At 45.5% G+C, this 70615-nt stretch overlaps 4 protein-coding genes across 9 annotated transcripts in view; 1 reads left to right on the forward strand and 3 right to left on the reverse strand.

Moving 5' to 3' along the window:
* Dhx33 (DEAH-box helicase 33) overlaps nucleotides 1-1196 on the reverse strand; it is a 16649-nt gene extending 15453 nt beyond the window's left edge. The window contains exon 1 of the mRNA XM_048365059.1: nucleotides 833-1196. Coding sequence (XP_048221016.1) covers nucleotides 833-1061 — 229 coding nt within the window. The 5' untranslated portion in view covers nucleotides 1062-1196. The remainder of the gene's footprint in view (nucleotides 1-832) is intronic.
* A 5006-nt stretch (nucleotides 1197-6202) lies between these two features.
* Derl2 (derlin 2) lies at nucleotides 6203-20887 on the reverse strand. 5 transcript variants are annotated; one of them, XM_048365063.1, is made up of 8 exons: nucleotides 20461-20735; nucleotides 19161-19226; nucleotides 16721-16794; nucleotides 16103-16196; nucleotides 14690-14885; nucleotides 14280-14370; nucleotides 13977-14023; nucleotides 6203-6708 (listed from the first exon to the last, which is right to left on the reverse strand). In XM_048365063.1, exons 1-7 carry the CDS (start codon nucleotides 20551-20553, stop codon nucleotides 13981-13983), a joined length of 657 nt encoding a protein of 218 aa, XP_048221020.1. In that variant the 5' UTR covers nucleotides 20554-20735; the 3' UTR covers nucleotides 6203-6708; nucleotides 13977-13980. The 5 variants fall into 5 exon arrangements, with proteins under 5 accessions (XP_048221020.1, XP_048221021.1, XP_048221019.1 ...); XM_048365064.1 differs by lacking the exons at nucleotides 13977-14023; nucleotides 20461-20735 and adding an exon at nucleotides 20782-20887; XM_048365062.1 differs by lacking the exon at nucleotides 13977-14023 and having other exon boundaries at nucleotides 19161-19223; nucleotides 20461-20732.
* Nucleotides 20888-20995: 108 nt separating this feature from the next.
* Nucleotides 20996-28951, forward strand: Mis12 (MIS12 kinetochore complex component). Of its 2 annotated transcripts, none has more exons than XM_048365066.1 (2): nucleotides 20996-21052; nucleotides 27899-28951. In XM_048365066.1, exon 2 carries the CDS (start codon nucleotides 27930-27932, stop codon nucleotides 28548-28550), a length of 621 nt encoding a protein of 206 aa, XP_048221023.1. In that variant the 5' UTR covers nucleotides 20996-21052; nucleotides 27899-27929; the 3' UTR covers nucleotides 28551-28951. The 2 variants fall into 2 exon arrangements, with proteins under 2 accessions (XP_048221023.1, XP_048221024.1); XM_048365067.1 differs by lacking the exon at nucleotides 20996-21052 and adding an exon at nucleotides 21440-21451.
* A 4499-nt stretch (nucleotides 28952-33450) lies between these two features.
* On the reverse strand, nucleotides 33451-33864 carry LOC125365170. Its single transcript, XM_048365068.1, has one exon. It carries the CDS (start codon nucleotides 33815-33817, stop codon nucleotides 33455-33457), a length of 363 nt encoding a protein of 120 aa, XP_048221025.1. The 5' UTR covers nucleotides 33818-33864; the 3' UTR covers nucleotides 33451-33454.
* Between the last annotated feature and the right edge of the window lie 36751 nt (nucleotides 33865-70615).

Here is a 70615-nt window from a genome sequence, read left to right on the forward strand (position 1 = left end):
TCTCAAATCCAACCTCTCCCTTCAGCCCCTACAAACATTTCTTCAACCTCAACACTCTTGCCTCCTTTTTCCAAGCCACAATCTCTGAGGCATCCAGTTCTTTAGCCCATGTTGCTAAGTACCTGTTTCTCCATGCATCCTGATCTGTACTCAACCTCCCCTTCACCTAGAAACACCAGCAAGTTCTTCCCAGCTCTGTCCTTTTTCTCAAAACAGAAGGTTGCTCTCACCAGAGGATATTCTCACATTTCCTTGTTACTCCACAGTTCAATTTCACATCAACTCTTACCCCACACTACAACTACTGAAATAGTTCTCAGTGGGAGACATACAATCAATGAGCGATTTGGGCAGGGCTGGGGGAGATGGACCTGGGCACTTCTGTCTTGCAAGTGTACTCCTCAGCCTGGAGCTCCTTTTACTTGGACCTTGGAGACCAAAGCTCCTGGAAATTAGTCTCTACCCTACAACCCTGCCTAGCTCTTTTCAAGCACCAGAAACTACTACTTGCCGTTCCACTGGATGGTTTCTAAGGTCCAGTGTGCAGGCAGGCACTGCGCCCTCGTAGAATGCCTTCTCTTCGGGACCTCCTCCTACAGACAGTGTCGGATCCTCTCGTCTAAGCTCCCAACGGCCTGAGTGCACCTCTCTAACCCTTCCACAGACAGTCTTTGCCCACCCACGTCAGTCAATCCCACTGGGCTGGATGGCTCAGTCCGACCGTCTCCGAGGTCCTTTCCCCAGAAATAGGAATGACAAGCATCTAAGATTAAAGCCTCTTCGCAAAGCCAGGAATGGAGAGCTAAGAAGGGCGGCCGGCGTGGCCACGTACCGATGAGAACGGCGCTGTCCAGGTTTCGCAGCTGGGCCAAGAGCTGCCCCCGCGCCTGGAAGATGGGCAGGTTCCGGCGTTGCAGCTCGAGGGCCTCGCGGTACGGGCTCGCCGAGGGCCTCCGGCCTCCGCCGCCGCCCGCCGTCAGCAGCATCGTCACTAGCCTTCCGGGAGGCCCGGAACCCGGTCGGAATCTCTTGGCGGGTGGGAAGCCCGCCTCCTCCGGCATGTCGGGAGGACGCCGCGGCGGAGGCGCGAGTCGGCGGCACCGGTTCCCCTCCGCCGCTGACAGTCAGCGTCCCGCCCTCTTCGCGCCACGTGCTTGCGTCTCCCGGCGACCACCGATGACCTCACGACCGCCCCTCGCCTTCAGGAAAGGACTACAATTCCCAGCATGCATCGGGGACTTGGTAAGCCTTTTCACTTCCCGGGGAGGGGAAAGCAGGGTCTCAGGTCCTATCGCAAAAAAGCCGGAGCAACAGCAGAGAAAGATAGGGTCTATGGTTCCATGGGGCCTTGGTCTTCTCTCCTTGGCTATTTTGTTCTAAAATTCTTTCCTATTAAAAAAAAAGTGCACCTCCCAACTCCGTCTGCAATAATCGTGACTCCTCAAGGACAGCACTCAGGAACATATTTTCATTAGTCTTCTAAACAACACACTGGGGTATATATTAGCGATATAATTCCGTTTACAAGTGAAAAAAAAGGAAGCTAATATCAAAGTCATTCAGATGCTGCAATATTGTGTGTGTGTGTGTGTGTGTGTGTGTGTGTGTGTGTGTGTGTGTGTGTGTGTCTGCCTGCCGGTCCTGGGGCTTGAACTCAGGCTCTGGACGCTCTTCCTGGGTTTCTTTTTGCTCAAGGCTACCACTGTACTACTTGAGTCACAGCACCATTTAAAGCTTTTCCTGATTAGTTTATTAGAGATAAGTCTCACGAACTTTCTATCCAGGCTAGCTTCGAACCGTGATCCTCAGATCTCAGCCTCCTGAGTAGCTAGGATTACAAGGTGTCTAGGATTACAAGTGCCTGGCAACAACGTTAATTTTGAAAAGGACTTGCCTTATAGAAGAGGAAAAGTGATTCTGGTTCTATGAGAATCCTGCATTTTACTCACAAAACAACAAGCATTCGGAACTAAAATTGTTTTAACCCTTACTTTCAGCCATTCCTACCAGACGATCAAATTCTTGTTTTGTTTTTTGCCAGTCCTGGGGCTTGAACTCAGGGCCTGAGCACTGTCCCTGGCTTCTTTCTGCTCAAGGCTAGCACTCTACCACTTGAGCCACAGCGCCACTTCCAGCTTTTTCTATATATGTAGTGTTGAGGAATCAAACCCAGGGCTTCATGTATACAAGGTGAGCACTTTACTACTAGGCCTTATTCCCAGCCCACAGACTACCAAATTCTTTACAAATCCATTAAACACTTCAGCCAATGAAGTTTTAGAACTCCAGCAGAGAAAATAAGACATTAAAATTACTCCTTCCCCCCCAAATTAAAAATATTTCATTTGCCAATTCACCCCCAAATGGCAAGCAACTGTTGGCTCCGCATAATAGAAATGCAAGCTCAGAGAATAAACTATAAACAGAAACTAATGTGAAGGACATTTTCTGAAGTCCATTTCCAAGATACTCTGCATGGGAACCTGTTAAAAATCCTTCCTACTCAGGAAGCTGAGATGAGGATCAAGGTTCTAGAAGCCTGCCTGTGAAGACAAATCTTAAAAGACTCTTTTTTTCCCCCAATTAACAAGCAAAAAGCCCAAGGTGGAGACTCAATAGTAGAGCACCAGAAGTGAGTGAAAAAGCAGTGGCACAAGGCCCAACATTCAAGCCCCAACACAGGGATGAAAAAAGTCAAAGTAAAAGCTAATCTAATATAGAAGTATTTCCTAACATATTGTCTAAAGTAATTTAATGTAGCTGTATGTTCCAAATGATTACAAGAATCCAGGTAAGTAATATAAATGGGTCAAGGCATCTCTCTAGATAGGACACATACCCACCTTCTAGAGGTAATTGCTAGTCACTGACAGGTGTTGGCTGTCATGGAGGCCATTTTTCTTCCAATTTCTTCAAGGAAAGCAAAACATAGTTTTGTGGTGTTAATTTTAAGTACTAGATTTTTTTTAAATGGTGTAGGCAAAGCAGTCCATCTATAAATAACTCTCCATCCCATCTGGCCTAGTGACTTAGCTAATCTGCAACCTCAAAAAGCTAAGAGGGCCAGAGCTGGAAAAAAAATGCATCAAATGATATTTTGTCCACACTCCCATTAGTAGTCTGAAATCTGTCCCTCCAAATCTCCTGTGGCTCAGTGGCTTTCATATAGAGATGTTGACATACTTAAAAGAATATCCCAGCTCTTCCTCCAGAAGATGATGTCAATACATTTCATTCTGTCTCAGACGGTCTGTGGACCTATCTGGTCTGACCATGACCTGGTGGTCAGTTTGGCTTGGCTGACCACAAAACCATTGCCCTTGATCATGGCCAGGTGCAACTCTGGCTTCCAGAGACAATTGTGAACCTCAGCAACTAGACATCAAGTTTGCATGCATGCATATTGATCCCTTTATAATTAAAAATACCAGATAATAGTTTTCTGATCAATAAACAAAGTATTTATTCAGCACCCATGTGCCAAGCACTGTGCTAGGCACTGTGGTGGATACAAAAATTAAGACATGGTCCCTGCCCTTAAGGAGCTTACATTCTTATGAGGGAGACAAAACTAATATACATGTAGCAGCTAGAACAGTACAAGACAATATATAATTTAGTATAAGAAGATGTGATACAAATTTGAAGTTTCATAAGGATTGAAAAAAAGACAATAGGCCTTAGAATCAAGTTTTCTTGTGATGTCAGGAACTGATCAGGCCTTGAAACTTAAATTGAGATCCCTGATAGAAGTAAGGTTCAGAGGAAGACAATGGGGATGCATTTGGTTTAGGGGATTACTAAGAAGTGTGGATTTCTAAGGAGTGACATGACCATACAAGGTTCATTAGCTTTAATGCCAACTCATAAATTATGTAAGTAGCTTAAGGGCATTCTGAAGAGTAATGAAAATAATGACAGGCTCTTGGCTAACACAGATGAAACTCAAAACCACATGAAACACTGGCAGGAGGCACTGCATTCTAGGAAGCCTGTTATACCACATAGTGATAATTGCATTATTCCTTAATTTCTATAGCACCCTAGAGATAGAGCAAGAGCTTCCAAGATCCAGGACATGATGTTTTGTCTCAAGTGACTACAGTTTGAAAGATATTAACACAAAGAAGAGTGACAAAGAAAGAACAAGAGAGAAAAGTAGAAATCCATAGTGAAAAAAAAAACACACCAAAAAAGTATATAAAATGTATCTCCTAGGGAGATGCAGTTTGCATGTCCATTTACTTTTAAATGAACATATATACTGTATTTTTGTAACCAAAAATCTATACATAAGGTGTGCTTTTAAGTATTACTGGTAGAAAGCCAGGAATCTCTCATTAAATGTAAGCTTAATTAGCCACAAAAGTTCTATATATCAAATCTTTTCTGCTGACTTACATTATGAAAAAGAAGTGCGTTCTGGGAGAATCATGATCAAGAGGTAAGTTGTAAAAGAAGTAGGATTTTCCTCAGGTCCAGATAAGCACTGGGACCTGTAAAGCAACACAGGACAATGTGGTTGTGGACAGGCCCAACTGGTAAGAGGTAAGTGATGGCCCCCACCACTGACTAGGACACAGTGTAGTAGCATGGCCTGGCATCGTCCACTAGTAACTTCTATCCTAGAAAATCAGAGAAACCTATAGCTGATAGCTGGGGGGGTGTGGGTGTGGGTGTGGGTGTTTGTTTTTGCAAAGGGCCATTGGATATTTATAACATCATTCATGGGCCATACAAAATTATCAGTACAGGCAGATGGGTGAGGACAGCTGAAGAGAAGCATTAAGAGGCATGTCTGACCCATCAAGTACTGAATGATTGATTTCTCCAGCCTTTGACTGAATAGTCTAGCCTGTGGACTAGTTCTTACCCACCCCCTACCCTTGCTAGGCTGTACATTCAGAATGTGTTTCTTCTTTTGCCCAATGTTTAATATTTATAGCTATTTCCTACTTAAATGAACAGTCAGTGAATAAAATTTTACCACAAAAATTCCCATTAAATGGTTAACCTAAAATTAACTTGGGAGAACAAATGAAGCTAGAAAAACTCATTTTCAGCTCAAAAGCAAACAATTTGAAAAAATTCCTAGAAGTCACTGATAATTTTCTTAAAAACAAACACATCAGAATTAAGAATCCCTTAAGGATTATACAATCTAAGGTTGGCATTTAAACTTTAGAATGATTTTTCTTAACTGCTTAGGAAAAAGAAGCAGTTTCATGACCCAAGTTTCATAAAATTGCAACAATCATCATATTCAAATACTTACATGTAAAATATGTCTACTATATTCCATTACTTATGCATATTCCATTTAGAAAGAGAAAATACTTTTCACTTCAAAAACAATTTGAAAATTCCCACCTAAAGATGTGTATTATAGCTAATCTAAGACTTTGTCAATCTTCGAGGAAAACCCCTCTGGAAAGCTGAATAAGGACAACCCAGTTTTAGAAAGTCTGTTTATGAAAACAATCCTAGGTCATTTCTTTCCTGGGGTGCTTCTTCCTTATATAAAAACCTTTCAGGTTCTGACTAAGCAGTTGATTGCAAAACTACTGAGACCCAGAGAAGACTATTTAGATGAGTATTTATTGAGCCATAGGAATTTAGTGCCTACTTCTGTGAACACTAATTTCTATTGGATTTGGAAGAGCAAGGACTTGGCCCAGAAAATGTTCAGCATTTCATGCAGCAAATGACAAAGGTTAACTAGCCAAAGCCCCAGAAGGAAATCATGCCTGCTACTGGTTTACCTTCCTGCAGTTTTCTGGAAATGCTGCTATTAACAGTCTTTCAGTGGATATTCTTAATGGAGAAATGCAGGCAAATGTGTGGCAAAAGGCCACATCTGCTTTTTTGCATATATTTGAATTTCTGCTGCTAGAAGAACTATTCTTCCTTCTCTTATTTACCTTATGGTCTGACAACCAAAGTTTTGCAATTCCCACACAGAGAACAAGCTACCTGAATGACAAAAATCCAATCTTCTTCCTATTGAAGCTGGCACTATGAACTAGTAAGATGATCACAGCCACAATATAACAGCCACGAATTCCCAATCTTAAAGCAAAATCCAGCTGAAGAGTGTGAAGATACAGGAAGAATAGGCATGTAAACTGCTCTGGGCTCAGATCTCCGTAGAAGAGCTAGAATACATGATCATAATTTAAAAGATCACACACGAAAGCTTTAATACAGTGAGAGAGAGATGGAATTAGTTTTATTTTATCCTCTCCGAAACTTCCATTTACACCATGGCCTCATCTGTCAAAGAAGAGGAAGAAAAAGCCCTGCCTTACGCCATCAAATTCAAGTACTCATGTACTTGTTAGAGACAGCAGGCAATCTGTTTCTCCAGTTTTTTTGGCTCCAAGAGATTACACTTTCAGTACCAGTATAGTAAGGAACCACTGGTAAACTGCTGGAAATGTCTTCTGGAATAGTCAGTGTACCATTTCATAAAGTGCTTCTGGAGTTAAAATCTGTTGAGCTGACAAAAGTGTCCACACTTTTGCAACAATGGATAAAATAATCCCAATGAGTATTTTACTGAGTCCTTCTCAGCTGGGTCTCATTAATGGCACGTGGCTGCTTTAACCTCCAAGGCGCTGGCCCTCACCCCAGGCGAAGCCTCCTGGCCTATCTTCAGGTAGTGGATTGTAATTTGGATCATCATCTGGAGTATCAAAAATAGTCCTCCTAAAAGACAGGGCACAGATATCATTCAGTCAGTTTGCTTAGGTCTGAAAGTACTACAAGTCCACTTTATTCCCACAGGGTTTCCACTAATTGACAAAGCATTATGTCTGCCTGCCAATTAAAGTTATCATATGTTAAAAGTACCCACGAGATTATTATTTTTTTTTTTTTTGCCAGTCCTGGGCCTTGGACTCAGGGCCTGAGCACCGTCCCTGGCTTCTTCCCGCTCAAGGCTAGCACTCTGCCACTTGAGCCACAGCGCCGCTTCTGGCCGTTTTCTGTATATGTGGTGCTGGGGAATCAAACCTAGGGCCTCGTGTATCCGAGGCAGGCACTCTTGCCACTAGGCCATATCCCCAGCCCCGCGAGATTATTTAAGTTACTTTATCTCCTCAATAAATTTTCTCCACAAAAGCAATACACGGGCTAGACATGTGGCTGACATCTGTAATCCTAGGTACTCAGGAGCCTGAGATTTGAGGATTGTGGTTCAAAGTCAAATTGGGCAGGAAAGACTCTTTATCTCCTATTAACCATCAAATGCAGAAATGAAGCTGTAGAGTGGTGGTAGAGTCCTAGCTTTGAGCGAAAAAAGCTCAGGGACAGTGTCTAGTGCCTAAATTCAAGCCCAAGAACTGGTTCTACACCCCCCACTCCACCCCCACCCCCCAAAAAAGCAATACATGACTGGGATGAGTGGGTGCTGGTTGCTCATGTCTATAATCCTCGCTACTCAGGAGGCTCAGATCTGAGGATCTTGGTCTCAGGGCCAGATCCAGTAGGAAAGTCCTTGAAACTCCATCTCTAATTAGCCAACAAAATGTTGGCCTACAAGCATGGTTCAAGTGGCAGAGGGAGAGAGCATGAGCAAGAGAGCAAGGTCATAAGTTCAAGTCCCAGTAACAGCAGAGACACACGCAATTCATGTTAATTGTAGAGAATGGAAATACTGAAGAAAATATTCTAAATCCTTAGGTACTTATTGTAAATGGTTTATTTTTCAATAATAAGTAACTATAATAAGGTCCAAATGTCAGGTTAAATTCCTTTTGGTTTTTTAACATTTTTCATGATGTCTCCTTTTAAGGAAAATTATCACCCAATTGTTCATCACATACACACACACACACACACACACACACAGACATGTAAAATGGAAATTACTCTTAAAAAGGGAATGTGGCTTAGAGGTAGAGTGCTTGCCTCGCATGCTTGAAGCCCTGGGTTCGATTCCTCAGCACCACATAAAGAGAAAAAGCTGAAGTGGTGCTATGGCTCAAGTGGTAGAGTGCTAACCTTGAGCAAAAAGAAGCCAGGGATAGTGCTCAGGCCCTGAGGTCAAGCCCCAGGACTGGGAAAGAAGGAAAGAAAGAAAGAGAGGGAAAGAGAGAAAGAACGAAAGGAAGAAAGAAAGAAAGAAAGAAAGAAAGGAAGGAAGGAAGGAAGGAAGGAAGAAAGGAAGGAAGGAAGGAAGGAAGGACTGGCTGGGGGCACAGCATAGTGTTAGAACCTGTGCTTAGCCATGTAAAGACCTTGTTTCATTTCCTGGTGTGTGCAAACACATATGAATACACACACACACACACACACACACACACACAGAGGATATTCCAGCACATTGCTATTACATGCACAAACCTTGAGAACATTACACTATATGAAACAAGCCAGTCAAAATTGACTCTCCTGCTGGGTACTGGTAGTTTACACCTGTGATCCTACCTACTCTGGAGGCTGAGATCTGAGGAAGGAAGTTCAAAGCAAGCCCAGGAAGGAAAATCCATGTGCAAAACCAAACTAAACCCCAAACCAACACCTCAGGCACAGTCCCAGGACTGGCTAAACAAACAAGCAAATGAGTTCTCCTTATGTGAGTACTAGAGTACTCAAATTCATAGGGTCAGAAATAGAATGGAGGATGCTGGGACAGGAGAATAGGAAGGTTTTAGTGGGCACAGAGTTTAGGTTTGCAAGATAAAGAGAGTTCTATGGGGGGTAGCAATGGTAACACAATAAGATGAGTGCACTTAATACCAGAGCTGTACATTTAAAAAGGGCTGCCTAGTGCCAGTGGCTCATGTCTATAATACTAACTACTCTGGAAACCTTAAGATTATGGTTAGAACTAGCCCAGGGAGGAGAATACAAGACACTCTTATCTCCAATTAACCAGCAAAAACAAGAAGCAGGACTGTGGCTTGAACGATATAGCACTAGCCTTGAGTAAAAAAGTACAGGGACAATATTCACATTCTGAATTCAAGTTCCAGGACTGGCAGATAAAAGGGGTAGGGGGCAAAGAAGGGAAACTGTTAGATATTATAATTAAAGATTTTAAAAAGTATCAGAGGGGGCTGGGAATATGGTCTAGTGGTAAAGTGCTTGCCTTGTCTACATGAAGCCCTGGGTTCGATTCTTCAGCACCACATATACAGAAAAGGCCAGAAGTAGCGCTGTGGCTCAAGTTGGCAGAGTGCTAGCCTTGAGCAGAAGGCAGGGACAGTGCTCAGGCCCTGAGTTCAAGCCCCGGGACTGGCCAAAAAAAAAAAAAATCAGAGATGTTAAAAAAACAACAACAACAACTACTGCAGAGCATAGGAAGAGATAGTAAATATCCAAAAGACTTTTAAAATGTGATTATATATAGAGAGATATAGATATAGATTCAAAGTTGCAGTAAAAAACGAACCATTAAAACAGCTCATACATCTAACTGTATTTGCCTATAGCTGAGATGATTAGAAATGTAACAATAAAGCCAAGCAAAAGCCAAGAAGAAATAGCAAAAGGCTATATAGGTAATTTGAAAGGAAAATCTAAATAGTTAATGAATGTGAAAATGCTCTTTCCACAGTAATAACAGTCACTGCAAAGCTTCTTTGCTCCTATCTACCTTCTCTATTTTCTCCCTACTTTACTCTGATTTGCTAAAGAAATCCTTGCTAAACTTAAAAAAAATAATAATACAAAAAACCCAAACAAACCTGACATCACCTTCTACCTCACTAGGTAGAACAGAACAATGAAGTCCATGAGGGGAGAGGAGCCACAGCGATCCCAGAGCAGAATGGAGCGGGGAGAAGTGGGCTAATATAAGGAGTCAAAAGCTCAAATGCATGATACACACATATAGATGGACATTAGGCAGACAAGGGAGGGAAGGCCATCACCTTAAGAATGCATATTAACTTGGGGACTCTACAGACCAGTAAGAAGAAAGACAAACTACTGGAGGTAGATGAAACGATGAGAGTCTGGTTATAAAAGGGGGTAAACAAGCAAGATTATAAGAATCAGGATAGGGATGGTCTATACATACAACAGAATACTACCCAGTAATAAAAAGGAACAAGTAACTGATATGCCTACCAACACTGATCAATTTAAAAAACATGTTGAGTGAAAGATGACCCACAAAAAAGCAAAATGTGTTCTACGAGATTCCACTCACAAAGATGCAGAATATGCAAAATTAATCAAAGCTAGCCTGGGCAGAAAAGTCCTAGACCCTATCTCCAATTAACCAACAAAATAGTAAATCTGAAGGTCTGGCTGGAGCAGCAGAACATCAGCTGTGAGCAACAAAACTGAACAAGAGCTCCCCCTGAGTTCAAGTGGTCTAATTCAACTGGTATATAAAACAAAACAAAGCTGGAAATTGATGCCTCACACCTGCAGCCCTAGGTACTCAGGAGGCTGAGATCTAAGGATCGCAGTTTGAAACCATAGGACAGTTCAAGAGACTGTTATGTCCAATAAACTACTAAGAATAGCAGAAAGTGCTAATAGTGTTAGCTTTGAAGCAGCTCAGAGACCCGACCATCACAAAAGACAAAAACAAAAAATAAACTAATCTATGGAGGAATAAAGACAAAATAATGATTATTTCTTAAACACAGTGGCAAAGAATGCCAGGAGGGACATTAGGGAAGCTTTTGGTTGATGGTAACCTTCATTTTGATAGTTTAGTTTAAACTATGCATTAATGCACTTAGAATTTATGTATTTTATAGATAAATATTGAGCTATTGCTAATGATAAACTTGCCAAAGTATTCAGGAAAGCTAGATACAGGAAGAGACATACAATAAGCAAGAACCATAAAATATTAATTGTAGAACCTAAGTAGTAGGGAATTCATGTGCACTGCACAACTTTTTCTTTATTTTTATTACTCTGCTCTTTTTATTTACTTTATGTGGAAAATTCCACAATAAAATATTGGAGAAAAACACAGAATAAAAACGGCAATGAATTGTGTTGGGTTTTACAAGAACTGGTAATATATGTTTAAATATATAGATTCAAGCTGACCTAAAATCCTAGCTACGCAGACTGAGATTTGAGGATCGCAGTTAGCTACCAGCCCAGGTAGGAAAATCCACGAGACTCTCAACTCCAACTAAACATGTCACAGAACCAGAATACAAAAACAAACAAACAAAAAAACCCAACTCGGTGTGAGTATATATCCCATTACTCTGTTCACTAAGAAGATATAGGAACAACACTCCAACAGCAATTTCTCTACTAAAACAGAACTAAAGCTCCTTAAAGAAACTTGCTGACTCTAGGACTATGTCAAATAGAACCTGGGATATCTCATTGGATTGGAAAGTTATAAACTGCTTAAAAAATTATAATAGGGAGACTTAAAAGCCAAATCTAGGACAATAAAACCATCAAAATACATGAAAATTAGGGATTATAATCTATGAATAAAACATGAAACCATGAATTCATACAGGTATGGAGAAATGAACTGAAATGTGATGAGAATATATACTCTGAAAGTACCTTCCCACAAAATATTTCACTACAAATAAGAATTTCAAGTGAAAAAGCCTAGCAGACACCTAAATCAAGCAACCAAAGTGATTAGCCACCAATATGAAAAACATGAAAAGGCTTCGGTGAGAAGAATAATTGATTCAGAGAATTATTTCCCTGATATTCCTACTTCTAAAGACATGAGGGAACATTAGATAAGCCCAAACAGAGAGACATTTGCAAAATGAGTCTATAATCCTAAAAAGTCCATGTCATGAAAGCCAGGGAGAGGAGGAGCTCTTCTAAGGAAGAAGACTAAAGAGACATGAAAACCAAAGACAACACCTGAGTCTGAACTGGATTCTTTGCAATTTATAGCAAAATGATATATTTTTATTACATAAAGTTCTTTAAAATACTGTTAAGACAATGACTCAAACTGGAAGTGGGCTTGAGGGTTAGTGATTGCCTGATTTTGTCTGTGTGAAAGAATATCCCTGTTCATAAAAAATATGTGTTCATGCGTGCGCGCACACACACACACGCACAGACACAGATACACACACACACATACACATTAATGCTGGCACTCTACTGTTTACTTTCATATGGCTACTGTATTTTTTTTTCCAGTCCTGGGCCTTGAACTCAGGACCTGAGTATTGTCTCTGCACTCTTTTTGCTCAGGCTAGTGCTCTACCACTTTGAACCACAACACCGATTCTGGTTTTCTGGTGGCTAATTGGAGTTAAGAGTCTCATGGGGACTTTTCTGCCCAGGCTGAACCTTGATCCTCAGATCTCAGCCTCCTGAGTAGCTAGGATTATGAGTGAGCTACCAGCACCAGGCTACTTCTAGGAATTTATCCTTTAAAAACCATAATAGAGGACTGGGAATGTTGCTTAGTGGTAGAGTGCTCGCCTAGCATGCATGACCTCAGCACAACCTCAGCATGACCTCGATTCCACAGCACCACATATATAGAAAAAGCCGGAAGTGGCACTGTGGCTCAAGTGGTAGAATGCTAGCCTTGAGCAAAAAGAAGCCAGGGACAGTACTCAAGCTGAGTCCAAGCCCTAGGACTGGCAAAACAAAAAATCATAGATGTGTGCAGATTTAGCTACACACATTCTTCACTCAAATTATAGACAGGAAAAACAAAAACTAACACTATTTACAATTCTATCAAAAAGGGATTAGTAAAATTAAGGTAAATCTATATCACAGAGTAGTCATATAGCTATGAACAATTTGTAGGACATGTATAGTAGAAAATGTTATCATACTACAGTAAGTTAAAAACCTTATGAAATAACATTTTAGTAATGTAAAAGGTGCCAGGTGCCAGTGGCTTATGCCTGTAATGCTAGCTACTCAGGAGGCTGAGGGTTGAGAATCATGTTTCAAGGCTAACTTGGGCAGGAAACTCTTACCTCCATTAAACTACTCAGAAAAAGCTGAAAGTGGTGCAGTGGCTCAAGAGGTAGAACGCTAGCTTTAAGACACAGAGGCTCAGGGATAGCACCCAGGACACTGGAGTTCAAGCCCCAGGATTGGCCAAAAAAAAAAAAAAAAGTGAATGAGGGTAATCTTTGGTATGTCTAAGTAATGGGATTATGGATCTTTTTCTATTTCCCTTTCCTTATCTTTTTAATTAAACATTTTTTTTTGCCAGTCCTGGGCCTTGGACTCAGGGCCTGAGCACTGTCCCTGGCTTCCTTTTACTCAAGGCTAGCACTCTGCCACTTGAGCCACAGCGCCACCTCTGGCCGTTTTCTACATATGTGGTGCTGGGGAATCGAACCCAGGGCTTCATGTATAGGAGGCAAGCTCTCTTGCTACTAGGCTATATCCCCAGCCCTTAATTAAACATTTTTTTTAGATGCAGTCTTGGTATGTTTCTCGGGCTGGCATTAAATTCTCAAGCCTATTGCAGTCAAGATGCTGGTAATGTACTAGTCGACCACAAATATTGTATAACAACTTATTTTTCTCCCTTAATTGAGCCCTTATTTCATATAGTACTTTCTGGGAACACAAAATTCTGGAGCCCAAAGAGGTCTCAGAAATCAAAGCTCTAGCCAAGGAATTCAAGTCCAAACAAGCAGATGGGAGTTGCTTACAACCATACTGCTAATCACTGCAACAGCCACACCTGGTTTCCAGCCCAGAGCTATTTCTCTTTCTATTCCATTGCTTATCTCAACCACCAGCTTTGCAAGTCAGAAATTCCACTATCAGAAAGCTTCCTCTCATCCAATTGCCCATTTTGCTTTTTTTTTTTTTTTTGGCCAGTCCTGGGCCTTGGACTCAGGGCCTGAGCACCATCCCTGGCTTCTTCCCGCTCAAGGCTAGCACTCTGCCACCTGAGCCACAGCACCCCTTCTGGCCGTTTTCCATATATGTGGTGCTGGGGAATCGAACGGAGAGCTTCATGTGTAGGAGGCAAGCACTCTTGCCACTAGGCCATATTCCCAGCCCCCATTTTGCTATCTTACCTCTCTAAATTTGGACAACATCTTTCATAAAACCTATAGGCAACTCTCTAGAACAGGAAATTCTAGTAGTCATTTATGACAATTACCAAGTAACTACCACGATATCCTGAGCCTTAACTCTGACACTGTCTGCTTCTAGCCAATCCAAGCACTCCCCAGCTGCAGCTAGATTACTCAATCTGCAAATATTGACTGATCTGAACTATGTGTACCAAAAACTATGGGAGCTCCAAGAAAACCCAGATTATGGGTTCTGTCCTTGTTCACCTACAAAAAACACAAAACATGGGGTTAAACACTCACAAAATAGACGGTGTTTTCAGAATTCTTATTCCACCAGGCTGGTTGGGAAATACATCTTCCAAGAAAAAATATATGTGTCCAACTGCAATACCTAGAGTCAATCAGAAACAAAGGATGAGAGGATGAACATTTCACTGCATGTGAACCTCCTAACACATACATTGTTTTTTAGATGTTAAGGTAATCATTTAACATGTTTCATTTCATATATTCATATATGTACTCGCATATATTTAAATTTTAATTATTTTAACTAAATATTAAAATACTTACATTAAAACTAAAATTAGTCTTTGATATACAACTGCCAAATAATCTTATACTACTCACAAAGGCCAGACAGAATATAAAAATAATGAAAAGTAAATTTACAGATGAATTAGTAGAGGAAGTAGTGATAAGACTCTTACCCAAGAGGTCCACAATGATTGAATTCCCCAACAACAAGGAGAACCCCATGAGCACCCAGGGCAGAAAGGGGGCCTGGAAGTTGAGAAGGCCAAAAAAGTTCATGCGGACATACGGGTTCCTTCTGCTCCACACGTACACCAGCATTATTGTAAAGGCCTGACCTAAAAAAACTAAGCTCACAAATAAACCAAAAAGCTAGCACATAGCATTAAGGAAAATATCACATAAACATATAGTAAGGAAAGCTGAACAAGAGAACTAAATACTGTATTCTACCTAAAGTTTGGATGTTTGTTTTGGTTTTTTGCCAGTCCTGGGGCTTGACCTCAGGGCCTGAGCACTGTCCCTGGCTTCTTTCTGCTCAAGGCTAGCACTTTACCTCTTGAGCCACAGTGCCACTTCCGGCTTTTTTCTACATATGTGATGCTGAGGAATTGAACCCAGGGCGTCATGTATACAAGGCAAGCACTTTACCACTAGGCCATATTCCCATCCCCATACATTTTTGGAAAAGAAGAAAGACTGAGAATAGTTACCCAGAACAATTAGGCAAAATCAGGCTTGGGATTAATCATCTGGACTACAGCTACTTTAATGTTTGAATGGTAATCCTCAGATCTCAGCCAGAGTATCTGGGGTTACAGGCATGAGCCATGGCACTTGGCAAAAATTCACTTGGCTCTAAAAATAATACCATCAGTTTTGGGAGTGTTTTTGTGCGAGAACTGGGGCTTGAATTCAAGACCTGGTACTCTCAAGTTACTTTCTCACTCAAGGCTCACTCTACCACTAGAGCCTCACCTTCACTTTTGTCTTTTTTTGTTTTGTTTTTTGCTAGATAATTGAGAGATAAAGAATATATCAGACTTTTTTTATTAGGGGTTAGCTTTGAACTTTGAATTTCAAAGCACAATCCTCAAATTTCAGCCTCTATAGTAGCTAAGCTACAATTAAAAGCATGTGCCATAGGACCCAGTTTGTTAAGTTTTGATAGTGACTAAACACAAATCTGGCAACTTACTTTAAAAGTTAAAAGGCTAGAGATGTAGCTAGGTGGCAGATCACTCATCTAGCATATACCAGGTCCTGGGTTGTAACCCCAGCATAGCAAAAAAGAAAAGGTGAAGTATATACTGTTCAGGAATGACATAACCAAGATACTTCACTGTAACCCATCTGGGTTAAAGGTTTCTCTGCTTTGCTCACAGTAATTAAGCATCCTGTTCAACATCTAAGCTTGGTAAGTTAACGCAGAAATTGTGCTGTAAAATAGTTGCTAGTGCTCTGAAGCTGAAAATCTAGAGACTTTATTGGTTCAGAATTCCAGTGAAATGTGGGAGACAGATAAAAAGCTTTAGGAAGAGACAGGCTGTTCAAGAACATTTTCCTATGTTCCACTTGTTGAAGGATACAGTCATTAAGAATCCACCAAAAAGGAACATAAATACAAAGTCTGCCGTCCGACCTCGGAAAGAACCTTCTTCTAGCATACGACAGTAACGATATCTTAAGTTCCAAGTTAAGAAAATGTCAAGCACACAAACACGAAGTAAAGTTTTAAATGTGTCACTTAATTATATTTGGATTTATTATCTGTGAAACAGTCAAAACTCTTCTGTAAGAATGTTTAAATGGTAAAATTCTTTTTTTTTTTTTTTGGTGCTAGTAACCCTGGGGCTTGAACTCAGGGCCTGGGCTCTGTCCCTGAGCCTCTCTGTGCTCAAGGCTAGCGCTCTACCACTTGAGCCACAGTGCCACTTCCCGCTTTCTCTATTTACGTGGTACTGAGGAATCGAACCTAGATCTTCATGCATGCTGGGCAAGCACTCTATCACTAATCCATATTCTCAGTCCCAATATAAAGTTTGTAACAATTCAGAACATTACTAACTGATCCATTTTTCTATGTACCAAGAATCCAAAGTTGGAGCTACAATGGCATAAAAAAGTAAACAAGATTAACAGTTTCACTTACTGTGTTTCTTAAGTGAACCTAAGTTTTGATACTGAAACCACTTAATAAAGGATACAGAAAAATCATGTTAAATAAAAAATTGAATCCAACTGGCCCAAAAAATAAGAAATTGGTGATTAACCTCCATATCTATAGGGGGAAGAAATTAAGAGAATAATGGATTAAGTAAAACGTGTTACCAGAAAATATTTCCACATTGAGACAAAAGATATCCCACGACAATAATGCTTCAAATGGTTCAAAGGCCATGGGCAGGGTGATGTTCTGTTCTGAACCCAAAAGTAAGGCACATAATTTGACACTGGAACTCTGGGCTGCTTCTAGTTGAAGGACTGAAAGACTAAAATGTGAAGTTCATAGAAAATCTGATACTGTGACTATCCTTAAAAAACAATATTCCATATGTTTAGGCAAATTATGGTAAAAGTTTAAAGGAAAAACTAGGTTAGTTTGCAAAACAGAGAAAAGTGCTTTCCTATGGGGACTATGATAATCTAACAAAGACTTCACAGATACTGTCAAAAATTCCAGGGACTTCACATTCATAGTTGCCAAGAGATTTTTCTATATTACACAGAATATTCAGAAGAAAGGCTAGTTCTGTAGAAAATACTTAAGTTGAAGTCAGAACATACAATCAGTTCCCTATAAGAACTAACATTCTTAAGTCTAATCAGGATACATAAGGACATTAAGTTTCATATTGGAAACCCTGACATTCTCTTACCTACTCAACCCATTCATGCTCACCATAATTACCCCTTCCACAAGGCAGAGCCTTTAACATTTTCAAGTGCTTTGTCTAGTCTTCTATGTCATGTGATCTTTTCTAGTGTTTAGACCTAGCACAAACTGACCTCAAACTAGTAAACTTCTGCCTTAGCAACCCAGGGCTTGGGTCACATGATTTTAATAAAGCCACAAAACAAGGCAAATAGAAGACTCGCGTAACTTTAAAATAGCTTTCTGGAGGACATGCAGCTAGTAGGTGAACTCTGTGATATATCAAGATGCTAAATCCAAATTCAGATGCATTTAACCTCAGGCAAAGCCAATCCATGCAAGTCCACTGTGTGTGACCAGAGATCAGAGGACTTCTTCAAGGGATATTAAGTAGAAGAGAACTGGTAACTATTAAAATAGGAACAATTACATATAAATTGCATCCAAGTACAATCCTCATTCTAGTAAGAAGCATATAAATAATTGCAACAAGAATAAGAGATACAAATGACTATGAATCCAAGGCGACACAAAAGCTGCATCTTGAAAGGTAAGCTAGAATTCAGAGGGTATAAAGTGGATGCAACACATTTGAGACAAAGAAAGCAGCATGCATATGGGAAGAATTATTGGCTTCTCTTTCACTTGGTGTAGCAATTTAGAGACTTTCATCATTGACAAACAGTGTCTCACTATAATCTAATAACCAGCCATTTTATTTCAACTATTGATCATTTAGACTAGTGCTAGTATAATCTGCTGTCTGAAAGATGATGGATCAATTTAAAGGTATTGTCACAACTAAGTTTATAAACTCAATCATGATGGTTAGTCAAAAGGAAGGTCAAATTGTGAGCCCTCCCTGGGGAAGCTAGCTGGTCAGTCTTCTCTCAAGCCATAATAACCCTATTTGTTATTGTCTAATAGTGTTTGTTTTTCAGATAGTATCATGCTAAGTAGGGAAGGCTAGTCTCAAACTTTTTTTTTTTTGCCAGTCCTGGGGCTTGGACTCAGGGCCTGAGCACTGTCCCTGGCTTCTTTTTGCTCAAGGCTAGCACTCTGCCACTTGAGCCACAGCGCCACTTCTGGCCATTTTCTGTATATGTGGTGCTGGGGAATCGAACCCAGGGCCTCATGTATACCAGACAAGCACTCTTGCCACTAGGCCATACCCCCAGCCCCTAGTCTCAAACTTTTGAACCATCTGCATGTGCTGGGATTAAGGCCACACTGAACTAGTGATACTCAAATATAGGAACTGAACATACATTACTTTTGTCCAAAGAACTTTATAAGGGTTTTAAATCCCTACCCTCGGCAATTCTGATTTGAAATATGCTAATGAGCTTAAGAAATTCTTAAAGAGGGGCTGGGGATATGGCCTAGTGGCAAGAGTGCTTGCCTCGTATACATGAGACCCTGGGTTCAATTCCCCAGCACCACATATACAGAAAATGGCCAGAAGTGGCGCTGTGGCTCAAGTGGCAGAGTGCTAGCCTTGAGCAAAAAGAAGCCAGGGACAGTACTCAGGCCCTGAGTCCAAGCCCCAGGACTGGCCAAAAAAACAAAACAACAACAACAAGAAATTCTTAAAGAGTTCTGGGAATGATTCTGAAGCCCAAGCAGACTTCAGACTCACTGCTCTGTACCTCAATATAATCGAGGGTTCCCACTGGGTTTTTTAGGGGATAGTATATGGTAGAATTCGGCTCCAAGTAGTAAGAAAAGAAAATAATGGGAAAAAAAAATCATGCTTGCCATTGACTACTTACTTGAAAGTGTTTAAAAATTAATTCAGGATTGAAGTACAACTGAAAAGGTGTGATCAACTCCAACTGCTGAAATAGAAAAAGAATTGCTTTAAGCATATCAATTAAAAGACAAATCATCAGCATTTACAATACAGGATCAGTAGGTCTAGCAATTCCCAATTCTTGGTCATTTAAAACGAATTTCCTTGAAATCTTTTTTCTTAGGCCATAGAAAGCGGTTGATAAAGAATTCTCTAGAGGGGCTGAGAATATGGCTTGGTGGTAGAGTGCTTGCCTAGCATGCATGAAGCCCTGAGTTAGCCTTGAGCAAAAAGAAGCCAGGGGCAGTGCTCAGGCCCTGAGTTCAAGCCCCAGGATTGGCAAAAAAAAAAAAAAAGAAGAAAAGAAAAAGAAAAAGAAAAAAATAAACTTCTAGAATTGGTACCATTATTTGTATCTTTAATCTTCTAGTACAGCATAACAGCAATATAAAAGTTCTTATGCTGGGCTGGGAATGTGGCTTAGTGGTAGAATGCTTGCCTAGCATGCATGAAGCCCTGGGTTCGATTCCTCAGTACCACATAAACAGAAAAGGCCAGAAGTGGCACTGTGGCTCAAGTGACAGAGTGCTAGCCTTGAGCAAAAGCAGTTCAGGGACAGTGCCCGGGATCTGAGATCAAGGCCCAGGACTGGCAAAAAAAAAAAAAAAGTTCTTATGCTGCAATACTTGAAGGCGACAGTTCAGATATAGGACAAGAAAAAGGAGTTGCTACGAATCTACCCATCCCGAGGGTACCAACTTGAGGCCCTCGTGAAACAACGTAAATCACTTGTCACTTGAAATAAGCAAGATGGGAGACCTTGCCACCACTAGGGATGGGTGAGGCCAAAATTTCTTTTGCTCACAGATGCCGTTATTTTAGTGTTTCCTCTAGACAATTTCCAGACTTTGCTCCTGATTACCTCGGTTTCATCACTTTGCTCACCTTGCTCCCCACACTCGCCACTGTAGCACTTGGGTGTAGCCAGAGTTCCCGAACACGTTTCTTGGGTGGGCGGCTCCCGCAGCCCTGGCCCCCTATGTGTCTGGATTTCATCTCAGAAATTGATCTCCCCCGACCCCCTTCCTCAGAGCAGCACTAACTACTCAGGTCACCCGACTGGCATTCCCGGGGCTATCCCGAACCCTACAGGTAGCCCAGGCTGTCTCCACCCACCCCTGGGACCGGACCCTCTGGGCGTCTCCGAGGCCCAAACCCTAGTTTCCTGAAGACCCAGTCATATCCAGCCCGGAAAATAAGAACGCGGTACAACTGCTCACCACAGCGGCGGTGGTGAGAACGCAAGCGGTGGTGTACGCTCGGCTGACCGGTGGAATCTGCAGGTACTCCAGGCGGAGGCTCTGGTACGCCATCTTCCCACCGCCGCCTGCCTCCTCCCACCCCCCACTTCCCCTTCCGCCAGTATGCCCGGGCCAGGGGGCGGCCTGCTTCCCGCTGCCATCCAATCACCGCCGCCAAGCCTGCCAACCACCAATCGCGAGAGCCCGAGGGACGCGCGCTCGCCAATCACGAGTTGCGACTTCGCGGAGCCCCAGCTTTTCTTCCCCGCCCAACAACGTCAGGGAGAAGGGATAAAGTACCGGTTCCTTCCGCCAATCCCTGCCGGCCACAGCGAGCTTTCCCCCAGGGCCTCTCCGTCACCGACAGAGGTGGGCCCAGCCGCGTGGCCAGCCAATCAGGGGCGCGGCAGCAGCCCGCCTTTGCGTTTGTTCCCGGAGGCGCGCAAACCGCGGGGTTTGAGGGAGCCAGCGCCGCCACCAGCCTCCCACCTTTCACGGCGCGTAGTAGTTGGAGGGAGGCGGCGCGAGTTCGGTGTGGTGCCCTGTGGCGGTTTCATCACCACCCGAGCCGGTAAGTGCCGCAGGGACTGCGTTTTCTTTCAGGAGTGGCAAGACCTGACCTGGCCTCACAGCCGGTAGCAGCGGCCCTATTAGAGTGGTCTGGCGCGCTGGCCGGGGACGGACACCGGGGATCCCGGCATGCCGCAGGGCCGCAGGGGCCGATGGGAGCTCGACGCTACCGGAAGCAGCTCCTGTTCTTCGGGGTCCGAGCTCGATCCTCTGGGGTCGAGAGCTCCTGAGGCAACTAAGGATGTCTTGGGTGCCTGGGCCCCTCCTGCGTTGGGTCCTTCTCGCGGTAGTTCTTCTGTCGCAAAGGATCTGCTACGCAAGAAGGAGCACATCAAATTAGAAGGCGGGAGTGGGAGGGCTGGCAGGTGTTGGGTGTTGGCCCGTGGGTCGCCCACCTGAGGTAAGAAAACGTACCTCAGGTCAGCGCTCATGCCTGAAATCCCAACTACTCAGGAGGCGGAGAGCTGAGGTTTACGGTTCACGGTTCAAAGCCAGCCCAGGATGGGAAGTCTGTGAAACTCCAAGTAACTAGAAAGCTGGAGCCAGATCTGTGGCTCAAGTGATGGAGCACAAAAAGCCAAGGGACAGCACCTAGTCCCTGAGTTCCAGCCCCAGGAACATCCCCTCCACACAGACACACCAAAGAAAGAAAATCAGCTCGGTTTGGTTGGACTATACCAGCCTGATAATGGCAAGAGAGCTTAAGAACATAAGATAATATTCGGTAGGTTATAAAAAGGGACTGAAGAATTATGGAACAGTGCCCGGAGCCAGTGGCGCATACCTGTAACCCTAGCCAAAAAGCTCAGGGACAGCGCCCAGTCCTTGATTTCAAGCCCCAAAAGCATCACCAAGTAAAAGACAGGAAGAAGGGAAAAAATTATGGAACAAGAGAATGGCTGTCCAGTTTATATGTAAAAGGTCTGCTAATATGTGAAGAAACCAGGTAAACCGCTGGGAAGTGGTTTTTAAAATAAAGGATAAAATTGGAAGCAATGGGGCCTTGACCCCATCTAGTCTGGGAGGTTGTAATGAAGACTTTGAATCTAAGGTTGTAGGTCAGCCTGGGCAAATTACAGGAGACCCTGACTTAAAAGGAAGAAAGAAATAAAAGGGGATGAATGAGTAACATACAACAAAACATTGACAGTGTCTCATCAGGAAGAAAGGCAAGTGTGGCTAACCAAGACCAGGGACAGCATGCATCAGGATACCAGGCAGAAGAATTCAGAAAGGAGAGAGAGGATAGGAAAAGGGGGCACCAGAGGATCTAGAGCTCACTGCCAGCTTCTGAATCCCAAGATCCCATTAACAAGCCATTTTATTTGTTCAGTACAGCATTTAGTTGAGTACAGCAGAGGTGACTGCAGGTACATTCACAGACTAGGGTATCAATCTGTTTATGAAGTTGCAACCATTAACATGAGATATAGTTTGTATACAAGTGTTAATTGACTTCCTTAGGAAGTGGAGAAAAGCAATAAGCACTCCAACATTAATATACTTTCATTTTATCCTCAGGATTTCTGGTTTTTGGTGCCCAAGCAGCTTACATTTAGGGTAGAAATTTGAACCTCTGTCTTGCCTAGACTGTTTGATCCCATACTTCTGTCTTGCCTAGAGTGATCTTTCCAGGGCCCAGCTCTCTGCCTTCTGAGTGCTGTTGAGATGGCCCTCCAACCTCTTAACCCTTTCCAGGTCTCACAGCTCCACTCCAGAGTTCCCTGCAGGCAAGACTGGGTTTGGGGAGGGAATTTGAAGTTTTGTTTAAGATGAACTTTTCCATTTAGGTGCCAGGTTATCACCACAATGCAGGATTAGTGGAAATTTTGAAGCAAGAAGTCTAGAGAAATGTAGGGGACACATTTTTTGGTACATCACTAAAGTCATTTTGTCTTCTGGGAGTTTATAATGAACCACCAACCTATCTGAATAATGGAAATATCCTAGCATTCTAGAATAGTAAAGTCATTCATTTTAAATATTAGGCAGGGAGGGCTGGGAATATGGCCTAGTGGCAAGAGTGCTTGCCTCGTACACATGAAGCCCTGGGTTCGATTCTCCAGCACCACATATATAGAAAATGGCCAGAAGCGGCACTGTGGCTCAAGTGGCAGAGTGCTGCTAACCTTGAGCAAAAAGAAGCCAGGGACAGTGTTCAGGCACTGAGTCCAAGGCCCAGGACTGGCCAAAAAATAAGAATAATATTAGGCAGGGAAAGGTCTAGGTGTCCAGCCAGTGTGTGAGGCTAGATAATTTTATTTTAAATATTTCTTGTGCTAGTACTGGGGCTTGAACTCAGAGCCTGAGCATTGTTCCTTAGCTTTTCACTCCTGGCTAGTGCTCTACCACTTGAACCACATCTCTACTTTGGCTTTTTGGTGGCTCATTGGAGATGAGTCTGGTGGGGTTTCCTGCCTGTGCTGGCTTTGGACCTCAGTCCTAAGGTCTTAACCTCTTGAGTAGTTTGGATTACAGGCATGAGCCGCTAGCACCAGGGTACTACCACCTGGCATTGGGGATTTTAAAAAGTAACAGTTTAATCATTAGTTCATCACTTAACTACATTAAGTGAGTCCCTGGAGTTGAAACCACCCCAGGAGAAGACAACAAACAAAAACAGTTTTACACCTACCAAATTGGCAACAGTTTGTAGGTTGTTGGTAGTATCAAGTGTAGGCAAAGATATAAGAAACAAATTTTTACCTACTGCAAGTGAAAATGAACGTTTTAAGAACATTATGCCAATACTAGTGAAATTGTTTGAACTGTATAGACCAGAAGTTACTTGTCTGTGAGAATAATTGGTGAGTCCTTAAGACACATAGAAAAATGTTCTTTAGGAGTTTTCTGTTAGCAACTACTGGAAGCAAGGCTGAGAACGCACGTAGCTCAGTTGTAGAGCACTTACTTCTGGTGCATGATGCTCTGGTTTCCATTTCCAGTTAGTGAAAGCAAACAAGATGTTTGTCACGAGAATGAAGTCATTAAGTGTAGTGTATGCATGTGATAATGAAAAACTCCAGTCAGAGCCAATCATGTAAACTTGAGTAAAATAACATGAAGTGATCACAAACCTAAAAACATTGGCAAGCAGGAGGGGAGGTATGTCTCAAGTGGGAGAAGCCCAGCCCTGAGCAAAAAACAAAGCAAGTGCTCCATGCCCTGAATTTAAGCCCAATAGTGGTGCACACACATACACACATGAATGTTAACATACACATTAAAACCTCTTGCAGCTGGGTATCCAGTGGTTACCTGTGAACCAGTGGTTCACACCTATAATCCTAAACTGAGTTATGAGGATTGCAGTTCAGAGCCAACCCAAACAGGAATATTCATGAGATTCCTTAACTCCAGTAACCCCAAAAAGCCAGAAGTGGAGCTGTGGCTCAGGTGATAGAGTACTAGCCTTGATCACAAAAGCTCAGGGACAGTCTGTGTTCAAGCCCCAGGATAGGCACACAAACAAGCCTATTATATTTTGAAATATATGTGTAATGTGTGTACACACACACACACAACATTGACCTAAAAATAAATCGAAAAGCAGATATTAAAAATACTAGCTTAAGGGAGCATACTAGCTTAAGGGAACTGGGCACAGAGGAGCATCATGCCTATTTTCCCAGTTACTTGGGAGGATTGAGGATTGTAGATCATCAGTGAATGATGTGACAAAAACAACTTCCACCCTATTTGTATACCCACACTTAAAAACCATTATTTTAAACCATTACATAAAATTTCAGGATGGTGGCATCCTATTTTCCCATAAAATTTGACCATATTATTTGCTGCACATTCTTCCATGAAGTCCATCCTAAATTTGCCTGGGAGTTGAAGTTGGGAGTTTGTATTAGCTTAAACGGCAATCTGAAGGAGTAATTAATAAAACTTACTTCTGGAAATAACTAGCATATGGGTACAGCTAATATGAAGATGTCTACGGTAAGTTCCCACAGTGACCAGGAGATGAAGTGATGCTTTCCTAGATGTTTACGTTTGAATGGAATAACTCCCAGGCCTTTGGGGAAAAATGTCTTGACTATAAATCAGACAAAAGTGTTGCTGGTCTTCAAATTTCAGTTATTTTTTCACCCAGATGGCTAGGTTGAATGACGAGGGAATTGAGAACATTTATAATGGTGTATCTATAAAGTGATAAAAGTGGTGCTGTGGCTCAAGTGGCAGAGTGCTAGCCTTGAGCAAAAAAGGATGCTCAGCAAAAAGAAGCTCAGGGACACTGCACAGGCCCTGAGTTCAACCCTCTGCAGTGACAAAAAAAGAAATAAAATACACTGGGACATGATAAATGATAGAAGACTCTAGGCATTCATACACAGTGAGACCAAAGGAGTGTACTCGAGGCTGGGGATATGGCCTAGTGGCAAGAGTGCTTGCCTCGTATACATGAGGCCCTGGGTTCGATTCCCCAGCACCACATATACAGAAAATGGCCAGAAGTGGCGCTGTGGCTCAAGTGGCAGAGTGCTAGCCTTGAGCAAAAGGAAGCCAGCCTTGAGCAAAAGGAAGCCAGGGACAGTGCCCTGGCCAAAAAAAAACCAAAAACACAAACAAAGGAGTATACTCTTAGGAGAGGAACACAAAGGCACAATGCCTCTGTGCTTCTGATCATATAAAATAATATTTATTGAAATGAATTCCAGGAAATGGAAACAAGAGGTGTTTTTTGTTTTTTTTTCTCTTAAGGGAGGAACACTAAGGCACAGTGCGTATGTGCCTCTGATCATGTAAAATATTTATGGACATGAACTCCAGGAAGGGCTTTTTCTTTGTTGTTATTTTTTCCTTTTCTTTTTGTTTGTTATTTCCTTTTCTTGTTTATTTGTCTTTGGAAGGGTCAGGTGGGGCACAGAAATGGAGGGACAAAGGAACAAATGTAGCAGTGGTATTCACTAGAAACTATGTTTGTTTGTTTTATTTTGTGTTGCCAGTCCTGGGCCTTGAACTCAGGGCCTGAGCAATGTCCCTGGCATCTTTTTGCTCAAGGCTAGCACTCTGCCACTTGAGCCACAGCGCCACTTTTGGCTGTTTTCTATATATGTGGTGCTGGGGAATTGAACCCAGGGCTTCATGTATACGAGGCAAGCACTCTTGCCACTAGGCCATATTCCCAGCCCACTATGTTGAAAATGAACTATACAATTTGTGGGTGGGAATGGGAGGGAAAAAAACTGGAAGAGAGCTAAGAAAGGGGTGACATTGTCCAAAAAGAAATATACTAATTACGTGACTTCTGTAACTGTAACCTCTCTGTACATCACCTTTATAATAAAAAAAATACAATACAAAATAGTAAAGAAAAAAAAAAAGGATGCTCAGGGACAGTGCGCAGGCCCTGAGTTCAAACCCCAGGACCGGCAAAAAATAAAAAATAAAGAAATGGGAGAGACTATGAGCAAGAGAGGATCAGTAAATGAAGGGACAGTATATGTGAATGACAGTTGGAAAAATTGTGAAGGAGATTGTATCAAGAGCTACATGAAGTTGGTCATTAAAGCCCAAAAAACTGAGAGTCTGTAGGCTCTGACTGTCATCTGTAAGTTTCAAAGTTCACAAGATTGAACTATGTGCCTAAGTTTGATGCATGCGAAATGAGGGATAAAAAACCTATAGAGGAGTGTGAGCCAACTATATTATATATGTGGATGGAAAGCCCTATGTATGATATAATATGCCAATTAAAAATTGAAAATAAGCTAGGTGCTGGTGGCTCACACCTGCTACTCAGAAGGCTGAGATCTGATGATCAAGGTTCAGAACAACACAGGACAGGAAAAGCCCATGAGAATCATATCTTTTTTTATCCACAAAAAGCCGGAAGTAGAGTTTTGGCTCAAGTGGTAGAGCATTAGCCTTATGCAAAAGAGCTCAAGGACAGTGCCCAGACTCCAATACCAACAGGGAAAAAAATTGAAAATAAATAAATGAAAAGTGAGGAAAAATGGACAGTGAAAAGATGGAGAAGGATATAGGTTAAGTCCCCAGAGAGGCAAAGGTTTATAGCTTTCAGTGACAATTAAGCCTGGAAGAAGCATCTTATTTTTCTTGCAGTTTGTGATATGATTTGTTTCTTTGCTGTTACTGTTGATAATGATTAGTATCATTAATTTTTGAGACAGGATCTCCCTAGGGGCTCACTTGGCCTCAAACTGGCAATCTTCCTTCCTCTGCCTCCTATGTGTTGAGATTATAGTAGTGTACTACCTTGCCTAGAACCTCTTGATTTTTCCCCCCAGTACTGAGACTTGAAGTTTGCATCCTCACCCTTGCTAGACAGGTCCCTTATGGTTGAGCCATGCCTCCAGCCCAGAGTTTTTGCTTTTAATTTTTTAGATAGGTAGGGTCTTACTTCCTGCCTGGTTAGGTGCCCAGGATCCACCCATGCTGGGCTTCCTTGTAGCTCAAATGAGAGGCATGTACCAACTCCAGCTCTTCCTGGAAGACGAATCTCAAGAACTTTTTTTCTTCCCAGGCTGGCCTCAAACTCTGATCCAACAATCTTAGCCTCCCAAGTTGTGAGAATTACCGGCATGAGCCACCTGTGTCTGGCTGATTTTTATTTGTTTGCTTGCTTGCTTGTCAGTTCTGGGATTTGAACTCAGGGCCTGGGCCCTGTCCCTGAGCTGCTTTTGCTCAAGGCTAGCACTCTACCACTTGAGCCACAGTGCCACTTCCGGCTTTTTCTGTTTATGTGGTACTGAGGAATTGAACCCAGGGCTTCATGCATGCTAGGCAAGCACTCTACCACTAAGCCACATTCCCAACCCTGATGGTTTTTTTTTTTAATTCACATTAATTTCTTTTCTTTCTACCATTGCAGATTTTTTTGCAACTAAGAATAGCAAACCAAAATGTCTGTGGATCCAATGACCTATGAGGCCCAATTCTTCGGCTTCACACCACAGACTTGCCTGTTGAGGATCTACATTGCGTTTCAAGACTACCTATTTGAAGTGATGCAGGCTGTTGAACAGGTTATTCTGAAGAAGCTGGAAGGCATCCCAGACTGTGAGCTGAGCTCAGTCCAAATTCGTAAATGCACAGAGAAGTTTCTTTGCTTCATGAAAGGACGTTTTGATAACCTTTTCAGCAAAATGGAACACCTGTTTTTGCAGTGGATTTTGCATATTCCTCCAAACATCTTGCTTCCTGAAGATAAATGTCAGGAGACAAATCCTTACAGTGAGGAAGAGTTTCAGCTTCTCCAAAAAGAAATTGAAGAGTTACAAGACAAGTATAAGACTGAATTATGTACGAAGCAGGCCCTTCTTACTGAATTAGAAGAGCAAAAAATTGTCCAGGCCAAACTCAAACAGACTTTGTCTTTGTTTGATGAGCTTGAAAATGTTAGCAGAGATCATGGGACTAGTGATTTTAGGGAGAGTTTGGTATCCCTGGTCCAAAACTCCAGAAAACTCAAGAGCATTAGAGACAATGTGGAAAAGGAAAACAAAAAACTGAAAACATCTTAATTCCTCAATGATAAGATTAGATTTGTTTGCTTTTTATTATTTGTTGCACATCTCTTTTGATCCATTCCACTGCAACATCTGTGTATGGCTTGGAACCAGTCTCAGAGGAATTTGTTCATGTGAGGCCTCTAATAGGTGGGATGGGATTCTTGATTTCCATACTAGCTTATCTGGAGACATGATGAAAGTTGAAACAACCAAAGTTTTTGTAAAGGTGTGTCTTATTTCCAGTTATATATGATATTGGTCCTGTGGGTTATTCTTTTATGAGAAGAGATGAGAAAAGGGTTAAAGCCAGTGGCTCTGTATTAACCACACATTGCTCTATGGACCTGCCAACACAGAAAGCTTGTTGGCTATAACTTTCCTTACATGAGGAAGTTGGTAATTTTTTGGAAGAAGGAGATGGCAAAAAAAAAAAAAAAAAAAAAGACAACTTTGATAGAGAAGTTTGCTTTGTTTCCAGAATACTTCCCATGGACAAGGCTTTGACTACATTGGAATCTAGCAGAAGACCTGGGACAATAAAGAAATAGCCTACTGGAAGAGGAAAAGCCGCCTCTGGCATACTCTAGTTATGAAATGTATATGTACTAACTCAGGTTGATGCCAATAATTTTTAATGCTTTAGTTAGTTAGAATCTGCCTTGTACCTAATGTTTACTTAATCGCATTCATAAGCATCAAAATGTTTAGTACCATCAGGTCACCCAAGGAAGAGGAGGAATGGCAGTGAGGTCTCTTAAGTTATCACTTGCCCTCTGCCATCTGAAAGAACAGGGTTTAAGAGTTTTTTTCTGTGTGTGTATAAGGAGTTAAGAGTATTAATATTAACAAGTAAGAGTATTAATATTAGTGATTAAATATTACTGGTTTTAGATAGCCTGTTTGTTTGTTTTCTTTTTTGCCAGTCCTGGGGCTTGAACTCAAGGCCTGAGCATTTTCCCTGGCTTTTTGCTCAAGGCTAGCACTCTACTACTTGAGCCATAGTGCCACTTCCAGCTTTTTTTCTATGTATGTGGTACTGAGGAATCAAATCCAGGGCTTCATGCATACGAGTTGAGTGCTTTACCACTAGGCCATATTCACAGTCCAGATAGCCTGTTTATTGTCAAGGAATCCCCTTTGTAATTCCATACACACACACACACACACACACACACACACACACACACACACACACAGGTTTGTTTTTGTTATTATTGTTTTTGTCAGTCCTGGGGCTTGAACTCAGGACCTGAGCACTGTCCCTAGCTTCTTTTTTGCTCAAGGATAGCACTCTACCATTTGAGCCACAGTGCCACTTCCAGCTTTTTCTATACATATGTGGTGCTGAGGAATTGAACCAGGGCTTCATGTATGTGAGGCAAGCACTCTACCACTAGGCCATGTTCCCAGCCCCACACATGCTTTTAAAACTTGAGTTTTCTATTGTCTATCATGGGATGTTTCTTTCCTCAATATGACTTTTTTTTTTTTTTTGCCAGTTCTGGGGCTGAGCACTGTCCCTGTCTTCCTTTTGCTCAAGGCTAGCACTCTACCACTTGAGCCACAGCGCCACTTCTTGCTTTTTCTGTGTATGTGGTGCTAAGGAATCAAACCCAGGGCTTCATGCATGCTAGGCAAGCACTCTACTGCTAAGCCACATTCCCAGCCCCACTCGTGACTTTTTACTCAAATGAAAACTTTCTTGTCTGTAGCTTATTTCAAATCTAAATACAGTTGGTTGGATGGTGATCCCTTAAAAGATATGTCCAGGTCCTAATTCTTGGGAGCTGTTGAATCTGAGCTTACTTAGAGAAAAGGGCTTTGCAGGCATAGAGTCAGGGACTAGAGATTAGATCATCTTGATTTTTGTATGTGCTCTAAATCCAGTGATAAATGTCCTTGTAAGAGAAAACCGGGAAGATTGAGACAAAAGGGTTGGAGGCATGCTGGGCACACTGGTAGCTCACGTCTATAATCCTAACTACTCAGAAGGCTGTTGGTTCAGAGCCAGCCCAGGTAGGAGAGTCTGTGAGACTTATTTCCAATTAACCACCCGAAAACTAGTGGAGTTGTGGATCAAAGTGGTATAGTGCTAGCCTTGAGTAAAAAAGCTCAGGGACAGCACCCAGGCCCTGAATTCAAGCCCCCTGACCCAACAACAAGAAAAGGGTTGGAGGCATTGTGGCAGAGTGGGGTAGTGCAGCCGTAAGTCAGGAATGCCAACAGTCGAAAAAGATGAAAGAATAACATTCTCCGAACTTCCGCAGTAGGTGTGACCCTGCTAATACCTTATTTTAGATTAATTCACTGTCTCCCAGCAGTAACACACTTGTTCCAAACAATTGTCTCTCCATCTACTGAAAGGGGATGTCTGCGCTTCTGGGGGTATTTGAGTTTTCCTTGGATAAAACGTATCTTCCCTGTTAGGTGCTGTTTTCATGAGTTTACCCTGTAATGTATCTTCTTTGCCTTTTGGCCAAAGGTTGACTTTTTTATTGGCTAGTTCTGGGCCTTGGACTCGGGGCCTGAGCTCTGTCCCTGGCTTCCTTTTGCTCAAGGCTAGCACTCTGCCACTTGAGCCACAGCGCCACTTCTGGCCGTTTTCTGTATATGTGGAGCTGGGGAATCGAACCCAGGGCCTCATGTATACGAGGCAAGCTCTCTTGCCACTAGGCAATATCCCCAGCCCAAGGTTGACATTTTATCTTAATCCAGGCCAGTAAAATTTAAAAAAAAGTTTTTAAATTGTGTGGGGATGGGGTGGGGTGAGTGCTAGGGGTTGTGCATGCCAATTATTTGCCATACTTAGCTGCATTCCCAGCTCTGTAGAATTTGATTTATAAGCAACATGGCACAAAGACAAAGAAAAAAAAGGATAAAAAAAAAAGGCTGTCCTTTAATGGGTGGAAAGCCTTGATATTCTGGAGAAGACTGCTGGAAGCCTAAAAATTGGAGTACAGTGGAGAACAGTATTTGGACACCATTCCCATCAAACAGGTGGGCAGTCAACGTGTGTAATCACCTAGGTTGGGATAATTTCAACTACATAAGAGGTAAATTGGCCATTTAAGACACATGGTGATGTTTTTGTTTTTTGTTTTTTTTTGGCCAGTCCTGGGTCTTGGACTCATGGCCTGAGCACTGTCCCTGGTTTCTTTTTTCTCAAGCCTAGCACTCTACCTCTTGAGCCACAGCGCCACTTTCAGCCTTTTCTGTGTGTGGTGCTGGGGAATTGAATCCAGGGCTTCATGTATATAAGGCAAGCACTCTTGCCACTTAGGCCATATTCCAGCCCCACATGGTGATGTTAAAAGGTCAAACATCATAGCTTCCTGGAACCAGAAATCTTAAGGAGCATGAGCAGGTAAAGGAAAAAAAAATGGATCAATGAGAATTTTGGGGTATGGGAAGGGAAGTGGGTTAATCTTGGAACTGGGGTCAGTTTAATTTGAGGATGGCAGTGATGGGGTGAGTGTTAAGGAAGGCTGGAGTGGAACATTGGGAAGACAGTAGTCCAAGTATTTAGGGAGCTGCAATTGTGGAATAAGAGGGTCAAATAGAGCTAGACATTAATACACCTTAGGCAAATGGGCTACCCCCCAACCTGGGACTTGGTTTTTGGAATAATGGAGCATTGCAATATTAAGATCGTAGAGGCAATAGGATCTAATAATGGTATGGTATATTTGAATTTGACCTGGGTTAAGTAGAACTGTCAGGATATTGTGGGGAAATAATTAGAGCTGGGAACCTTGGTTTGGGGAAGAATCTACAATTGGGATTAGGTGACAGAACAATGTGAGGGATATTATCCTGAGTTGTCATTGAAGGGCTAAAAAATAATCCCCCTAGAGATATGAGCCCTATGCTGTGATGAGATCGTACTCGGGGATAGTAGAAGATCCAGTATCTGAAATGAATGGAGACCAGACTAAAGGCGCCAGCCAAAACATTTATTTAATCAGAGCTACCACAATTTCAGACATTTCTTTAAAGTATATGCGATATTAGACTGTTACAGGGACACTGATGAGTAAAGAAGCGATGGCGAAGTGGGCTTTACTAACACCTCCCCCCAGCGCTTTCAACATTTTAGGGGGCCTTCCCGGACCAGAATGAAGTCTCTCAAGAGTCCTCAAGTACTGCCTGCCCTCTCCCGGTGTGCTGGCCTGCGTCCCACGTGGTCCATAATGCGTCCTGGGCGTAGCTTTCCTGTGGGACAGTTCCGGCTACAGGTCTTTTCTCCACTCCTCCCGCAGCAACAACAATCTACAGTAGGAAAAAAAAAAATACAACCTGCGTCATCGCAAACCCCTGGGGGAGCCGCCTGACCCCTAGATAAATGCCACTCACCTGGCTGGCCCCGCGCTCCGGGTGCCCACGGCGCACCCCGGCCCGCCAGCCCCTGCACGCTCATTTCTCACTGCGTCAGTTCCAGTTCCAAGGCCCGGCCACTCATCCTGGGGCCACGTCGCCTCACTGGCCCCTCGGACAGGGCACAGACCCTCCCCACAAGGCCTCTGCCGGGCCAAGGGCTCGAGTCAGGCGCATCCTTTAGGGAACAGAAGGTTAGACTCTGCGCTGCCCACCGGCAAGACGCTGGCTGGGCTGGCTGCGCGTGGCACCGCGCGTAGCGTAGGGTACAGAGGCACCACCCTAATAATAAACGGTGTTCAGTGGCACTCGGGAACGCTAGACATCACAGACTGCATAAATAACACCAACATTTCATTGCCCGCAGCTACCTTCTTATTGATCAAACAGACAAAGCAGACAACAGACAAATGAAGCACCCCAAACACGGAAACAATGCAGTGCGGCTCCAAAACAAAATACTGAGCTTTTCTCTCCCCTTCCCGCCCCCCTGCCCACCCACCCCCCTCCCACTCTGCGCCCACCCGTCCTTCCCTGGCTACTTAGGAAAGCTGTAAATGGAGGTAGGTGAAGATGCAAGAGGTGATGGAGAACGCAAGGGCTGCGTAAATGAATATGGAGAGGTGAGGGAAATGGTCGAGATAGCAGCCCTCCTCCTGTGGGGGCTCCTTCTCCTTTCGGGGGGCACGCGGGATCACTTTCAGGGTCTGCCAGACACGGGCCCCCTGTGCCCTCCCTCCGCGCCGACCAGGTTTCTTGCCCCCAGCCGACGACCTGGGCCCTCGGGCAGCCCGGAACTGTTCTCGGGGAGGCTTGTCAAACAGGTCTTCAGATTCAGGATCGGAGTCCGGGTACATCTCCAGGTCCAGAGGTCTCCGCAGAAAGTAGCCATTAGCCGCGGGCATCGCTGGCCTCGGGCGAGCACGGGCAACAGGTCAGCTGGACCAGGGGATCTGCGTGGCCAAGTCCCGGCTGGGAAGAGCGCAGTGGGCGGCAGCTGGCAGGCTGCTGTATTTCTAGTACTCCCGGAGGGGTGGGGCAGGGGCGGAGCTGATGGGATGAGGGGGGGCAGGGGAGGGGCTCTGCGGGGTCCTCCTGGCCTCTCAGCCGAGGCGCTTGTCTTCAAGCTCCTCCTCCTGCTCCCCGCTTTGTGGTCCAAGGCTTTGCGTAGCACCGAGGCTTGTTTCCACGGCAACCAGACTGGCATGCGGGGGAGGTTGTCAACGCAGCTAGCTGCGCGAGATCGCAGGGCACCGAAGGGGGACATGGCCCTTGCGAAGCTAAAATAACGAAGGACAGAGCTGCATGGAGGCAGCTAAATCAGGTAACTGAAGGTTCCAGAGTGTTCCAGGAAAAACTTCACAGTTGAGAGCTTAGAGTCGGGATTCACAAAGACACCATGAATGCACAAAGGCTGCCTTGGACTCCTACTTCTGGGTCGTGTCTAGAGCACATAGAGAAACCCAGAATTTTCCTGAAGAAGCCATGCGGCAGACCTCATAGATAGACCGCCTTCATCACCTTAGGAGAAGGCGTTTGTCTGTGGAAGAGAGAAGACAATCAGAGAGCTGTTCATTGAGATATTGGCTAGGTCAAAGACTAGATATGGACGGTGGTAACTCACTAGACTGGTGATGCTGGCCAGGAGTCATAGGACCCAGAGATTATTAAATGATGATGATGATGATAATAATAATAATAATAGTAATGAGAGCAGAGGTAGCAAGAACTCATTATCCAATGTGTGACTGAGTTGGGACTATGTTCAGCACTTCTGCAGACATAATTTCACTCGAATGGGGTGTTGGTGACTCATGCCTGTAATCCTAGCTAACTCAGGAAGCTGAGATCTGAGGATTTCAGTTCGAAGCCTGAGCAGCCTGAGCAGATGAATTTACCACCAAAAAAAAAGGACCTCTTTGAATTCAATCAAAGTCAACAAGGGTCAGAAATAGCTGTGTCCATATCCTAGATGAGGGACTATCGGGCCAGGACCTTAGAATTGGACTTGCTAGCTGCATGACCCTGAGCCAATCCCTTCTCAGATGATCTTAGCTACCCAGTGAAGAGATTACAATACTAGTGATGGCATTTCTCAGTCTGGAGACAATAGCTTCTGTTTGTGAGGGAAATGGTCTGGTAAGACACAGTCATGAGACTATTCATATCCTTTCATACAATTATCCCATCTCTTGATATTGGTTTTCAGACAATAGAGAAAAGCTTTCCATGGGATCCATATTGCGGTACTGTTTATCATGGCAAAAAAAAAAAAAGGAAGTAAATTCATCATTGGAACAAGAGGAGAATAGTTAATTAAACAATGGCTGCCGTACCCGAGGCTGGGGGAGGAAATGTTTCAGTAGCAGAGCACTTGCCTAGAATGCACAAAGGTTTTATCCCCAGCACTATGCCACAAGAAATAAAGGAAATGAATGGGAGGAGGAGGAGGGAGGGAAAGAGGAAGGAAGGAAGGAAGGAAGGAAGGAAGGGAAGGAAGGAAGGTTGCACTAATTATATAAATTCATGCAATCATATAGAAGGTATCTTGAAAGAATACTGTGAAGTAGCTGAGATTCTTGTGATGTCTGAGTCAAAGGAAAAACAAATTAATGTATGACATGAAAATGGAACTAGGAAACCTGAGGAAACAGATGGGGTGGGAACCACAGGGCAAGGGCAACGGATGGGGTGAGACTGATCAAGACGTATTTGCATCAATGGACATGTTGAATTCAAACCCCTTTGTACAACTTTCAAAAGATACAATAATAATTATTATTATAATAAAATCATATGTACCAGGATGCTGAGATGGAAATGTGTTCCTGCAGAAAAAGACTGGAAAAATAAAAAGATTGCTGATGGCAATTTTCATCTGGTTTGTCCAGATCTCATTTGTCCAGTTCCTGTGTACCATTGCTATATTTTTGTGCGTGTGTGTTTGTCAGGAAAATCAATTACTAGGTGAGGAAATCTAAGTAATGGATGCAGTGGCTGCTTTCAGAATTAACAATACCCAGTGATGTTCTTGTTGGTGCTCATATATACCAAGGTCCTTACCCTAGTGTCTGGATAGCCACATGTTGCTTAGCAACCACCTGCTCAATAGCAGTTGCTAGGGAACCAGGAAAGGAGCCGAACTCCTGAATAATAACAGCCCAGTGTCCATAATCCTGCCAGGCTCTTCCCTTCAAGTTCAATCTTGCAGTCAGTGCCATGCTTTTGTCTAGCCATTCCACTTTTCTTGTCCTTGCTGCTTGCAATTAACCTGCTAGTAACACTCATTGTGCCTCCACAACTGTGGAACTCCTCATAGCACAAGTCATCTCCAGCTCCCTAGCACCCTCTTCCTCCCCCAGTTCAAGGCCTTAGATCAGAGAATGTACAGCTTGGGGTTCAAGTCTCACCATTGAAGTCAGTATTGCCACCGCCTCCTTGTAATTAAGCCCTTTTAATTCCTTCTCTTGGGAGTAATTCCTTCAAGAAGGCACTGAATTCAGCTCGGGTTTCTACCACTGCAGCAAGGGCATCTCTGTTGAACAAATTTTTGGATTAGGGTCATGAGGACATCTCCCTGCTCTGAGGAGCCTATTCAAAAGTGAAAGACAAAATTATCTAGGGAGAATTCACTTCCACATAATGATCCTGTATGGTCCTGATTTTCCACCATGATGGAGAATGATCCTTATTGCCCCGCCCCAAACTGCTCCCCATCATCTTCACCCTGGGGAAGTCACCGTCCCACTGTTTGTAATCCCCAGTGACTGCTGTATTCAGAAAAATAGTCAGAAAAAATGGATCAAGTAAGCTGATGGCCAAAGAACACTCAAGGCAAGCCTGCCTTCTTGGGATAGCCTGGGACCTTGATATGAGTGAATGACCCTGCTCTGTGTTTGGCTATGGTTTGGTTCCTGGGTTCACAGAGGGCTCCCTGGGGTAGGCAGCCATTTCTGTTACCAGGGTCTTGAGGTCTTGATTGATGTCTTTTTTGAGGGGAGAGAGTCATGGGGCTTGAACTCAAGGCCTGGGTGCTGTCTCTGAGCTCTTTTGCTCAAGCTAGCACTCTACCACTTTGAGCCACTTCTGTTTTTTGAGTGGTTAACTGGATCTAAGAGTCTCATGGACTGGGCTTCCTGGGCTGGCTTTGAACCAAGATCCTCAGATCTCAGTCTCCTGAGCAGCTGGGATTATAGGCATGAGCTAATGGCACCCGCTTGATTACTTTTTTCTGACCTAATTAATCATGGAACAAAAGTATCAGATGTGAGTCAGGTGCCAATGGCTCACACCTGTAATCCTAGCAACTTAGGATGCTAAGAGCAGAGGACTGCAATTCAAAGCTATCCTGGGAAGCAAAACCTGTGAGACTCTTTAAATAACCACCAAAAAAAAAAAAAAGCCAGAAGTGGTTTTGAGGCTCAAGTGGAAGAACACCAACCTTGAGCAAATAAGCTAAGGGACAGTGCCCGGGCCTTGAGTTCAAGCCCCAGTATCAGTACAATCTGTCTCTCTGTCTCTGTCATCTTAAATGTATTTCCCACATCTCTGATCTGAGATTCTGAAGGATCACATAAGTCTCCTGAGAACCAAGGAACTGGAGAGAGAACCAGGTGAAGGGAAACCCTTCTGTTCTAAGTGGGATGATGGCAAATCTGATTGTCAGCCAAAGAATGTTAAAGAATGTTGGATGGCCTGGCCGGGAGCTGGTGCACTTGTCATCCTAGTTACTCAGGAGGCTGAGATGTGAGGATCACAGTTCAAAGCCAGCCCAGGCAGGAAAGGCCATGAGACTCTTATCTCCAATTACCCACCAGAAAACAAGAAGTGGCACTGTGGCTCAAGTGGTAGAGCGCTAGCCTTGAGCTGAAGAGCTCAGGGACAGCACCCAGGCCCAGAGTTCAAGCCCTACTATGGACAAAAATAAAAAAGAAAAGAAAAAAACAGAGTGAAAGGTTTGAAAGATGTAGTATATTGCATTTTCCAAATAGGGATGCTCCAACATGCATATCCCACCCTACCCACGCTTCTTGCAAAGTGATTGGCCTACCAGCCATTGACAGGTAGTATCAAGTTTCTCCTCTTTCAGTGTAGGCTGAGGGCAATGATGAGGGAAGTGGTGCTATCTGATATCCAAGGACAGGTCACGAAATGGTGCAGCTTTTGTCTCTCAGCACATTCACACTTAACCTGGGGGCCATGTTCTGAGAAAGCCCATGCAAGTACTGCCCAGCAGCCCCCATTAAAGTTTGTATGTGTGTGCTGACACTAAACTCATGACCTGGGTGCTATCCCTGAGGTTTTAATTTTATTTTGCTGAAGGCTGGTATTCTACCACTTGAGCCACACAGCTCTACTTCCAGCTTTTTGGTGGCTAATTGGAGATAAGAGTCTCACAGATTTTTCTGACTGGGCTGGCTTCAACCTGTGACCCTCACATCTCAGCCTCCTGAGTAAGTAGGATTATAGACATGAACCACCAGCACCTGGCTTTGGATGAGATAAAAAAAAACAACAACCTAGGCTGGGGATATGGCCTAGTGGCAAGAGTGCCTGCCTCATATACATGAGGCCCTGGGTTCGATTCCCCAGCACCACATATACAGAAAATGGCCAGAAGTGGCGCTGTGGCTCAAGTGGCCAGAGTACTAGCCTTGAGCAAAAAGAAGCCAGGGACAGTGCTCAGGCCCTGAGTCCAAGCCCCAGGACTGACCAAAAAAAAAAAAAAAAAAAAAAAAAAAAATGTAAAAAAAAAAAAAAAAAAAACCAACCTACCAGCCTCTGGTATATAACAGAAAATGGACTAAAACGATGGGAAGACTCTGCAGGCCATAGGGTGTCCTTCAATGCATGACAAAATCTGGGAATGTGGCTTAGCGATAGAGTGATTGCCTAGCATGCATGAAGTCCTGGGTTCAAGTCCTCAGTACCATATAAACAGAAAAGCCTGCAAAGTGGCGCTGTGGCTCAAGTGGTAGAGTGCTAGCCTTGAGCAAAAGAAGTTCAGGGACAGTGCTCAGGCTCTGAGTTCAAGCATTAGGACTGGGCAAAAAATAAAAATAAAAAAATCGGTACAGTTCTCTCCCTGGTATACCAACAGCTGACTTTCTCTGCAAGTTTTGTCAATGCTGGGTCTGATCATGGAAAAAGTGTTTTAGTTATCATCTGAAGTATTAATGTCCTCTAGCCCTCAGAGCTTTGCTAAGTTTGCAGCAAGGTGTCATTGTACGTGGCTCCACACATTGTACATGTGGTTATCTCGACACAATACAACAGTCACACCTGCAGCAGCATGTTCAAGGTCAGAGCCTCTCAGAGACAGGAGGGGGCTTGTCATCACTCAGAATGTTCAAAGATGGATGATCATCATGGATGTCATCATATGACATACAATAGGATAAGCATATTAACATGCAAAACTTAGTGTTTTAACATTCTTATAATGAATTACACTTATGAATATCCCTACCATTTCCCCATATTGTCTCATGTCCCTTCTTTGTTCCTTTCCACATGTCTGCCTTTTAAAAAAATCTTACTATTGATTTATTTCTGGAATTGTGTTTATCTTTTTAATTTTTTGTTGGTCCTGGGGCTTGAACTCCATGCCACTTCCAGTTTTCTGGTGGTTAATTGGAGATAAGAGTCTCATGGACTTTTCTGCCCAGGCTGGCTTTGAACTGTGATCTTCAGATCTCAGCCTCCTGAGTAGCTGAAAATACAGGCGTGAGCCACCAGAGCCTGGCAAAATTATCTTTTAAGTCATTGTACAAAGGGGTTTCTCTGTCTCTCTGTCTCTCTGTCTCTCTCTCTGTGTGTGTGTGTGTGTGTGTGTGTATGTGTGTACATTGGTAATGGTACTTGAACTCAGGGCATAGGCACTGTCCCTTAGTTTTTTTTGCTCAAGGGTAGAGCTCTATCACTTGAGACACAACTCTACTTCCAGCCAGCCAGGGCTAGCTTTGAATCTTATAAAGACTTCAGCCTCCTGAGTAGCTAGGACTATATGTGTGAGCCACCAGTGCCCAACTCAACATGTCAATTTATGAGTACAGTGCATCTTGATCAATGCTTTTAGCATGCCCTCCATCTCAGGTCCTCAGCCCCTCCCACTTCACTTCCAGGAGCAGCTTGTATCTCTGGCTCCCAGCTGCGTCAGTGGAACACCCTCCACCCAGACCTGAATTCCACCCTGCCCTTCACAAAAAAACTCTTCCAGGACAGGTCGACACACTCTCTGCCCAGACCTAGCTGCACACCAAGAGTACTTCCTGTCTCTAGCCCTGATATTATAAGGATGCCCCAGAATAGGGACAGGTGCCATTTCTCCCTCTCCCACGGGGGAGGGGGACTTGTCAGCCTCTGCTGGTGAATAAACCCCTTTCCCTGTACATGACTGTGCCCATGTGGTCTTCTGGGATGGATGCTTTCAAGTGTCACCTGTTCCATCATCATCCTCCCATTTTCCCCATCTATCCCAATCCTGCCCTGGTGTGTGTGTGTGTGTGTGTGTGTGTGTGTGTGTGTGTGTGTGTGTGTGTGTGTGTGTGTGTTAAGGGATGAAAAATAGTTCCATGTAGCTCAAGGTGGTCCCTGGACTCCTGGGCTCAAGTGATCCTTGACAGACTTGCCTCTTCCCTCTAGGCCCATTCTTTCTATGTATCCAAAGATGGAATATGATGGATTGACCCCCCTTCCCCATTGTCCCAAGCACATACAGGCCCCAGGCAAAACCCTAGGAGCATAAGCACAGTTATAAACAGCCCATTGTGAGCCCATAGGAAAAGCCCTGAACTCCCTAGACCTAAGGGCTTTTTCATTAACCTCTGCCTCCTTGCTCAGATCCCTTATAAGCCTGATCCCAAGTTGATCCCCTCTCACAACCTCCAAACACGTGGGAAAGTCTATGTCTCACGCTGTTCAAGGGTAATAAACAGTTCTCAACCTGTAGAAGATAAAGCCCGGCCTGTTTCCTTTTCTTCTCCATTTTCCTAACAATCCTCCTGCCTTGGCCTCTTAAGGACCTGAGATTATAGCCATACAGTGTTGTAGGGAGTAGAGCTGACTCCATCTTGATTAGAGAAACATGGTAGCAATTGTTAAAATGAAGTTAAATATTAGGTCAATCTGACCACAAAATTCTACTTCTGTAAATGGCTTGCTTAACTCGTTTCTTGCTTGCTCTACCCCCTGCATTAACCCCCTACATCTGTGATATGCTTTTACCTTTATAAACCCAAGCTCAAGGACTGTTGGGGGTCGCAATTTCAGCTCCCGAATCTGTGCTGCGTCCCTGACCGGTCAGCTTGCTTCTTACTTCCCCAATAAATCCATCTTTGCTTGAGAGTGTCTCTGTGTGATGGACTCTGGAGGGATGTGGGTTTGAGTACCCCTTGGGGTACCTTCCTCGGACCTTGTAACAATGGCATCATTCCTTACTTAGAATTTTGTGTAAATGGAATCATAGAAATGATATTCTTTTTTTTCCTCAAGCTATTAAAATTCAGCATAATTATTTTTAGATTCCTCTATGCTGTTTGTTCATTTTTATTGCTGGTTTGGGGGCTTGAACTCAGGATCTGGGCTCTGTCCCTGAACTTTAGCTCAAGACTAGCATTCTACCACTTGAGCCACAGTTCCACTTCTGGCCTCTTGGTAGTTCAGTGGAGACTTTCATACCCAGGCTTGTTTGGAACAGTGATCCTCAGAGCTCAGCCTCCTGAGTAGAATTACAACTGTGAATCACCAGTGCCAGGCTAGTAGTGTGGTTTTACATCTCCATGAACGTTTGTATGCAAGTCTTTGCATGCCCCTTGTGGTCCCTTGCTTCACTTAGGGAAGCACCAAAGAGTTGATTGACTCAGTGTTACCATGCTGACTGACTTATACCCCAAGATTTAATGGGGAAGAGTGTGTATGTTACTTGATTGGGAGGATGTTCCCCTTCAGTGGGTCCCCCACTCTCTACCATGTGACCCATGCCTCCAGTCTGACATTTTGCTGTTTGATTGGACTCTTCTGGCTGGGCTGCTTTGAACAAGGATCCTCAGATCTCAGCTTCCTGAGTAGCTAGGGTTACAGGTTTGTGCACTGGCACCTGCCCCCCACCCCTCTTTGCAACACAAAGACATACTCGTGATCTAAGCTGTGGCTCAGTTATCTGTGGATGCAGATAGACACATGAGGATGGGTTTGTTGACCTATGGATTGTTTACTGTGTGAGTGCCTGTCACAAGACTCAGGTCTTGTCTGTGGCAGAGGCAGGATCTGATTCCCACCCCAAACAAGCCACAAGCCAGCCTTCCCACATTGCCAGGCTTCACACTTGTTTGTTCCTGGCCTTTCTTTTAGCCCAAGACTGGCCTCATCTCAGAGCTGGCTGCCATGGAAACGGCTCCCAATGAGGAGCAGATGCCTGAACCGCAGGCAATGAAAGGCCTTGACAGGCTGGGGGAAGGGAGAGGAAGGGGAGAGGAGGAGGGGAGGATTGAGTCACTGAGGTATCCTCCATCCTCTTGTGCTCCTTCACCCCCCACTGTCTGGCTTTGCAGTGCCTGCTGCACACTGTGGACTGGAGAGGAGGTGGATGGCCAGGTGAATGTGAACCCACCCTGAGCCTTGGCACTTGTACCCCAAATGCCAGTGGCCAGAGGTCCTCTGCATTTAATCAAAGGAGATATCCAGTGTACCATCAGTGTCTGGAATCACCAGAGAGAATGCGGCAGGATGCCTCCCTAGGCAGGCTAGCCCTTTCATGTCTTACCTTCAATGGGTTCCAGCAACAGCCTTCTCTAGCCTTCCCAATGGTCTCTCTCAGTCTTCCCACCAGATTTCAGCACCTCCAAGTACTGCCCCCTGGTACTGTCTCCTAATATTCACTGGGCAGGGTGTAGTTTAAACTGTAATGTCTTCCACATAGTCCTGTCTGTTTGGCAGGCTGACTTGCTGTAGGAAGGCAGTTTCATGATACATACCTGCTTAAATGCCCCTGGTCATAAGATTGGACCTCATGCTCCATTTGGGATCCATTTGAGCCCGATTGACAGGGGTAAAGAGCCAAATGCCGATGGGATACCTAGGAACTGGCTATGTTTAAAGGACCCCAGAAAGGCAGACTTGTTCATTCTTCTTTTTTTCTATCTTATTCCAGAAAGGATTTGAAGGCAGTATGTTTCTTTGGATTCTCAGTTGCAAGTCGCAGAAAACACTGGAATTATTATTTTATTGTTATTGATGGAAAATGACAACCAGGGAACTCATCTCCTCCCTTGATGGCCACATCCTGAAAAATGCCACAGCTTTTCTTGCGGCCAGCTGTGCTGTCCTTTCCCCTCCCCAAACAGCCTGCCGCTGGAAAAGAGATAGCCTGTCATATAATTGGGCAAGATGCAGTGAAAACTTCTTTCCTGAAACTCAAGATAAGATTCATCTTTGCACAGAGCCCCTTCCCCGTTCCCATCCTGCCCACTCCTGCCCTTGACCTCTGCCCCAACTGACTTCACTCTCCCTGCCTAATAAGAGAGATGTTAGGAAGCTGAGCACTACTGGCTCACACCTGTAATCTTAGATCTGAGAATCAGGGTTTTAAGCAAGGCAGGGCAGGAAAGTCCATGAGACTCTTAATCACCAATTAACTACCAGAAAATCAGAAGTGGAACTGTAGCTCCAAGTGGTAGAGCACTAGTCTTGAGGGGAAAAAGCTCAGGGACAGCACCCAGGCCCCTAATTCAAGCTCCATGACCAACAAAATAAAATAAAAGAGGCCTTAGTTGTAAGAGAATCGCACCATTTCTTCTCCAGCCTAGCTGAAGGAGACATGGACAATCTCCCCAGGCTGTTCAATAAAAACTGTTGGCTTGTGAGTTTGTCTTCTTGATCTTTTCTTTATTCATACTCCTGATACATGAAGTATTTCCTTACACATGGGGCCAAAACCTGAAACTGGAAACTTGAGACTTGAAACCTAGGAATTCCAAATATTTCTGAATAATAATAATAGTAAATAATAATAATAATAAATTATGATGCCAGTCTGGGGCTTGAACTCTTGTGGATTTTTCTGCCCAGGTTGGCAGAGTAATGAGGATTGTAGCTGAGAACCACCAGTGCCGGGAAAATCTGGAATTAAGTGGAAAAGGAGCTATGATGAGAAAGCAGACTGTCCCCAGGAACACAAGGGCACGGATATGGCTTGGCTTGTCACACAGTGGATGGGGCAGACACTGGAAGACTGGGCAAACCAAATGACCACGGTTTCCATCCCCATCCTGGCTTCTGTCTGTCTGTCTGCCGTACTTTCTTTCCCACTGCACTTAGTCTGTTATTCCCAGGAAGTCCTGATAGCACCTCCTCCGTGGTGAGACCCCCAGGGCTGCGGGGGAAAGGGCCAGTTACAGACATGGATATTTCTGTCCCAAGGTAACAGGTGTGGAAAGGGCATGTTGGCCATCCAGGCAGCTCAGGATGTGTCCATCACACTGGGCCCCTTGACTGCTGATCACGTGGGAACACACACATCATACATTATATGGATGTTACCCATCGTCCACACAGCCAAGTATCCCTCCTCCACGCCATTCCAAAGAGGCCCTGGCTCCCTGACTGGACACAGTCCACCTGTATTAGGCCAATGGAGTGAAATCCCCAAACCTTGCCCCCCCCCCCCCATTCTGCAGGCAGAGATGGAGGTGGTGTTGGAGATGTGGAAGGTGGAAGTGTTCTGTCATTTATCCTGTGGAAGAGCTAACCTTGGGGCCAAAGATCTTGGCTGCTCTTTGAGTCCTGTCTGTGGGAAACCTGGGCATGATTCCCATCCCAAAGCCATTTTTGACAGCTGGATAGAACCACTGATCCTAAGCCGGGCAGAACACAGCTACTGAAACATACCTTTTCTTCATTGTCTGCATCCCACTGGTAAAGGAAAACTCCAATTTCTTCCAGTTAAGTTGGTACCAGTGGGAACAAAGAAATGATTTCAGGCTCACAAAACTCCTAAGAGTATTCTCTTTGCTGCTGAGGAAATTTCATGAGGACTTTTGTGTGTTTGAAGAAATAACATCCAAAATAAATGTGAAATTTTTATTTCCTCTTAAGGCAGCCAAATGCTTTGTCTTCCCAGGATCAGAAGGCAGGCACGATCACCTGCTCTTAGCTAAAGAAAGCATGTGTCTCCTTTCTGATTATAGGGAATGTCTAAGAGCTCTCAGGAAGACTCTTACACCCTCAGGGAGATGTCAAGAACAGCAAAATAATGAAGCATATTGGCCTCGAGGCCTGAGCAGGGAGGTCAGGGCAGGTCCTCAGGGCTGTCCCTCTGACTCAGTTATGAAGTGGCTGCCGTAGGAATGTAGGCCTGTCCTCAATTTCTGATGTTTGTTTACTAACCCTACTAAATTCCCTTTTGAGATCATTGTGGGAGGCTGAGATGTGCTGGTCTCTCATCTGTCTGCTGAGCATGGAAAAGAGAGGTTGTTCCTCCACTTAGGATGTACTCCTCTCCCCGGATTGCTGCAGCTTCTGTGATCTGAGGCCCGAACACGTTATATAGAAAATTTCTGAAACAAACCATTTAAGTTGTGTGCTATTGCAATTGGCATGGTGACCTCTCCCAATGTCCTGCCTCGTGCAGCCTGGAAATGGAATTGTTGCTTAGTTGAATGCATCCTGCCTGTCTGTATCACACCCTGTTCAGCACTCAGTAGCCATTTTTGTTACCGGAGTGGTCGCCATGATATGGCAGTAATTGTGTCTCAGTAACTTGTGTTTTAAAATTTTTATCTTTTTTTTTTCTTTTGGTCTGTTATGAGGCTAGAACTACTTTTTACCTCTTAAGACAGGGTCTTGTTACATAGCCCAGACTGGTCTCAAACTTAAACTATGTAGCCCAGGTTGGCCTTGGACTCATAATCTTTTGGCCTCAGCCTCTCAAGTGCTAGTATTACAAGTGTGCACCACCATGCTTAAAGGAACATTTACTTTATTTAATAGTGATCTCAATCTGCAGGAATAGTGATGCTGATGATTTGAATAGGCCACAGGAGGCAGAGTAAGACCTGGACTTCATTCCCTTCACAAACTTCCTCTCCATCTTTTTCCTGGCTCCAGGAATCCATCCAGACTCCAAAATAATAAAACATCTGAACCAACAGAAAAGCCACGCCTAATATGGACCCATAGAACTCTTTCTTTTCTTGTCCTGACTGAGAAACACAGTCGCTACTGCTCTGTGACCCGGCTAGTGCTGCAGATTTCTCCTGTCAATGAAACCCTAGCTGTGAGCTTGACTAGGCACTGACAAAATTGTTCAGGCTGAAAGGCTGAAAGATCAAAGATGGTGCTGAATATGAAAACATGGAGGCATTTCCCCCAAATCCTCACATAAACGCTCCAGGCTGTTGCCCTCTGGTGGACAAAGAGGGGAGAACATTTTTCTTGACAGAATGTTTATGCCCTCACTATGCAAGCAAGTTCTCCTAAAGAATGAGTTGAGCTATTGTGATCCTCTGTCAGGGCTATCCTAGACATATACTAATTATTACCAGTGAGAGAAAACATAAGGTCTATGTTTCTTTGTGTCTGGCTCACTTCACCTAGTATGAGGATCACAATAGTTCAATGACTATGTACCTATGATTATATAAGATGATGCTAAGCAAAACGAACTCTGAGATATGGAAACAAGTGGTTTTTCATTGTTATGGTTACTTTTAATGTACTATGTGAAATTATTTCTTTTTCTTGCATTTTTCTTCTCTATGGTTTAGCCCCTATTGTCACTGTATTTGATTTTGGTACCGTGAGTATTGTATATATGTTTATCTGAATTAGGGAAGGGAAGGGAAACATCAAAATGTAGAGACAAGGCAAACCAAAGCAACAGCAATACAAGACAATATGTTGTAAACTAACTGTACAATGGGAGGGGGGGAGTTTGAGAGGTGGGAAGGTGGGAGAAAAATGGAGGAGGTAACCCAGTTAGATAAGAAATGTACTCACTACCTCACGTATGTAACTGCAACCAAGCTGTTTGTCACCTTGATAATAAAATTAAATTTAAAAAAAGTTAAAAAAAAGGAGTTGGAGGAACACTTGGAGTTTAGCCTTTGGAATCCTAACCATTCTCATCTTGAACGATCTAAGGCAGATGCTAGTGAGAATTCCCCTCCATTTCCAGGACGATCCCAGCTGTGGGATTGTGTAGACAGAATAAATAAGCAAATCTCTTCTCTCCTATGCACAAGCCACCCCCACTCCCCAAGGGCATGTGTGTCCATGGTCTCTATCACAAGTTTCCCCAGTTCTTGCACACATTGCAGCACAGAGAGGGTTCCACCTTGGTTTCTGTCAACAGAAAATTGGGCTCAAGGCTGGGAATGTGGCTTAGTGGTAGAGTGCTTGCCTCGCATGCTGAAGCCCTGGGTTTGATTCCTCAGCACCACATAAACAGAAAAGGCCAGCAGAGGCGCTGTGGCACAAGTGGTAGAGTGCTAGTCTTGAGCAAAAAGAAGCCAGGGACAGTGCTCAGGCCCTGAGTTCAAGCCCCAGGACTGGCAAAAATAAAAACAAAAACAAAAACAAATTGGGCTCTGTGAGGCAAAAGTCACTCCAGCGTCCCATGGACCTCCTTGAGATGCATTGTTCCACCTGGAAAGCAGGCATGTGTGAGGGATAGCAGGTGTGCTTGTGAGGTGAGAGGGACGGCAGCTATGTGTGTGAGGTGCTAGTGAGGGATGGCAGCTGTGTGTGTGAGGTGTTAATGAGGGATAGCAGGTGTGGGTGTGAGGTGAGTGTGAGGGTCGGCAGCTGTGCGTGTGGCAGTGCCCCAGCCATGGACATTGTTGCAGAACCAGAAGCCAACCCAGGTTGCCACTTGTCTGTAGATGTAGAAACTGAGGCCCCCAGGAAGGTCAGGCAGAGCTGGACTCCATGGTGAGTGCCCAGACTTCAGCTGCTGAGCTGTCAGGATCCCCCTTGGTGACTGTAGCACTTCTCCCAGAGTTCCATGATCAAGTAAGTATTTGTCTCCTTCAGGGCTTGGTAGAGTTTATCTTTGCAGGTCTGGTCTCAGGCCCAGCTGAAGCTGAACAGCTTTTGCATCTGCTCAGGCCTGGTGGCCTCAGCTCGCACCTGCTCATATTGCTCCTCACTCAGCACCTGTCCATGCAGCAGGTACAAGACACCAGCTGCCTGTCCACAATGCTGTAAGGCTGAAGCCTTATCTAAGGGTGAAGGAGAGGCTGGCAATGAGCAAATAAGTCTCCTACCAGAACCTCTCCAGGTGATCCATGCTTCTAGCTCTTTTCATTCTCCTTTTCGGCATCCCTGGCTTCCTTCTCCCTCTGGAAGCACTGGACCATCAGACAAGCCCATCTCCCCGGCCTCAGGCCACACACAAGCTGACTTGGCCTTCTGGTTGAGCAGGAAGTGGTGGGAAGCAGAAAGCTGAGAGAGGGGGTGCACTAGGGTCTCCATGGGTAGGGCAAGGGAGAGGGGAGGAATTCTCCTCCCAGGCAAATGCCTTTCCTACTTATCCCTGATTTTAGTGAGAGGGTCTCCTCCTCCTTTACTTCCCTCCTTTTGGGACAAGGCAGTATGCCTCAGGAAACCACTGTTTTCTGTGTCTTCTGACAGTGATCACTGACTGCGGGGACCAGAGTAACTGCAGGTTTGAGGCTCCTGGAGGGAAAGAGAGAGGAAGCACCATCTGTGACTGAACTAGTTATGAACAGTGGAGCATAGCTTGAAACTCCTGCATTATTCTGTGCTTGTTGGATTATGAGAACACGCTATAGTCAAATTCTGATAGGATGTGAAATAAGGTCTGAGACTTGGCATAGATGACCCCCTTCCCTGATGTGTATGGGGAAACTGAGGTCCTGCGGCTATGATTATATACTGTAGAGAAACAGAAGACATTTGTATATGCAATAGAAATATCACTCACATCATCTTGGGCTTGTTTTTTTTATAGTTTATACACCTCCCTCCCATTATGTTGGCCACTGGGGCTTGAACTCAGGCGTCATGCTCTTGCTTAGCTATTTCACTCAAAGCTGATACTCTATCACTTGAGCCATGCCTCTATATCCAGAGTTTTACTGGTTAATTGGACATAAGAGTCTCTTACATTTGTCTGTCTGGGCTGGTTTTAAACTGTGATCCTCTCAGATCTCAGCCTCCTGAACAGGTAGGATGACGTGTGTGAGCCACCAGGGCCCAATTTTATATAGTCTTGTGCTAAACTGATTCTTTCATGAAGAACTGAAAAATACCCTTGCTAGGTAGCTTCTATGACTTGGCAGGATTCCTTTTAGCTCCATCTTCAGTGGTCTTCTCCTAGTTTCTTAATCATCCCAGGGCTTGTATCTCTGCTGCTTCCATCTGCTTTGAACAACTGTGCCTGATAGTTTGTGAGCTAAATTTATTTACTTTTTATTACTGTAAGTAGTCGTAGTTAAAGTCAACATGTGTATTTATGAATACCATGTGTCTTCATCAATGACACTCCTTCCATCCCTTTCCTTGCTTCACATCACCTTGGGAACCAGAAAAGGCCCCGAATTGCAAAAGCAATCCTGGGCAAAATAGGAGTGCTGGAAGTCAACAATTATAGATGTCAACCATCACTACAGAGCTATAGTACGTAAAACAGTTTGGTACTAGCACAATAACAGGCCCTAGGACCAATGAAGCAGAATAAAAGACCCAGAAATTAACCCACATGCCTACAGACATCTAATATTTGATAAGGGAGCCAAAAACATAGGATGGAAAAAAGACAGCCTTTTCAACAAGTAGTGTTGGAAAAACTGGGTTTCCACATGCAGAAAAGGGAAACTGGATTCCTATTTGTCACCTTGTACTAATATCAATTCAAAATGGATTAAAAAAACCCTCAATGTAAGACCTGAAATTTTGAACCTACTATAAGAAAGGAATAAGAGGAACATTAAAACTTCTTAGTATAGGAAGAAACGTTCTGAGTAGAGTTCCAGGGTCTAAGCAAATCAAAGTGAGAAATGGCAAGTGAAACTGTATTAGACTAAGAAGTTTTTGCATGGCAAAGAAGCTAGTTAACAAGCTAAAAAAGAAAGCACAGAATGGGAGATCTTTGCCTATTGTATTTCAGACAAAGGTCTAAAATCCAGAATCTACAAAGACCTCAAGAAACAACCCTTTAAGAACCAACAACCCAATTAATAAATGGACAAATGAGCCCATATAATAATAATAATAATCCTAAGAGGATGAGGAGGATCTAGTTTAGAACAGGCTGAGTTTTGGAATTTCTGGAACCTCCAGAAGAGGAGTCTTGGTGTGGAGCTGCAGGCTGGGGTCTGGCAGGTAGCTATAGAGGGATGGGAGGAGACTGCAGGAGGGAAGAGTTCTCCAGCAAGCAGGAAGCTAAAGGTGGGGCCTGGCTGGTGGAGCTGTGTGGCTCAAGTGGCAGAGTGCTAGCCTTGAGGAAAAGAAGTACAGGGACAGTGTCCAGGCCCTAGTGCAAGGCCCAGGACTATTGAATTAGTGCAAGTGGGCTCTGCACACCGCTGGCAGCAGACAGCTCCCACTCCCTGCACAGCCCTCCTCCCTCCTGCCCTGCTCCCCTCACTGGGGTTAAAACTGCCTCTCATGCTGCAGGCACTCCCAGGCCACCTTGCTCCACACACAGATGACACAGAATTACATCACAGAAAATAAACCTTTAAACCTTTAAAATCTATTGTTGATGTATATATCCTACAAAGTTAACATGCCCCAGCCACTCGATAGAGAGCCAGGATGACAAGAAGCGAGCCCCCAGAAAAGCACATTTCTTATCCAGACATTTCAACTGTGTGATTCTTTCAACTCTGAAATTCCTTTCAGCAGAAACCCTTTTTGCACATCTACTAATGATGGTGACGATGATGATAATAAAGAATCTACCTGTTAGAAGTACAAGTTTGGGAAATAAAAAAAGGCCAGGTGAAGCGGCTCACACCACAATCCTAGTTAAACGAGATGGGGAGATGAAAGGATGAAGGCTGAAGGCCGGCTTAGGAAGACCCTATGTCAAAAGACAAGTTGGGCAGGTGATTCTTGCCTGTATCCCAACTACTCAGGAGGCAGAAGTAGGAGGATCAACATTCCAAAGCTCACCCTGGCAACAAGCAGACAGCTCTCCCTGAAAGTTAAGCTGAGCAAAGAGCTGGGAGAGCCACTCAAGTAGCCTGGCATGAGCCAAGCTCTAGTTCAAAGATAGTACCATCAGAAAGCTTTATTTTTTCCTTTATTGTCAAAGTGTGGTAAGAGGGGTTACAGAGTCATATGAAAGGCAGTGAGTACATTTCTTGTTCTGCTTGTTACCTCCTCCCTCATTTCCCCCTCCCCTTCTCCCCCCAAGAGTTGTGCAGTTGGTTTACACCAAATGGTTTTGTAAGTGTTGCCTTTTGAATGGGTTGTCTTTTTGTTGTCTCTCGATTTTGGTATTCCCTCTCCCTTCCCCAGTTCCAATACCTGTATAAACAGTATCCAGGGTACTCAATGACATGCACAGGTCCCCTGGAGCCCAGTGGAGAGGCTGCCACCTGGGAAAGGGGCACCAAGGACAGTCCTGAACTGTGGGGGCTGAGGCCAGTGTCAGCAGCAGACCCTGCAGGTGACCCTCTGCTGGGCTGCTTTCCTTCACACCAACCTTCAGGGAGCCCCGCTCAGAGCGGATCTTCATATCATGGGGGCACATCATGGGGGAGCTGCGGGGAACCGGTCCCACATTTCAGGGAGATAGATAGGAACAGAACAGCAGTCCCGGAGCTGGTGGACCAGACAGGGCAATGGCCTAGCAGGGTCTGGAGGTAGGAGATTGGGTCTGAGACCCTAGGGCCATTGCAAAGCAGTGAGCCCAAGCAGTGAGGGGGAAACTGAGCATGACTTCAGAATCTTCCAATGGCAACGATGGGACAGTCTTAGAAAGTGGTGGTTGGAAGGGCATTTTACAGAGGCTGATCTGCCAAAGATGCCAGGATTAGGATTTGCATCATGAGAATTGGGGTGCAAGAATGACATGTGGTTTCACTCTAATAGGTAAGGAACTTATAGATTTAACCTCCTCTAGTAGGTAAGGAATTTATAGATTTAATAGTTTGTAATAATTTGCTTCCAAAGAGCTCCAAAAGAGAGAAAGGAACAAGTCAAAGAACCAGAAAGTGGGAGAACTAAATGTCCAGGCCTGGGAGGGAGAGCAGCAATTGGTCCCTAATTGAAGGCCCAGATTCAGTTCCTAGGTAGAACTTGTTTGCCATCTAGTGGCGAAAGTGTGCAGCTGCATAGAAAGATGACGTGAAGGAGAAGAAAGCAACCACTACAGAGGTCTATCTATAAGCATTTACTGAGCTGGCATTATGATCAGGCAGTGCTTTAGGGAGAGAGGACCACCACCCTTACAGACCAAAATAAGTCCTGTCTTCCAGGATCTCACCTTCTATTTTCAGGTGGGAGGGACGGGAAGGAAACAAGCAGGCGAACAGTGTCAGGGGTAACACGAGTCCTGTGACTGCCTTGTACCCAGGGCTGGAGAAGTGTGACACTGCATAAGAGGGTAACATGAAGCCTCTGGCGATCAGGGAAGACCAAAGTGACAGACAAAGGCAGTGAAAAGGCTCTGAGGTGGGAGTGATCACATTTGCTCAAGGAAGAGGAAGGGAAGCACAACCACTGAGGGCCGACTGAGGTTGGAGAACATGGTAGAATATGATTCCAGCAAATCCACAGGGACCAGATCTCACAGAACCTTGAGAACCTCTGGGAAGAGGAGGGAGGAGGAGGGAGGGGAAGGGGGGGAGAGGAGGGAGGAGGAGGGAGGGGAAGGGGGGAAGAGGAAGGAGAAGGAGGAGGTTGGGGAAGAAAGGGGGGGAGGGGAAGGAGGAGGAAAAGGAAGGAGGAGAAAAGAGAAGGGGGAGGAGGGAAGAGGAGGGGGGAGGAGGGCTGGATGTTGGGGGTTGAGTGGTGGCTTGATAGAACTTGCACATTAGATGAGCATACTGGATGAACACTAGTGGCCTCAGGTGGAGGGCAGACAGTAGGGGGCAGTAGAGATATCCTGGGGAAGAGTTAGGAGGCTTGCCAGAGCAGCCACCCAGGTAGAGGAAAAGGCTAGGTGGGCACAGTGGCCCACAACTGTAATCTTAATTATTTAGGAGACTGAGATCTGAATGATAATACTTTCAAGGCCTGGAAGAAAAGTGTCGGTGACTCTCTCCAATTAACCAGAAAAATGGCAGACTGGAGCTGTGGCTAAAGTAGTGAGAAAGCAAGTTGAGAGAGTGTGAGGCCCTGAGTTCAAGCTTCTCTCTCTCTCTCTCTCTCTCTCTCACACACACACACACACACACAAACACACACACACACACACACACACGATGCTGGCTGGGCCAGCAGTGTCCATGGTGTCAGTCTGCTGGAGTGTGGGGAATAAACCACCTTGCTATGGGGAAACACCATCTACATCAACCATTCCTAGAAGCATGAGCCTGAGGCCAACTGGAACTACCCAGACTTGCAGAACAAGCCAAGTGCTAACTACTGTGCTAACTACCACCGCTGACCAAACTGCCTTTTGCCTCTGCCATATAAACCCTGTCTGAGCTAGGCCCAGGCACGACCTCTCTGATCCTGACCAGAGGGGTGCCCAGGAGCTTACCCCAATAAATTCTCTTTCAATCACCTCTACTTCTGTCTGTGAGCTCTCTCTCCTGCCTAAAACAAGGATCAAATTAAGAAGGATCAAATTCTTTTATTAGGTTCTAAATTTTCTATTTCTTAACATGCTTATAGAAGTTCAAGTGAACAATTGGAGGATCCAACATAAACTCAATTTCTGCTTAAGTCAAAAGAGAAGGGGCTGGGGATATAGCCTAGTGGCAAGAGTGCCTGCCTCGGATACACGAGGCCCTAGGTTCGATTCCCCAGCACCACATATACAGAAAACGGCCAGAAGCGGCGCTGTGGCTCAAGTGGCAAAGTGCTAGCCTTGAGCGGGAAGAAGCCAGGGACAGTGCTCAGGCCCTGAGTTCAAGGCCCAGGACTGGCCAAAAAAAAAAAAAAAAAAAAAAAAGAGAAAATTATTCCAGAAATTTTTCAGTCCTTAAAATTCTTAGAAGACTAAAAGTCCATAGGAACAACGTTAATGATGAACCCAACGGCAGGCCATACAGGAAAATAGCATCTTTTATCCAGTTTAATAAGAATTCATCTCACATGCTAAATAAGACCTCTGGAAATTATTTTGACATTTCATTACAAGAAACTCTTTTTTTTTCAAATTTTTATTATCAAACTGATGTACAGAGAGGTTACAGTTTCATACGTTTGGCATTGGATACATTTCTTGTACTGTTTGTTACCTTGTCCCTCATGCCCCCCTCCCCCCTACAAGAAACTCTTAAATTTGAAAAAAATATATGTGTTTTACTAAGAACTTTACCATTGGACTTGAGGTCACAGTGAAGAGTGAAGTTGTTCTGTGGCGTTCAGGGCAGGGAAAGTCTTTACAAACTTCAGCGCAGTTTCTTAAGATCTTTAGGTAGTTTTTGTATATTTCGATGTAGACTTTTGTCTTTGTTCAATCTCCCCATAATCGATACAAAAAAACAAAATGGTAAAAGCCTTCTTTTCACACTAGTCAGGTTCCTATACAGATGACTGGACACATTTCAATATTACAGAAAAGAGGTGCAATGGCCTTAACACGTTTTCCTGGTGTGGCTGCTTCACCATGGTTCGCAGCTGTTCTGGATGGGTGGGCTTTCTGTGGATAGAATTGCCTACCTTCGCCAGTGCCGCCTGCCCAATTTTGGGAATTTCCCCGGTGTAGAGGAAAATTTACTTAGGCCGCTAGTGTGCTGTGATGGCCGATGACTTCCACCGTGACTTGGGTCCTCAGAGGCCAGAAGTTCCCCTCGGCGGACCTGTGCCGTGCCAGAGCTGACCAATGACACAGGAGGACGGGTGTGAGGCACTGGGCGCTCATCCTCACTTTCAGCAAGTTTGGGGAAGACTTGGGATTCTTCCCGGGGGACATGAAAAGTAGGGGTGGTGGCAGTGAGAGCAAAGGCATCTTGATTACCCCTGGCAAACACGATTTTTCTGGTGGAGTCATCCACGAGTACATTTGCCCCCTTGGCCATCAAATTACTGCTGGCAGGCAGAACTCTCGTGGCCGGGCCCTGTGCTCCTAGGGGACTTGTGGTGACACGTGCCATGCTGGTGACCACCGGGGGGCCGAGAAGGCAAACACACTGGGACAAATTGCCCCTGGCACGCACCAGCCCGGTGTGTAGGCACACTACTTTGGGGGGACTCACGGGGAGATTCACAATCCTGCTGCATGATGTAGCCTGGCATGGGTTCGTGTCCGCTGCTGATGACTGAGGCCCCACAGCACAAAGGGCAGCAGCTTTTGAGGGGCTCAAGTCAAATCGCGGGGTCTTCTTGACCTCGACTCTTTTGGGGCCAGCGTCAAGTGGCGTAGTTAGTTTGGTGATACTTGCATATACCTTGCCCTTGCTTGGTTTCGTCTCCTTGGCTGCTGCATATCTGTTAGCAGCCAGGTTTCCCCCAGCCTGGCCTCCAGCTGCCAGGGCGCTGGCCGTGCGCTGCACACGGCTCGTCAACGCCGACGCCGCCTTGCTCAGCTGACCTTGGTCTACCGCAGATTTGGTCCTGGCCGACTGGAGTCCGACGGGCCGGCCATCAAAAGAGGGGTCCACATTGGAAGCTGAGACTGCAGGGTCTGGACCACGCCCTTTCTTGTCCGGCCCGGCAGTCCTGCGAGCTCTCATCTCACTCAGCAATTTAGATTTGGCAGCCTCGAGCACAGCAGCCTGGCTCCGAGGGACATCGGGTTTCCAGCTCGTGCTGTCGGTGGTGACCGAGGCGCCTCTGCCCACACTTCCTTCCTTGAAGACATAGATGTGGGCCGCAGCTCGGATCTGCGGGGCGGCCCGGTCCTTGGCTGAGGGGGGACAGGCCGAGGCGGGACAAGGGGTGTTACCTGTCGGCAGGGAGAGTCTCTGCGGATTGTCCTCCATGGGGGACACTGGGGACACTGGGGGCACCGGGGGCCCCGTCGATGGCGGCCTCGAGACGGTCTTCCCTGTTCCTTGGGTGTCTTCGCTGGCTGGACGCTCCTCATTGCTGGTCATCCAGATGGGCAAAAGGCTCTCCTCCTTGTCGTGTAAGTAAACCTCAATGAGGGGCTCCCTCCGGGGCCTGACCTCCACGATCTGGGGGACCCTGGCCGATCTCTCCGCACTGCTGCTGGTGGCCGAGGCTCTGCGCGGGCCACCGTCCTCCAGGGTGACCGCGGGCATGGCGGCGGACGGCGGTCTGGGGACTCTGCCCTTCTCTGGGGGGCCCACGGGACCCATGTACACGCCCCGGCCGGTCACCAGGAAGGGCCTGTGCAGGTCGGTGTCCTGGCGGGGCGCCCAGGGCTCTGCTGGGTACGGCTGCTCGGAGGCCTGGTCCTCGGGTCTGGGCGTTTTGGGCCCCATTGGCCTGGGCCCCCTCGGGGACCAGGGCTTTGTTCTCCCCGGGTGCTGTTCTAACTCGCGTCGCTAAGTGCAAAGCACAACTCCGGATGAGCAATGGAGGGACGCCAGAAAACAAGCGAGGCAGGCGCCCAATGCAGAGAGAACGCGGTGGACAATGGCAGCGCAGCACGCGAGTGCCAGACTGTGACTCTCCAGCACTAAGCACCGCCACGGTGGTGGGCGGGGCCTGGTAACGTCACACAGCCTGGGCGGAGCTTGCTCCCATTGGTGGATTTCCATTGGTCCTCGGGTCACCAGCAGAGCATCAAGCAAAGCAACTGGTGCCTTGTGAGGCACCGGTGGTAACCATGCTGAAGAAGGGTCGACAGCTGGCGGGAGGGGCCAGAGAAGCTGGAAGCTTGTCTGTCTGTGGGCAGTGGGAGGCTCTGGACTCCAAGAATCTTGTCCTCAACTCCACTTTCCTCCTCCAGATTGCGTCGGATCCTCGCCGGGTCCTGTGCCCTCCGCACCCTTGGGGCAGCACACAGCAGAACACCCTGCTCTGGAAAGGACCAGGCATGGGGGCACTGTGGGAGACATGGCCGTGCAAACACACGTTTTCCTCTCACTTCCACTACAGACATGGGCGGTAGGCTTCCGTGAGGAGGATTTGGGGCAGGGGACAGAGGTATGCAAAAGTAAGCAATCTCAGGCAAGGGATGGCCTTACTGCTCCTTGTCTTGATTTCTGGTACTGGCAGGGGTTCCAGAGAGATTGCTGTCATGATCACCATTTGAGGAAAGCAATTTGGTCGCCATGACAGGATTCCTCCTGCCTCATTATTAGAGATAATTGTCTTCATTCTGGGGTGGTCTGTCCTGCAAGGCAGTGCTGTACTTTGGGGTTGTTTTGCTTCTTGTCGTAAAGATGTCATAAAGCCAGGTGCTGGTTGCTCACATATGATCCTGGCTAATCAGGAGACTGAGATTTGAGGAACTTGGCTCGAAGCCAAGCCATAAAATCTATGTGACTTTATCTCCTGGTTAACCAGCAAAACCAAGCCACCAGCTGAGTCATGGCTCGTGGTAGAGCCACAGCCTTAAGCAAAGAAGCCAAGTGAGAGCTCAGGCCCTGTGTTCAAGCTCCAGTACCAGCACACAATTAATTAATTAAAGATGCTATAAAGAATACCTTTCCAAAGTGATTGCAGGACAAATATTCAGAGCAACAGTGATAGATATAAAATAGGAGCAAGAATGCTAAGCCTTTCTCATGTTTTTAGTAATGTGGACTTTAATGAAGTGTCAGTGCTTTTAAATTTTTTATTTTGCTGGTCCTGGCACTTGAACTCTGGGCCTGGATGCTGTCCCTGAGATCCTTTTGCTCAGGGTTAGCAATCTACCACTTGAGCTACAGCACCACTTCTGGCTTTTCTTGAGTCATTTATTGAGATATGATTCTCATGAACTTTCTTGCCTGGGCTTGTTTTGAACTGTGATCCTCAGATCTCAACCTCATGAGTAGTTAGGATTTCAAGTGTGAGCCACTGGTTTCCTGGCTTTCAAAAATTTAAAATCTTTAAATAGTTGTTCAAAGGAGTCACAATTTAATAAATCAGTTTAGGAATACAATGCAGCTTGATTGTTGCCACCCCTTCATTCTGCACCATTCCTCTGAACCCAGCCCTTCCTCTCAAATTTCCAGGAGGTGAGTGGTATTTAGAAGAAGCAATACCTAAGTGTCTGTTGTGTGGGGATCTGAATAATGTGGTCATTTTAAGCATCTAGGGATGGAAGAGCCAAGTGAGCACATGTAATTGACTGGTGGCACATTCTTCAGAAAGCCAAAAAGAGTGACCAGACACCTAAACAGCCAAGTCTGCAGCCAGGGATGAAGAGAAGAGTGCAGAGCAATGTGCAGCCTCAGCCCACAGCAGCATGGCTGGGGACACATGCAGCAAGTATAAAGAAAGTGGAGAATACAGACAGCCCTGGATATTGGAGGCTGACTGGCTGTCCCCCTGCACAAGAAATCCTTGGTCCATGTGGCCCGAAAAGCTTAGTCTCTGAACTTCCCATTCATGGAAAAATAATAAGGAACTTTGGTTTCTCTGAAACCAATAAGCCATTTGATTTTTTGCCAGGCAAATAGAGAAGCAATGTAGACTAGTGTCTTCCTCCAAGGGGAAGGACCCGCTTCTGAAAGAAGTCCTAGGACTTAGGGCTCTCTGTCTATTTTCTGTGCTGTCCTACTGATGAAGATTTCCTCCTCCTCACAGCCTAGGGAGTGTAATGATGATGCAATGGGTGAAACATATCTGCTCATCTGAAGCTTCCGAGCCTGGGGCACTAAGAGGGAGAAGGGAAAGAAAGAAAGAAAAAAACCAATGAAAAATGGGCCAGTGAAGCCAATGAAAAGATTTAGTGATGAGGTTACAGCTACTATTGTGAGCACACTGTGTGGGTCAGAGGGCACATGCAAGTTCCTGACAGAAATGCCAGTTCTGAGTCCAAATGAGGACTGGGGCAGTGACTTCCTGCCCAGCAAGCCTCCCTGGGGAAAAATCCCCACAGCACCGCTTAGACTCTCAGAGGGTTTCACAGATCCCGTCTTTAAAGGAGATGCTGTGATTGAAGCCAAACCTTACAGGACTCATTTTAAAGGGGATGCTGTTATTTGGGCCATACCTCTCTGGGTACCAGAAGACAGAGTGGTGACAATTCAAGGTCCTGAGGAGACCACATTGGGTGACTGGGTGGAGAAGGTCACGAAGGACAGGGTCAGCTCAAGGAAGCACCTGGCAAAGCCCAGGAACAGAGTTGAGCAGCAGGAAGGAGGTGTAACAGCAAGAAGAGGGTGGCATGTTGGCATGCTGCTGTCCATGGTCCTGGAGCCAGATATGAGCTCTTCCAGGACCCCTGCAGTATAGCCTCTTGGTAAACTTGTGCTGTCCTATTTATTAGATAGCAGGATGAGGCTCAGAAATGCATCCACTTTTCAAGGAAATTGGTCTCAGTGTCCCATGGCCAGCATCCCCTCAGTCCTGTGTCCTTGCAGCCCAGTGCAGATCTCAGCACTGTGAGGTGCTCTTAGAGTGATTTTACAGTAGCAATGGTGCCACTGGTTTTGCTACCTTGACAAGCAGGAAGATCCTCTGTGCTGGGGTCCTTGAGGCCTGGCTTTCTGGCTATCTGATAGGGAAGTTCTGCTTTCTGTGCACATTTACCAGTCAAGTCCTGTGCCACCCACAGGACCCACTAGGCCTGGGACACAAAATCATTAGAGACATGGCATGGCAGGATGAGCAAAGGAGCTCAGTGTTTCCTAAACCACGGGCATCTGGGAGAGAGGGTCCCTGGAGCAGCTCTTGTGTTTTCTAATAATTTGCTGTCCTAACAGACACAGCTCTCTTCCTGTACCCTGAAAGCCAGACCCAGGCCACCTGGCATGTGTTCACCCTGGCCCTACAGTCTCTAGGTAATGGGTGGCAGGGAACCATGTGCACCTGTACCCTGAGCTCATCTGCATATACTGCTGCATAGGAATTGGCATGTTTCCTGCCATGATCACTAAACCCATCAGCTCCCAGGCTTTTGGGTGCAGGGTATCAGCAGAACTGGAAGAGAATGGACTCCAACATGCAGGAGAATGGACAAGCTTGTCCTGCCAACACTGTGTGCCAAGGACTGGAGGACATCTGAAGAAGCGGAGACTCGGCCCAACCTCCAGGAGCTCAGTGTGGCAGGAAGGTACAGGTCCCTCCACGTGTCTGTGGTTATAACTGTGGCCACAGAGAAAGCATGGATGGTTCTTGAACTTCATCTAAAGGAGCTGAATGAGCTCTGAAGGATGAGATGAAGGAGCCAGGCCGAGAGAGAGAGAGAGGTGGGGGAAGAGAGAGAGAGAGAGAGAGAGAGAGAGAGAGAGAGAGAGAGAGAGAGAGAGAGAGAGAGAGAGGCCCCTGGCAAGGGGGAAGAGCTGGGGATGGACAGAGCTCACTTACTCTGAGAACCAGGAAGCCCAGCATGCAGGCAGGACTCCTCCACCTGTGCTCCACAGAGCAGCAGTGCTGCTTTGACGTCACCTGGAGACTCCATGGAAATGTGGCTTCCCAGGCCCACTCCAGACCTGCTGATCAGGATCTCAAGCAGGTTCTTCAATGTCATCTATTTAAAAGCTGTCCGGAAGATTTTTAGACATAGTAAGTTTGAGAGCCACTGGTCTAGATGTCAGTGAGCAGACAGAGAGAGAGAGAGAGAGAGAGAGAGAGAGAGAGAGAGAGAGAGAGAGAGAGAGAGAGAGAGAGAGAGAGAGACAGACAGACAGAGACAGAGAGAGAGACAGAGACAGAGAGAGAGAGGGAGAGAGAGAGGAAGAGAGACAGAGACAGAGACACAGACAGACCAGAGCCAGAAGGATTCCTTAGATTCTGATTTCTGTTGGCTTCAGAAGTGATGGAGAGACACCACAGGCTTTGGCCATGAAACCACATGTTGTATTTTCTTGATAAGATCGTCTGTGGTGTTGCAGATGACCTGACACCCACAGCAAAGGCAGGGAACCCTGAAGAGAACTCTGCATTTCTCAGGGCATGGATGCCAGGGGAGCAAGGGGGGAGGTCTTTGGAGGTAAAAAGCAGAGAACAGGAGTGAGAGCTGTCAGAGTGGAATTGTCCAGGTCATCTGCCAACAGGAAGGGAAAATATAATTCCCATGGTGCTTCTGTAACACAGAGCCTGAGACTGGAGATGATAAGGAACAGAAATGACTTCTCGTAGCTCTGGAGTCTGGGAAGGACAAGGGAGGGAGTGGAGAACTGGACTCCTCTGGGGATGACAGGGCTCAGGATGTGGAGGCGATCTCACTCTGGCTCTTGTAGTTTCTTGATTTTTCAAATGGTGGTGGTTCTGCCATCCCATGCAAAAGGCAGAATGGTCAGAGAGCACATGTGAGAGAGGAGGAGAGAGCCAACATGCTCTTAGGGCCACACCCACCTGGCTAGAATGACTCCATTCCCACAATGATGATGTGAATCTGGGAGGGCAGAGCCCACACATCCTCTCTACCTCTTCCAGTTCCCATTGTGAAATAACTTTCTAATGAATGAGCAACATGCACACAATCAAAACAGCAGTGCAGGAGGAGTCTGGGGTGCCTTGCTCTGAAGAGGAAGCAGGGGTGGGTGGGGCCACTCAGAGACAAGATCTGCCCAAGAAACAGAATCAACACAGATGAGTTGACTTTTTAAAAATATTATCTGATTGTTAAGGTGATGTACAGAGGAGTTACATTATATATGTAAGGTGGTGAGTACATTTGTTGTCTAACTTGTCTTCCTTGTCAAACTTGTTACCTCCTCCCTCATTTTCTCTCTCCTCCCAAATTCCATAGTCCCCTTCCCCCCAGCACATTGTCTTGTATGTATTCCTGCTGCATTGGTTCATGTTTTATCCTTTGTCTCACTATTTTGATGTTCCTATTCCCTTCCCTAATTCAGATATATGTATATACAATACCCAGGGTACCAAAAACAAAAACAGTGACAATGGGGGCTAAACTATATGGAAGAAAAAATAATTTCACATAATACATTACAAATAACAATGAAAAACCACTTGTTTCTATATCTTGGAATTCATTTCCCTTAGCATCATCTTATATGATCATAGGTACATAGTCATTGAGCTATTGAGAATGGATGAAGAAAATGTATTTATACACAATGGAATTCTATGCTCTTATCAGAAGAATGACATTGCCTCATAAATAGAAAGACTTGGAAAAAAAATCATACTAAGTGAAGTGAGCCAGACCCAAATAAACATAAACTCTACATTTTCCCTAATTGGTAATAATTAGTATATGTCTAGGACAGTCCTAACAGGGGATCACAATAGCTCAATGAGTTGACTTTTATTTGTTGTTATTTGTTTTGCACTGGCACTAGGGCTTCAAATCCAGTCCTTGTGCTCTCAGTTATCTTCTTGGTTCAAGGCTGGCTGGCACACTCCTGCTTGAAGCACAGCTGTGTTTCCAGGTTTAGCCTGGTGAATTGGAGAGAACAATCTCTGGGCTTTCCTGCCCATTCTGGCTTTGAACTGATATTCTCTGATCTCAGCCTCCTGAGTAGCTAGGATTATAGGCTGGCACTACTAGTACTTGGCAATTTGGATGTTAAATGGGGATGTCAGGTTAAACAGGGAAGTCCTGTGGCCAGCCCTGGCTTCCCCAGCTCTGAGGGAGAAGATCATGTCTGTGCATAGGAAGCCGAGTGTGGTGCACCTTACTGAGGGTCCAGGAAGAGAGATGGGTAGCAGCAGGTCCTCGCCCAAGCAGCAGAGACCACAGCCAGCTATGTGGATGAGGCAGGGGGATGGGGCAGCTGTGGGAGCCCCCTCTCCAGTCCTGGCCCAGGCTGTGGGCCAGGACTGTTCCCCACTCAGAAGGGCCCCACCCCCATTACACCAGCTTCTCCTAGAGCAGGGAGGCCTTGCTGCCTCCTGTAGGGCCCTCCCAGGGTGGACCTCACATCTCCCTCTGTCCCAGGCTTGGGGGCCATTGCTGCTCTCTCCAGCCCCCATGGTCTGAATCAGACCCCATGCCAGGCTTCATTTCCCATGCTGATCTGGGAGAGCTTGGGCATCTCATCTCCTCCATGTCCACCAATGTGTGGAGTCAGGGTCTTCCCTTAGCCTGCCACTGTGTCCTGCTGTTAGCCCCAGGACTCCCCCCTCAGCCTCTCCACTCTAGCTCCACCTCAGAGCCTGAATCCCAGGGCCCTGATTAAGGCAGGGGCCTCCAGCAGGCGGCAGAATCCAGGGTGCTTGACCCCGAGGGCCGGAGAGTCCTGTGGTGGGTCCCAGGACAGCCAGGCTTCCCTGTACTCAAAGCCTGGACATGGGCTCTGAATGAGCTGGTGAAGGAGGAGCTGAGGCCCCCGAGGGAGAAAGCTGCCCACAGTCTCTCTCCAGCACCAGGTAAGTGGGGGCTCTAGAACTACTTCTGCGCACCTAGCATCCAGCAGGAGCCCTTGTGTCTGGTCCAGGGTCAGGAAGAGGAAAGGGTCCTGGGGTGATGGAGAGACACACGGAGCCAGGAAGAAACCAAGAACCCACAGCTCCTGGAGCAAGAGAGGTTTGGATTATTTAATAAAAATAGAATTATATCATTTGGCACCTTAAACCCTTCCATTAGACAAATCAAGAGATGGGAAAGCAAAGGAGGAAGGGAGTGGGTGAGTGACTGAGCCAGGCCTCTGGGCAGCACAGCATGATACCAGCTGTTCCTCCAGGACCAGAGATGGGAACAATGAAAGCCATCACCACCAGAGGGAGACAGACACAGAAAAACCTGTGAAATGAGGCCCAACTGCGCTGGCCTCAGGCCTCTGAGTGCACAGCCATCATTCCTCCAGGCACCATGTTCTCCTGCTTTGGCATATTTCCACCAATGACCATAGAATCCATCCAGTGCCTGGCTGCTGTGCCTTACCTAAAATGGAGGGAACGGAACATGTGCTTAGGTTTAGGACAGCCATCCATTCACTGCACAGACCCTCCTGCAGACTCACTGTGTGTCAGGCACTGTGTGGGGATGTGAGACACCACATGGGACAAGGCAGATGCCACCCACCCAGCAGGGAGACAGGACAAGGTTCCCCTGGGGCATGTGGTGGCCCCTGGGGGCAGGGAGAGTCCACTGATTGTCCACTGTCACCCAATGGAGCTGAGCTGAGCCCTGCAAGAAGCAAAGGTGATCTGGGCCAGAAAGGCTTGTCTACAGGCAGAGCTGGGGGCTCTGAGGGAGGAGACAGTACAGTCCCTTGGAGGACTAGAAAGCTCAGCATGGGGTCAGTGCTGCACCAAATGCTCCCCATGCAACCACCTCAGCAGTGTTAGGACCCTTTGTGTCAATGCAGCTTCTTGGGCTTGGCTCCAAACCTGGGGATTCCCAGTGACTAGGGTGGGAACAACTTCCTTGAAAACCGTCTATTTTATGAGCTATTTGGGTGTAAAGGGAAGCATGCTGAGTTTGGGACCCATTTGTCTGAAGGTCACTGAGTTTGGAGGGAGCGGTACAGGCAGGAATGGAGGCAGTCAGCGACCTGTGCTAAAAATCTTTCATTTCTCCAGAGCAGTTGTGAGATCTCACAGGGCATCCGTCAGGAGGTGATGTGTTGGATTGATATGACCAGATCAGCTGCAAGTAGAAAGGGGTGTGAAGAGGACCACAGCAGAGGCGGGGAAGCCATTGGGAGAATTCTGCTGTGGGTCAGGTCTCATTTGCCAGGCTGTGGGACAAGGATGGAAGCCACTGGCGATGAGAGATGAGGAGAAATGAGAGCTGTTGGAGGGGAATGGACAGGGGAAGGGGAAGGGGAATGTAGCAGGTTGTTTTATGCTCTGTAACAGAATGCCTGAAAGTGGGTATTTATAAAGAATGGGGATTATTTCTTGCAGATCTATAGAACAGAATGCACAAGGAGAGAAGAGACAACCCAGACCCTCTGAGAGCCAGAAGGCCCAGTGTGGGGCTTGCCTCAGTCTAGCTGAAGTAGCTTCTGGATTTCTTCCTGAATCTGTTTGTCTCTATCATCCATGACAAAAGGCAGAGAGACCAGAAAACAGTGTGCAAACTTGCTTTGCTAGCAAACTCACTCTGGTCACAATACATCCACTCCTGTAATAGATCTATCTCTACCTGAAGGCAGTGTCCTCATAGCCTCTTCCTCTCTTAAAGTTCCCCTCGGGGATTAACTTTCCAGTGTACTTAGGATGTGTGGGTGGGGCCAGTCACAGCCGCCCAGAGGTGAGCTACAGACTGATGAGGTCAAGCTCAGAGGCGGTGGACTTGAAATGGAGATGGCACAGGGCAGACCTGGCTCCCCCACATCCAGAGTGAGTGGCTCTGAGTAGGAAGTCATGTGTGATCAGCCCTTCTGAGAGCCCACAGGGAGGAGAGAAGAGCCACAGCAGCACTTCACTAAGCAGCAGAGACCACAGTCAGGGACAAGAAGAGGCATGTGGCAAGTTGGGGAACTAGCTGTTCCTGAGCTCCCCTAGCCCCGTCCTCAAAGCCTAGGGGGGGGGCAGTCTGGAAGATCTCAGCATGGGACAGCATCTGGCAATGGAGGGGGCCACAGCCAAATGGTGGGCTCAACGAGAGCGCTTTGGCTCTCACATTTGTTCCTGCTTTGTAAGGTTGTGGGTGACAGAGGGACCTTGGACAGTGATCTTTGAGCATCTAAAAGGTTGGGCTGAAGTTCCCTGCAATATATCTTTGCAGAGAAACCAAGGGCTGGTGTCCAAAGTGGGCTTAATCAAGGAAGACACAGATTCCAACCCCTCCTCCCTCACAGCTCTCTGGGGACAGAGCCTTCACTCCAGAGGAGCTGGTGGAGGTATAGCCTCCTCTCCCACCCACCCTTCATCTGAAGGAGCCTGAGATTGCCCCTGGGGAAGTAATGGAAGGTGGAAGACATCAGTAAAATCAGGCAAAAAACCCCCTAAAAACAAAAAAGAAGGCATGGAAGCAGTGGGAGCAGTTGTGAGAGTTCAGTCCTCTCCATACCTTGTGTCTGACATGAGACAGCAGCATTCACCTTGAAGGCATCTTCACAAAAGCATGACATCCTAGAAGCTGGAAGGCTCTGGTCTGCCTCTCTCATAGGCTCTGGGGCTGGAGCTGCCCCTTCAATGTCGATGGTTGGGGTCAGGCCCTGGGCCAGAGCTGCATCTTCTGCTCTCTGCTCCTGGGACATAGGAATCTCCTCCCTGTCCCTGCACACCCATGTTTTGAACTAGGTTTCTCACTCAATGTGCCCACTGGGAAGGAGGAAATTCTGGGGGGAGGGGCAGTGGTGTCCTGTCCTTAGAACATGGGCTTAGGAGCAGGGACAGCTGTGACGGATTCCTTACTCACTCAGTCAGGCAAAGCTCTGCAAAGGCCCAGCACCGGGTCAGTTGATGGGGATGACAACAGACATTTTTCCTTCCTCTTTCCCTACTATTACATGTGAATCCAAGATACTACAGCACTTGATTCTTGTACCATTACACATCTCAGTGCATCATCACATATTTCCTGTTATCTAAGCCCAGACTGTGATCCCAGTGACTCCATTGTTGAGAATGGGTTCGTGCTGGTGATTTGTTCTAAACCATGATCCAAGCAAAGTCAGCTCAAGGCATGGGTTTGTTATGCCTCTTAGGTCTCTGGCTGCCTCCTGTGGGCCACAGGCTCCTGCTTTGTTCCCCACATTCATGTGTGAAGCCCCCCGTCTCCTACTGGGATGTGTGGCTCTGCCCTGGGGAGCTTCAGCTCTCACACATAACAAATGACTCAGTCACCACCATTGAGCTCTTCTCCTACATGATGTGGCTACTCACACATGGTCCCCACCACGGCCTCAGCCAGGAGACCCTGGCAGACAGAAACTGTCATGTGTCCATCCCTCTGCACCCAGTGGAGATTCTTGAGAAAAACCACTTATCATCCCTGCCAAGCACTGTGCATTTCCATGGGTTGATTATTAACATTGACAAGGAGCTCTTATTAACTACTGGTGCCTATGCTGCTTAAATAGGAACACTTGCCTGTGAAACTGCTCTGTGAGAGGCTTAATCAATCATGCATGCCACCTCACATCATTGTGGTAAGGCCTTGTGGGTCCATACTGGGCAAGGTGTAGTGTTGCAGCACAGATGGGGTTCTAGGAGGCCACAGAGGCAGAGGAAAGTGACCGTGAACATGCAGTAATCCACCTGATGCTTACCCACAATGCCAATTACTCTGAAACTATGACTTGGGCAAGTCACTGTCTTTTCTGAGAGTCAGTTTCCATGTCTACCCAAGGGCAATATCACATCCACCTCATGGGTTACAGTGAAATAAAATGTGGAAATGTAAAAACAAGGAGCTGAGTGCTGGTGGCTCATGCCTGTAATCCTAGCTACTCAGGAAGCTAAGCTGTGTTTAAAGCAAACCTAGGCAGAAAGGTCTGTGAGACTCTTATATCCACTAAACAAACAAAAAATCTGGAAATGGAGCTGTAGCTCAAGTGGTAGAGCTCTAGCCTTGAGCAAAAAGGGTCAAAGAGAGCGCCCAGCCCTGAGTTCAAGCCCAAGACCAGTATCAAAACAAAGAGCCAAACCAGGACAATGCTGAGAGAATCAGATTATTCTCAGGAAGACTGTGTGATCTGAGAGATTCCCTGGCTCTCCTCACTCCTCTAGTGCTGCACTCATTCTTTTACTCATTGCTTCATTCAGAACATAGCTCCTGAGTGCCAAGCACTGGACCAGACCTTAGGAATCTGGTGAGCAACTTACATGCTAGGGGGAAAGGAGAGGCAATCCTGATCTGCTGTCACCATGGGAACATATGTTTGTAAGTTGTTTGAAGGCTATGAATCACAATACAAAGTATTAGGGAAATGTGGTGTTGGGAGAGGGTGAAATTGAATTAAAACCCAGGGAAGTTTTCCTTGGGGCCTAAAAGAGACATAGAAACTAACCAGGCTAGGTTGGAAAGGCACAATGAGCAGGAACTCCCCAGAATGGATAGAAGCTAGAGCACTGGAGGCTGGACAAGTCCTGTGTGACTGGCATGGAGTGATCCCCAAGCCCCAAGATTCATTCAAGCCAGGAGCATCCGGAGATTCCAGTCCTTCTCCAAACAGCCATCGCCATGCTATCTTTCAGCCATTCCTTCACTCTTTTCCCTCTCTAAATTTAGCACATGTCCATAGACAAGGCTAGCTGAATACTTCCTGTCTTCCCTGGTCAGGCCCTGCCATGGACTCAGAGCACTTCCTGTCTTCCCTGGTCAGTTTCCACTGTGTGCACAGAGCACTTCTGGTTGCCCTAGGTTAGGCTCAGCTGGATGTTCAGGGCATTTCCTTTTGACCCTGATCAGGCCTTGCCATGGAGTCAGAGCACTTACTGTCTTCCCTGGTCAGGCCCTGCCATGGAGTCAGCACTTCCTGTTTTCCCTGATCAGCCCCCCTATGTGTACTCAGAGCACTTCAGAGAATCCACACCTGCATGTCCAGAGCCCTGTGATTCTGCTGGGCTGGTGGAGATTTCCAGAATGCCTGAGCCCTGGTGCATTCCCCAGCCATATCTTCTACTTTAAACAGGCAGTCTGAATAGAATAATGGTAATGGCAAGTGTGTTTGGGGTTCTCCTGCAGGTAAAACAGCCCTTGACAACCAGGAGGATGAGATTCACTCACAGCCTCCTCCCTACCAAGCTCTGTTGATTGATCATGACTTTCCCCAGTGCTGGTCTCGGCCCACAGATCTGATTCAAGCCCTGCTCAACAGTAACTTGTCAAGCTTTGGCTACCTCACAGGGAAGCTGGCGCCCTAAAATCCTGGGAAAGTTTCTATTCAATTCCCTCCAAAAACCCTGGGTTTTGTGGACAGAGATGCATGCACCCAGTGGCCCCTCCCCATTCAGGGGCAGAGGTTCTGACAGGTAATGGTGACAATTGAGAGACCCTTTACCTGCTGCCATAGTAAGTGATCAGTCCCAATCAGGGACTGAAAACTGGGAGATAGAGGATAGTAACTGTTAGCTTATCCACCCCTATTTTGGGTTGACAGCCTTTATCTTGGGTCATTCACACAAGCCAGGCCAGGCCACAGTCGCCCATTCCCACCCAAACTGCACCTACCCTCAGCCCCAACGGCATCAGCAGCATGTTGCTGCTGCAGTCAGGATGCTCTTCCCATGTCCCACTGCTCATTCTAGTGTTCAGCTACAAAAGGTATTGTCCTGGCTATGTGTCAGATATAGGATATTTTCCCTGGCTATAAGTCACCAGTAGAATGTCCTGCCCCAGCTGTTTGATATCTCCATTCCCAGCTGTGACTACAGAAGATTTCCTGTTCCCAGCCCCTTCTGCTTTTAGGCTTGACTAAACCCTTCCATTAGACAAATAAGAAGATGAAAGCTAGTAAGCAAGTATACTCTGGGACCCACAATGTGATCACTAGTAGCCAGTAATACAGGCTCCATCAATGAAAGTGGTCAGTACAAGAGGGGGACAAACACAGACATTTCCTTTTGGTCAAATTGGTTTAGAGTTTATTCATTTTATTTATTTTTTCAATGAATCAACTTTGTACTGATTTTGGGAGTAGACTAAAAAAATCTCTACCTCATTATTTTTGCTGTCATCTTGGTTATTTCTTTCTGTTTACTGGTTTGGAGCTTCTTTCTTGGCTCTATTAAGAGTTTAGAGTCCATCATTAAGTTTTTCAATTGAGATACATTTATTTTGTTGTTATAAGAACCCAGAGCTACAGCCTTTAACACCTTTTACACTTACTTGTGCTATTTTGTAGACTTAAGAACAACAACCGTGACAAATTTTGTGGGGCTTTTTATACACAGTTTTTTAAAAAATCTCAGGCTTCTATATTTTGGTTTTTAACATTTCCTTTCAAGTCTTTGTAACTGGAGCCATGTAACAAGTATGGGGGAAAGCTGTGCCTTGTTTCAACAAGTTTTTTGCTAATTTTCAGTCCAAAAGACAACTGATGCCTACTAGAGTTTACCTTATTCTGTCTAATTAAAATCAGTATTTCAAAAAAAATCAGTATTTCTCAAAAAAATTACCTTTGCTATGTTTCAAAGGCTCTAGTAAGTTGTGTTTTCATTTTTATTAGATTCTAGGAATTTTTGTATTTTCACTGCTATTTATTCTTTGACAATCGTGTGTGTGTGTGTGTGTGTGTGTGTGTGTGTGTGTGTGTTGGTCCTGAGGCTTGAACCTAGGGCCTGGACATTCTCTTTGAGGTGTTTTCTTCTAGGAAAGCACTCTCCTATATTCATGTTTGAGCTGGCTTCAAACCATGATCCTCAAGTCTCAGCTAGGATTATAGGCATGAGCACATGGAAATTTTTATTTCTTCACTGATCCACTGATAGTTCAGTAATGTGCTCAGTATCCATGAGTATGAATATTTTCTGTGTTTTTTTTTCTAGTCATGGAGCTTGAACTCAGGACATGAGCACTGTCCCTGGGTTCTTTTTGCTCAAGGCTAGCATTCTACCACTTGAGCTACAGTACCACTTCTGGCCTTTTCTCTTTATATGGTGCTGAGAAATCAAACCCAGGGCTTCATGCATGCAAGGCGAGCACTCTACCACCAAGCCATATTCCCAGCCCTGTGTGAGTTTTATTT

Source organism: Perognathus longimembris, chromosome 17 (assembly GCF_023159225.1).
Source record: "Perognathus longimembris pacificus isolate PPM17 chromosome 17, ASM2315922v1, whole genome shotgun sequence".
NCBI lineage: Eukaryota > Metazoa > Chordata > Mammalia > Rodentia > Heteromyidae > Perognathus > Perognathus longimembris.

Coding starts and splice junctions, on each gene's coding strand:
- Derl2 (XM_048365061.1), bottom strand. CDS start 20,553: ATGGCGTACCAGAGCCTCCGCCTGGAGTACCTGCAGATTCCACCGGTC. Junction 19,227..20,460: donor TTCTCACCACCGCCGCTGTG/GTGAGCAGTTGT, acceptor TTTCTATTTCAG/CAGTTGGAGTTGATCACACC. Junction 14,371..14,689: donor AATCATTGTGGACCTCTTGG/GTAAGAGTCTTA, acceptor GATTGACTCTAG/GTATTGCAGTTGGACACATA.
- Mis12 (XM_048365066.1), top strand. CDS start 27,930: ATGTCTGTGGATCCAATGACCTATGAGGCCCAATTCTTCGGCTTCACA.
- LOC125365170 (XM_048365068.1), bottom strand. CDS start 33,817: ATGCCCGCGGCTAATGGCTACTTTCTGCGGAGACCTCTGGACCTGGAG.